This window comes from Dipodomys merriami, unplaced genomic scaffold, assembly GCF_024711535.1.
Source record: "Dipodomys merriami isolate MVZ:Mamm:240054 unplaced genomic scaffold, mDipMer1.0.p SCAF_1618, whole genome shotgun sequence".
Taxonomy (NCBI): Eukaryota; Metazoa; Chordata; class Mammalia; order Rodentia; family Heteromyidae; genus Dipodomys; species Dipodomys merriami.
The window spans coordinates 22,760-94,848 of record NW_027202958.1 but is presented as its reverse complement, the minus strand read 5'-3'; the positions used below and the strand labels follow the sequence as shown (position 1 = coordinate 94,848).

The 72,089-nt window shown below is 40.0% G+C and overlaps 1 long non-coding RNA gene and 1 other non-coding gene across 4 annotated transcripts in view; one reads left to right on the top strand and one right to left on the bottom strand.

Annotated features, from left to right (window-relative positions):
- The window catches only part of LOC138828697 (uncharacterized), a 21,027-nt gene extending 15,130 nt beyond the window's left edge, over positions 1-5,897 (top strand). For 2 of the 3 annotated variants that reach the window (XR_011372313.1, XR_011372311.1), the window contains one exon: positions 5,433-5,897. This is a non-coding gene — a long non-coding RNA (uncharacterized lncRNA). Of the gene's footprint in view, positions 1-656; positions 782-5,432 lie in introns of all 3 variants that reach the window. The other variant, XR_011372312.1, reaches the window with a different exon arrangement.
- Positions 5,898-50,880: 44,983 nt separating this feature from the next.
- Positions 50,881-50,987, bottom strand: LOC138828699 (U6 spliceosomal RNA). The gene has a single exon (XR_011372315.1). It is a non-coding gene; the product is annotated as a U6 spliceosomal RNA (small nuclear RNA).
- Positions 50,988-72,089: the final 21,102 nt, after the last annotated feature.

Sequence of the window (72,089 nt, the reverse complement as noted above, 5' to 3'; positions counted from 1 at the left end):
TCCAATAATCTCAGCTAGATGGGAGGCTGGTCCTGGGATGGGAAGAAAACAGGATGCCCTAACTTAAAAACTAAAGTACAAAAAGGCCGTGGTGTGGATTAAGAGTTAAACACCTGCCTAAGCATGAAATCCTTTGTATAAACTCTAGTACTGAGAAAAGGAGGGAGGGAGGAAAGCAGGAAGGGATATAGGGGAGGGAGAGAGATGCTATTTCATTAATTTTACATTTTTCCTAACACCATTCACTTTGAGTTTCTTTTGCTCAAGACTAGCACTCTACCACTCAAGCCTCAGTACAACTTCCAGCCTTTTCTCTTTATGTGGTACTGAGGAACCAAACCCAGGGCTTCATGTATGTGCTAGGCCAGCACTCTATTACTAAGCCACATTCCCAGTCCTTCTTTTATTTTGTAAGATGAGGTTTGGTTTTGTGTTCTTCTCTTGGCATGGAACTTAGGCTAGTCTCAACCTAACTTCTGACTCAGCCTCCTAAATTCAGAGATTGCAAACATAGACCACCATACTCAGCTCAGGATTCCTTTGAGAGAATCATCTTTTCAGAGACAGAGTTATTCTGTCTTCCTTGGATTGGATGGCCTTTTGCTTTTGGCATTGTGTTAATCCCATTTCTTGTCCTGATATATTTCTCCTTCTAGATCAATAGAAAATTTTCAGCTTCCCAACTTGAAGCCTATTGGTCTCATCCAATAATATAACAAAACTTGTGAATATCATTACCTGGCATCATGGGCATGCCAGCCAGCTAAAACTCAGCTATCAGGTGGGTTTGGGCTTCAACAATGCAGGCAATTCTCTGCATAACCTGAAAACTGTCATAGATAATGTTGGTTTATTCCATCCTGTTTTCAGCTGCTTGCCATTCTGAGCTTTGTATGTTTTTGCTTTCTTTTATTTATTTATTTATTTATTTTTGAGTCATAGGCCTTGATCTCTGGGCTTGGCTTGGGTGATGTCCCTGAGCTTTTCAACTCAAGGCTAGCACTCTACGACTTGAGCCACAGAGCCACTTCTGGTTTTCTGGTGGTTTATTGGAGATAGGAGTCTCACGGACTTTCCTCCCTGAGCTGGCTTTGAACCACGATCCGCAGATCTCAGACTTCTAAGTAGCTAGGATTACAGGTGTGAGCCACCTGTACCCGGCCCTGACTGAATCTTGAAAAGAGAAGACAGGAATAGGTCAAGAGACACACAGTATCAAAATGGGGATGGGAGGGATCGAGAGTTCTGACTGAGCAGTGGATCCATATAAAGTCTGATCAGACTTACTCCAAACATGAAGGAACATCTTCAGTCTGGATGTGGGATGCCTATAAACATTGTCAGGGACATGAAAGGAGCAGGGTTGGGATGAAGGTTTTAGGGAGCACTGTGGGATGAAGTGTCATTAAAAACTCTCAGCTCTGGGGCTGGGAAGTTGGCTCAGTGGTAGAGCGCTTGCCTTGCGTGCCTGAGGCCCTGGGTTCGATTCTTCAGCACCATATAAGCAAAATGGAAAGCCAGAAGTGGCGCTCTGGCTCAAGTGGTAGAGCACTATCCTTGAGCTGAAGAGCTGAGGGACAGGGCACAGGCCCAGAGTTCAGGCCCCACAACCGGACCCTCCCCCCCAAAAAAAACCTCTCAGTTCTGACAGCACAGATCAAGTGTTTGTCTTGAGAGTCCCCTGTTGTGCTGTGGCAATGCTCTTCCTGTGTATGTCTGTCTAGAGGGGGAGGTGTTTGCTCCTCATTTGTCATTAATTCTAGAGGACAGAGGAGCCGCATGAGTCCAGTAAACAGATGCTTTCTGGCAGCTTCTCACAGTGTTTCCTCCAGGCAGCACCAGGCTCTTTACTTGCTCTGATGAGGCAGCTGCATATGGGTCTGCAGGAATTTCTTGTCAAGAAATTAGAGAGTCATTCATTCATTACTCTAGAACAAAGAGTGGCAATGCCTAACTATAGGTTGCTTTGTTATTCCAATGTGTGTGCTACTGGCACTGGCTTGTCTCTTCAGTCTGCACAGGCTCAGGACAATACTATAGTCAGCTCGGACACACCAGCTTACACCCAGTCACTACTCAGAATGTGATGTCAAAGCTACTCCTGGTAATAGATGACAAGGCTGTTTAAGTCAGAATAAGATCACAGCAGAATGCACTACGATATCTTTTTGCTCCTCTGATTTAACAGCTTCTAAGCTAGTGTTTCCTGGCTTCCTATCCTTGTGGCGTAGTATGAGAGCCATCTAGGTTGTTGCAATGCATCAGCCAGGAGAAGGGTGTCTATAGTCAGAGTATGACACAAAAAATAGCATCTGTGGTGAGGTTAGACTTGGTGTTGGATTATAATTAAGCTATTTCTGCAAAGCTGGGAAGCATGGAAATGGACTGCCATTGTGAAATGGACATGGGATAATTTAGGAGACAACAAGGATCTGAGTAGCTCTCACCTGTAATCCTAGCTACTCAGGATGCTGTGATCTGAGTACTGAGGTTCAGAGACAACCTAGGCACAAATATCAGATAGTTTCTTTCTTCCAATTAACTAGCAAAAACGAACTAGAGCTGTGGCTGAAGTACTAGCCATAAGAAAAAGAGCTAAGGGTCAGCACTGAGCACATGCTAGCATGAAAAAAATGAGAAAGACATAAGAAGGGAAATTACAAGAAACTTACTGTGAACAATTAGACCTCTAATTATCTTTCTTTTTATTAGCAAGTATTGGTTGTACAAGAAGGAGGTTGTGACGTTCCCATACATGGATACAATGTATCACAGTCATACCCACTCCATCACCTACCCAGTCTTATTTCCAGTTAACACTAAAAAGCCAGAAGCAGTGAGGTAGCTCAAGTGGAAGAGTCCCAGCCTTGAGCAAAAAACTGAAGTGACATTACCAGGTTCTGAGTTGAAGCCCTAGTACAAGGACCACCACACCCAACAAAAATAAAATATTCCATGGGAATGAATGTAGATCTTGTAACATACAACTACAGAAAATAGTAATGTCTGGCATTGAGCTCCCTTAAATTATAAATAACATGAGGAAACAAAGGTCCAAAGTCTTTTTGAATAGCATTTTATTTTCTGAGGATAACAGAATAACAAGACATTGTTATTGTCTGTTCTGTCACATGGTGTTAGATATAAGTATGAGATACTCTGCAGGAAGAACCTCTGTGCAACTTCTGAGGAAACAGAAGTTGGCTGTTCTTTTAAGGGTGAAGGAAATACTTTGTATCTTTTGATGGCGGTGAATCTATGGGAAATCATCAACCTATTAAAAACTAGATATAGTTATAGAATTATATCATCTTATATTAAGAAAGGTCATTAAAGGCACTTTAAAACTAAACAAAGAGGGGCTGGGAAGGTGTCTGAATGGTAGAGTGCTTGCCTCACATGCATGAGGCCCTGGGTTCAATTCCTCAGAACCACATAAGCAGAAAAGCAGAAAGTGGTACTGTGGCTCAAGTGGTAGAGCACTAGCCTTGAGCTGAAAAGCTGAGGGACAGCTCCCAGGCCCTTTGTTCAGACCCCATGGCCAACAAAATACATACATGCATACATACATACATACTTACATAAACTAAGAATAAGAACTTTAAAAGAGTAAATTAATAGAAATTGAATATAACTTAAATAGCAATCTACAAATTTATACTGTTAAATTCATTGAGTACTTAAAAAATGGGGAAATTCAATTCTTTCCCATAATAGATTGTTAACTGAAAAATATAATTTGAGTGAGGGAATTTTGTGTACATGCCTATTACATATCATCTAATAGAAATGCCATGTAAGCCAGAACACAGAAGCCTCCCACAGAACATAGTGCTGTCTGAAAATGAACTCATGGAAAAATGGTACAAAACCTTGTTCAGAAGTCATACTATAATTTTTCTGTGTATATGCTGATCCTGGGGTTAGAACTGAGGGCTTGGATGCTGTCTTTGAGCTAATTTTGCTCAAGACTAGTGCTGTGCCACTTGAGTCACAGCACCACTTCCAGGAGTGTTTTAGTAGTTTTTTGGAGATGAGTCTCATGGACTTTCTTTCATGGGCTGGCTTCAAACATTGGTCTTCAGATCTCCACCTCCTGAGCAGCTAAGGCTATAGGCATGATCCAGCAGTGCTGGGCTCCAAACTGACAATTTTCTCTCAAGAAATATCATTTCACACTGAAATAGTGAATCCAAATAGCTCATAATGGAACAAGGAATAATATTTCCACAGCAACCTATAGTGGATCTATTCGCATATACTGTGACAGATACCAAATGTTCCCAAATCAAATCTACCCTAACCATTTTTCTCTCATAGACCCTTCTTAAAGCAATTTCAGCAGGTTTTGTTAGTTTGTTTTGTGCTTATTCTAGGTCTTGAACTCGGGGCCTGAGTACCATATCTATGCTCCTTTTGCTTAATCTTAGCATGCTACCACATGAGCTACAACCCATTTCCTTTCTTTTGGTAGTTTTTTGGAGATGAAACTCACTGATTTTTCCTGCTGACAAGCTTCTGAATAGATGGGATTAAAGTTGTGAGCCACTTTCCCCCACCTTCATTGTTTACTTTTGTAGGAGCACATAAAGTACTTCCACCACATTTGTCCATTTGCCCTTCCCCTCACAATGCTACCCCCACCAAAAACCTTATAATAGCTTTCTTAATCCCTTGATTAAAGTAAACTAAGCAAAGAGACAATTAAAAATGATATGCTATGTCTTAGGTTGCCTTGATCTTAGCAGAGTATCACTTCAAGTTAAAAACTGATTAACAAAAATTAAAGAAAAATACCGAGGAGACTCAAAATTGAACAAAGTAAATCCTAATCTTCAAGTTTCAGGTCTCCAAGTAAAAGGAAAGCAGAAAATGTTGTTGCGAGTTCCAGGTAACCAGTGAGGCTTGATAGTCAAATGTGATGTGTGATCCTGAAGTCTGAGGGGAGGATGAGCAGTACTAATGTATAAGTGTTTAAAATCCCTCACTTCAATGGTTATGCTGGGGTGAAGTTGAGAATGTCCTTGTTCAAGGTTTTGGGTATCATCATATTTATGACTTCATGAAATCCCATAACATCATGATGCCTCTTCCTGAAAATTCATTGAGTAATCCTAGCTACTCAGAAGGCTGAGATCTGAGCATCATGGTTTAGTTATCTCCAATTAATCACCAAAAAGATGGAAGTGGAACTGCAGCTCAAGTGGAAAATCACTAACCTTGAGGGGGAAAAAAAGCAAACAAGAACAGATTCTAAGCCCTGAGTTCAAGCCCTAGGAGTGGGAGTGGGGGGAGTTTGATTGAGAAGGAAGACAAAAGACAGTCAAAGCCAAGAGTAAAGTAGGTCCTAAAAGTTCAGAGATTACAACCTAGAATGCCTTTAACCAAGGATGCTTGTCTTAGTTGGGTTTTTCTTATTGTGATTTTTATAGGCAAACAGCATTGAATTGGAGAAAAAAATAGCTTTCTCAACCTAAACCAAATGTCAAAATGAAGAAAAAGCCTATCTTGTGCAAGCCTATAAAGCAGGAGTTACTGGAGGGGAATGAAGAAAGCCTAAAGAAGAGCTCAGCATCCCAGAGAATGGTGTGTCAGACCAGGAAGGCAAAGAGGAGGACCAGGAGCCAGAATCATCATGTGACTTCAACTCTGTGGATATGTGCAGAGTCATGTGTTCACTCACTATCTCTTAGGATTTTGTCATGGCTAGGACACTAAACTCGCTCCTTACTCAAATTTTCCCTTTCATCTGCTTGATCTCAAAACTTCTTAACTTGGGTGGCATTTTTTGTGCTTTTGAAATTTTTATTATTTCTCAAAAACAGCCTTTGAAGTGTTAAAAAGACATCTGGGTGAATAAAGTGGAAATTTTCGAGTTTTGTAAAAAAAAAAATTAATGAACTGAGGCAGTTGGAAGACCATGGGAAGAGGTGTAATAAGAATAGTCTCTTCCGTGGGAAAAGTCTCAACAGTTTTACCTTCAGCTCCATCTATAAGAAACCATTAACATTCTCTATTAGTAGAGTTATTATTTGTATAATTAAATTTGGAATTGGCACTTGATGATCCAAATATTAAGTACCAAGTCCACTGAGCAAAGTTTAGGTTGTCTGATATAAAGTTGAAGAGCCTACAAGTTTAAATTTTTCTTTAATATAATAAGTAACAGACTATTTTTCAAAATCTACTTGGTATGGCGAACTTGAATTGCTAGGCCTGGTAATACTTTTCATTGTAGGAACAACTAGTTTTTCTACATAGCTCTTACCCTATACCCTGATGCCCTACTCTGTTTTGTTAGCCTTGTCCAATACTTTGGGATGTAATCCTTTGGTTTATTTTTATCATTCTAAAGCTAGTCTCTATCATCATAGATATATCAGAATTGGCATGTTGGTCTAAATATCTGGGAATAAATCTATTTCTTCCACTGTTCTCCCCACAGACATCTTTAGGTAGAAAAATGTTGTTTCCTGCTCTTTGCCTTAGCACCATCTTCCTAGAAAAAACAGCACCATGAGAGCCAAGTAGAGGAAGCGAATGCGCAGGCTGAAGGGCAAAAGAAGAAAGAGGAGGCAGAGGTCTAAGTAAACCAGTTTGTGCATCCATCGAGGCCAGAGGAGCAGGAGGAATAAGGAATGCCATAGGCTGGGATGCTGAGATGTTGGACTGCATGCCGCTGTGATTTCCCAGTGGATCCAGAACTTTCATTGCCAAGATCATCTCTGAAAGACACACCTTGCTCATAACCAAGCATCCCCTGATGGTCCTGTGCCCCGGACCTGTGACATTCTGGACTAGTTCTGTTCATAGTTGTGGCCAAGTGTGACACATGTACAATAAACCATCTCTTTTGCTGTTGCAAGAAAAAAAAAGGAAAGAAAAATGTTGTTTCCTTATTGAAAATTCACCCATTTCAAATATTTTGTGAAAGTTTCTTTTTTGTTTATTGTTTTTTGGATTTTGTTTTGTGTTTTGTCAGTCATGGGACTTTAATTCTGGGCCTAAGCACCGTCCCTCGTTCTTCAGCTCAAGGCTAGCACTCTACCACTTGAGCCACAGTGCCACTTCTGGTTTTCTGAGTAGTTTATTGAGATAAGAGTCTCAGGGACTTTCCTGCCTGGGCTGGCTTTGAACCATGATCCTCAGATCTCAACCTCTTGAGTAGCTAGGATTGCAGGCTTGAGCCACCGGTATCTGGCTGGAAGATTTTTATATGTGGATTTATGGAGGGTTGTATTTGTTTTCTACTTTTCAAACCCTTATTTAATGACCATTATTTTGGTTTTGAGCAATTTTATTATTTTAATTTGGGACATTGCTTTATTTTGTTTTGTTTTTGCCCATAATGGTATTTGAAATCAGGGTCTCATACTCACCTTACTTGAACCACTGCTCAAGTCCAGCTCTTTGCTTGTTGAAGATGGAGTTGCAGACTTTTCTGCCTGGCCTGGCTTTGAATCACCATTCTCCAGATCTTAGCCTCCTAATTGAATTTTATGTGTTCAATAGTGTGGAATGTAAGCCAGGCATGGGAAGCTAACAACTATAATCCTAGCTACTCAGGAGACTGAGATGTGAAGCCAATCCCAAACATAAAAGTACGTAAGTCTCTCAACTCTAACAAACTTCTCAGAAAAGGCTAGAAGTGGTGCCATGGCTCAGGTGGTAGAATGCTAGCTTTGAGCAGAAGAAGCTCAAGACAGCACCTAATCCCTGAGTTCAAGCCTCTGCCTGTTGGGGTAGGGAGCAGAAGATTGGGTTTCAAACAGTCAATTGGAAACTCTTCTTCCCAACATTTCATGATCAGTCTTCCCTCTCTTCCTTCATAAAGGCCACAGTACTACATGTTTTCTACCAGAGTCATAGAAACTGGTAATATTAAGTGCTTTTTGTTTTACATTCAATTCACTTTGGAACTTTAAAAAACTTCTATAACTTATAATAAAGATTTATACTACTGAAAATTAACTGATTTTTTGAAAAGCATACAAAAAAATCTTTGTCAAGGGTCCCAGTGAATACTAAGGAACATTATTGGGAAATTTTTACTTGGTTGCTTGTCTGTTGCATCATTTAAACACATGTGGAATTTGGGGTTTTTCAACATTTTACCACCAAATCTTCAACAAACTACGTTGCCTCATTGGATTTTGCTTCAAAAGTTATAAAATATTTTGACATGTTTTTGGTTTGGTCTTTTGGGGATTTTGGCTTTTGGAGTGGTAGTTGGCAAGTACGTAGGCTTGAACGGAGGTCTGGTATCTTGCTTAGATTATTGTGCTCAATGCAGTCACTGTGTCATTTAAGTCACATTTCCACTTCTGGCTTTTTGCTACTTAATTGAAATAAGAATCTTGAGGATTTGTTTCCTTGGGTTGGCATCAAACTGTGATCTTCAGATCCCACCTTCATGAGCAGCTGAAATTACAAGAATGAGCCAAACCCTGGATATATTGTACTACCTATAAAACCAAAAGATGGACAAAATTCTGAAGCAAGTGTGTATGATATGTATTTTACATAATTATATAGACAAATATAATCATGTAAGTGTGTGTGTGTGTGTGTGTGTGTGGGTGGGTGTGGGTGTGGGTGTGTGTGTGTGTGATTTTAAATGTGTAGAGGGAAATGAAGATGTATTGAGGAAAGATTTCACCTAGCGTTTTTCACAGACTGGGCTACAATACATTCATCATCCCATCCATCTGCATCCTTCCCTAAGATATGCACATCCTCTGGTGGTATCATGGTTATTTTTTGTGTGTGAGAGCCACTACCGAGGCTTGGATTCAGGGCCTGGATGGTGTCCCTTAACTTTTGTTGTTGTTGCAAGGCTGGTAGTCTGCCTTTTGAACCACAGCTCAGCTTTCTGTCTTTTGCTGGTTAATTGGAGGTAAGGGTCTTTTTGCATGGGTTGGCTTTGAACTGGGATCCTAAGATCTCAGCCTTCTGAGTAGCTAGGATTACAGGCCTGAGCCTCCAGTGTCTAGCTTTTCATTATTACTTTTACAACCTACATACTCATACACATCCCTTGCATCCAAAAATCTGACAGTTCAGGCTAACTGACAAGATGTGAGGAAAGATGGCTGAGTGGATAAGTTTCCAAATGGGCATCTAGCCATATTAATATCATTTTGGTAGGTAACTTACCCTTTAGTGAGCACATATTTCCTCTTTCACTCTTTCTTTAGAAGTCAGTGAAATGTTTTTGATATATCTTTCAAATATTATCTCCCAAACAGGAGATAATATTTTAATATATTTGACAATATTTCAGATGAGGGGTCTTGGTTGTCTGGAGCTCTGTGGGAAGAAGGCATCCAGCTGGGCTGTAGGCACAGAGTTGATGTTTTCTATCTGCTGGTTGCAGAGAAAAAGGTTTTCTTCCTGGGAAGGCTTTGAATCCAAACCCTCTGCTTTCAGGCTTCTGAGGATTACAAGCATAAAGCACCACCAACTGGCTCATTTTAGAAGCCTTAGTTGCTTTTCATTCATCCCTTTTTTCCTGCAAGGTTGATCTAGGCAACCTGGTTGTACCTCATGATAAAGTGATTTTTATAATACTTTGCCTCTGCCATTTCTGAAACTTATTTCCTCAGTACTGGGTATATGAAGTTGATCTAAACCCAGTAACATTTTCCTTCTGAGATGTTAGGTAGCTTATTTAAATCATTTATCCTTTGCTTTGGCAAAGCAATCAAGATGTTTCTGTAAAACCCAATTTCATGAGAGTATTATAGTTAGAAATTATCATATGCACTCTTCAGTATAGTCTATGCTTTATTTTATTGATTTATTGATTTATTTATTTAGGTCAGTCGTGGCGCTTGAACTCTGGGCCTAAGCCCTTTCCTTCAGCTCTTCAGCTCAAGGCTAGTGCTCCACCACTTGAGCTACAGCACCACTTCCAGTTTTCTGATGGTTTACTGGAGATTAGAGTTTCACGGAGTTTCCTGCCCAGGCTGGTTTTAAACCATGAGCCTCAGATCTCAGCCTCCTAAATAGCTAGGATTACAGGCGTGAGCCACAAGTGCCCGGCAGTCTCTGCTTTTATAAACTTATAAGACTGGTTGGAAGAATGATGATTGTTGAATTAATTTAGTAACTATTCTATAGATTTTATTCCTTAAGGCTTATTAACTCAAAAAGGGATTAAATACATTCAGAATAGTGGAATGTGGCAACTACTGATTTGATGTATGTGGACAAATGATCAGATTTCTTATGATTACTAAAAAGATTTCTTCAAATTTCCAGTGGTAGGCTGCTGTGCTAACTTGGAGGAGACAGTGGTGATGCTGGAGCTCTGAAAACTGGCTATGAAGCAGAATTTCAGAGGAGAGCATTTGCTAAGGATATAATTTCCAAGGCTCATACCAAATATATTGAACTAGATTGCCCAATGATGAACAACGGGTCATATTTTGTTTGTTGGTTTGTCTTGTGAAAATTTAAATTTTGAGCCTGGGTACTGTCCCTTAGGTTTTTTTTTTGTTCTGAGCTAATGTTCTACCTCTTGAACCACAGCGTCACTTCCAGATTTTTGGTGGTTAATTGAAAGTCAGTCTTACCAAATTTCCTCTTTGGGCTTGTTTCAAACCTCATCCTCAGATATTGGCCTTGGGGGTAGTTAGGATTCCAGGTATGAGCCACCAGTACCCGGCTAGCATCACATTTTAAAAGTATTCTCTAGGTTAGTCTGGTGTGTCTGGTTACAATTTGAGAACATTGGTTCCGGTGGGTCATGTCAGATTTAGAGTAAAATCAGAACTTTTCTTCCTGTAACAAGTAGCACACAATATCTAATTTATTCCTGTCTTCATCTCTGATCTCTTTCTTCTTCATTGTACCAGTCCTTCCTTGTTCCATGAACCTCAGCATGTCAGTGCTGTCTTCCTTTTCTTAAACAAGTCAGGTCCGTTCCCACCATGGGGGATGTACTTGCTGTTCTTGCTACCTGGAACATCTGCTCCTAGAAAATTGCATGGATGATGGCCTTGCTTTCAGATCAAATGTCCCCTCCTCGGGGATGTCTCTGCCTATCCCCACTGTGAAGTTGTACCCACAATACCACCAATGTCATGCCTCTGATTTATAGAAATTGTCATTATGATTTCTGGTTTTCTTCTCAGCATGAAATAGGCATGGAGGCAGCCACATTCACTTCTGTTTCTCCAACCCCTAGTGCCTGGTCTTTAGTGCTCAGGAGCCTTAGCATGGGAATAAGCCTGTTCCAGCTCAAGTAATCCTAGCTACCAGTCAGGACAGCTCATCAAGCTGTAGCCTGGTGTCTAGCAGTCATTTCCTCTCATCCTTTGTGCTCTCTGTGTAGCTGAGTCCACCTGATGGCCAGATCAGTGCCTGAAACCTATCTGCTGCCATGGCAAAAGTATCTGTGATGTCATAGAAGTTATGGCCATTGTTTTGTGAAGCTGTGAGGACACCCACCCCCACAAAAGGTCACCCAGACAGGGATCTCCCATGCCCAGAAGTACATTAAAAAGTTCAGCAACCAAACCATCCCTCACCCCCTGATGCACTCAGTGTGTTTCCATTTCTTTAAAAAAAAAAAAAAGAAAAAGAAAAGAAAAAATCAAGACATGCCTTTGATGATTTGTCACAGAATTATTGAAACATAATATATAATTTTATATGAGTATTTGTTAGACTTTGTCCATCTCTGGAGCCATTGGAATATTTATATGTGTTTGCAGCTTGGGAACAATAATAATCTTTAATTCAGTATAGTCAGAGACTATAGTTCAGAAGGCTCTTTTGAGACTCTTTTGGAGAGAATGCTAACTTTCCATCTACAGGTGGCCATCTTGGTACAGGAATTGAGTAGATTATCATAGGATAAGAAGCTTGTCCTTATTTCTACTGACTTTTCTCTGGGGTCAGGGAGGGTGATCCAACGGCATATGTGTCTTTGCTATCCTGGAGGGGCCCAGACTTCCTCTCAAAGTCTAATGCCATGATGGTAAAAGAGGCTAAAACTCAGAACCCACCTTCCTATACAACTAGGATTATAGGCCTGAACCTTGTACATACAACTCATAGCCCTTTTTTGGGACATAATGTGGTCAACTTAATTATATTCACTTCATACATAGATGCACAAATGTATATACACATGTATTTATTCATCTATTAATAAACAGTATTATATCCACACACAAATATATATTTATATAATTATAATCAAAGTTATATCACCACTTTCTCCAATAATTTTTACATTGGTTTGTGAAAAAATACCCTTGAGACTAAAAATGTTAAATGCTCTCATAGTTTGAAAAAATCATATTCAGTCTTATATAATATATTATATATAATATAGTGTAAAGAATATAACATGTATTTACATATAACTAATTTAATTATGGATTTCCTTCCCAATTAATTACAGAACCATTTAGACAATGATAATTGTCTAAATCTAAATCTATTTTACTGTTGTCAGGAAATACATTATTATAATAAGGCTTGCAAAATTCACAGTGGTGAGTTACAAAGCCTCAATAATTAAAATATACAACTAGGATGATAGAAATAAAATAATAGAAAAAGGAAGAATGGGAAATTGTGGGAAGGAAAAAACCTCCACAACCCAAACCTCCACAACCCATGCATTTTTTTTCCCAAAATCTTTAGAGACTTAATATATTGGAATCAACACTTACAGGCACTACCCAAACAGAAAACAATCACAAATTTAGAATTCAGCTATTCTAGTCTCAATCCATGCCTTCTCTCAGACAAGCAAGTATTCATCATCAATCTCCTTTTTAAAACAATTCATGTGTATGAGTCTTCTCCATTAACAATTTGATATACCAGAATTTGTTCAGAGTAGGTACTTGTGGCTCACACCTGTACTCCTAGCTACTCAAGACTGACATGGAAGGAAAACATTTGGCTTGTCATTCTTTAATGACAGCAGGGAAGCTCAGATGTGTTTAGTATGTAAAAGACCCTTAGGTCATTACTCAGAAGCATAATAAAGAAATGGAAAGGAAGAAAAAGGGAAGAAATATATGTATATGTTACATTGGGTAGGTTTGTGTACATATGTGTCTGTCTATATGTACATAGGCATACATAACCTTTAAAATGTGTATTGTATTGAATGTTTCCATTTTAATCCCCCTTTCTATCCTCTCCCTGCCCTGTACCTGCCATTACTTCTGATTTCACTGTTAGTTCCCTACTTTTGTCCATCTGGAGTCTGTCCATACTGCTTTTCTGGTGGACTTCTTGACATCAATCATTCATTTTCCTAAATTTTACAGATCTGACATGCAATGTAACTATTTTAGAAATGATAGTGAGGGACAACTTCAAAAAATCAATTTCAGAGAGTTCCGGGAAGATGGCGGAGGAGAAGCTGGAATCTGAACAAGCTCTCGCATAGAAAGCAGCTTTAGAGTTCCAGTGAACAGTCCTAAGCCAGAGAATCACACCAAGTGTGCCATCACAGGACAGAGAGTTAGACAAGAGAGGGGAAGCCAAGGCAAAAAGAAGCACCCGAGTGGTCGCCAGCAGCCGCCACGGCGGCGGCGGCGGCGGCAGGGTCGCAAGCGGCAGAGACCACAGCCGGGGGCCATACCTGAGCGCTCACACAGAGAGTCCGGGACGAAGGAGCCAGACGCAGCGGCCGAGCGGATTCTACTCAACACCAGCAAGAACCAACAAAGAGCGGACATCTTCACCCTGCAGCTTGCAGACCAGAGACGTCCCAGGATCCAAGACTCGGCACCAGAGACGACCCAGGATCCAAGACTCGGCGTGAGTACAAGCCCGACATCCTCACTCCTCAGGGAGCAGAGGAAGGAAGGCCACCCCTCCCCCCCCAGCACCGGTGATCTCCATCTTGGATACCGACAAAGCTCGGAGGAGCTGCTAGCTCCAGCTCAGGCCTTGGAATAAAATGAGTCATTTAGCAAGCAGGTCACAAGAACTTAACTGCGAAGTGACCTGCCAGACTCAGCTCCATCCAGGGAAAAGTCACCCAGCTCAGGCGCCAGCCATCAGAGTGCCTAGCGTCACTGGGTAACCAGAGCCAGAGGCTGCCCCTCCCTCTAGCAGCCACCACAATCAATTGAAAAACAGAAACCCTGAGAATGGCTCCAGGCTGGGCACTGTGAGCTTTATCACAAAATAGCCCCAGGGAAAAGCTACTGTTTGTTGAAAGGCCTCAACTCTACCCAGAACCTAGCCTCATCACCACATCCCCCTCTTTTGTGACTCTCAAAGCAGACCACCCTCCCAGAAAACTAACCTGGGAGGGGGATCTCAAAATCTTGGGTAAAGCAGAGCATTTTTCTGCCTCTTCCAACCAACCGACTTAAGAAACCAATCAAGCCACAGGACCTCAAGCTGACCAGAGACTCCAACAAGAGACTGGTTGCAGACAAAAGGGAGATACAGGATTCTTCCCACTCCTCCCCCCCCCAAAAAAAAATCAAAAGACTTTTTTTTATTCTTCTTCTTCTTCTTTTCTTTTTTTTGCTTGTTTTTTGTTTTTTGTTACCTTATATATATATATATATATGTATATAAATTTTTTTCCCTTCTAAAACTTTTATTAATCTTTAATTTTTGCCTCTTCTGAAAAAATAATTGTTTTCCAGTAACTTTTTTTTTCTCATCTTATAATTTTTATTTCAGAATTACGTGAATGAGAGTTTTCCTTTCTTTTCTTGTCTTCTTTCTCTTTTTCTTTCTTTCTTAATTATCTTTTAGTTTTTTGTCTAGCTCTACTGAACTTCTGATCTTTTCTTCTCCCTTAAAGCTTTTCACATCTCCTCTATGTCCCTCCCCTTCTCTGAACATATTCACATTCCTCTCTAAATAGACGGTCTTTTAACCTCTATAATAACATTAATTTTTACGTTTCTATTCTTTTTCTGGTCTCTCTTTATTCCCCTTTCCATCTCTTCTTTTTCTCTCTCTCTCTACTTGCATCCTACCCAACCCATTTCCTGCATTGTGATTAGGACATAGTTAACTCTCCCTGTGCCTCCCCACACCAATCTATTCCTATTTTTTACCCACATCTCTCCCTAATCCTAATAATTTCTGGTTTTCCAAATTCTTTTCTGCTGTTCGAAGTCCTTTAACATATAGTCGTTTGATGTTGAATAGATGTATCTGTTGAACTAGATTGTATCTGTAGACTATTGACTGTACAAATGCAAACTTTGGTTGATAGTTGCCTTAAGATAGTGTTCTAGCACAAAACTGGTGCAATCTTTATCTCAAATGGGCCGAGTAAGCCGGAAAAACACAAGAAAAATGGCAAACTCGGGTATCTCAATTCCCAACCTTGATAATCAGGGATTAGAACAGATAAAGAATAATCCAGAGGAGAGTTCCCAAATAGCTCTACAAACACTAATAGCAAACATGATAAATGAGAAGTTTGACAATGTACAAAGGACTCTGTATGAGCGTGATAGGGAGAGAGAGGAGGCATCCCAGAAGTTTATACAGGAATATCATAAGCGTGAGGAAGCTTCTCAAAAACTGATACAGGATTTGCGTGAACAACTTGAGAATACTCAAAGAGAAAGGGAGGAATGGCGTGAGCAGGCAGAGAACACTCAAAGAGAACTGCAGGAATCCCACAGAAGGGAGGAAACTAATCAAAGAGTAATTCACGAATTAAGAGACCAGGTAGAGAATACGCAAAGATCACTAAAGACATTCATGGAATCCATTAACAAAGAGCTGAAGGAAGTCAGGGAGACCACAAAGGGAATGCTGAATGGAACCCAACAGAAGGAATGGGAGTCCAAAGAAACCATAACCAATCAACTAAGTGATTTGAGAACAAACACTGAACACCAAATTAAGGAAGTAAAGAAATTCATACAAGACCTAAAACAGAGCTTCAACAAAGAACTTGAAGCCATCAAAGCTGACCAATTAGAAGGAAAAGAGATTAAAAACAAAGTAGAGAGTCTTGACAGCAGGTTAGACCATGCAGAAGATCGAATCTCAGGGATTGAAGACAGCCTAGATATTATAGAGAAAGAACATACAACCATCCAAGACAAGTCCAAGAAATATGATAGGTCTATCCAACACCTGGAGGACACCATCAGAAGGCCCAATCTAAGGATAATGGGTGTAGAGGAGCACCTAGAAACAGAAGTTAATGGTCTAGGAAATTTGTTTAACAGGATCCTAGCAGAGAACTTCCCAAACATACAAAAAGATAGGCCTATTCAGATACAAGAAGCTTTTAGAACCCCAAATAGACCAGACCAGAATAGGACATCCCACCGTCACATTATAATCCACACAGGATCAACCCAGACCAAGGAAAAGATCCTTAAAGCTGTCAAGGAGAAAAGGTTAATCACCTATAAAGGGAAACCAATTAGAATTACCTCAGATTTCTCAGCAGAGACAATCAAAGCAAGAAGAGCCTGGAATGACGTATGCCATGCCCTAAAAACAAACAACTATCAACCAAGAATACTGTACCCAGCTAAACTCTCCTTCATAACTGAAGGCCAAATAAAAACCTTCCATAGCAAAGAAAAATGGAAACAATACATCTCCACCAAACCAGCCCTGCAAAAGATTCTTAAAGATGTCCTACACATAGAAAACCAACAAGAACGCAACAAAGGCCAAGAAACTGCACCCAAACTGAGAATCCAAGAACCTTAGGAAGAACGCAGTTTTCACAGCCCCCAAGAAGGTGGATAACATGGCAGGAACTCCCAAATACCTCTCAGTCCTATCTCTTAACGTTAACGGACTGAACTCTCCAATTAAGCGACATAGACTGTCTAGTTGGATTAAAAAACAAGACCCTTCTATCTGCTGCCTGCAGGAGTCACATCTTGCCCGTAAAAACAAACATATTTTCAAGGTTAAAGGCTGGAACAAAATCTACCAAGCAAACGGCCCTCATAAACAGGCGGGAGTTGCAATCCTAATATCAGATAAAATAGACTTCAAATTAAAATTCCTGAGAAGAGATAGAGAAGGTCGCTACATACTAATTAAAGGATTTCTCCTTCAGGAGGATATTACAATTCTCAATATCTATTCGCCAAACAATGGAGCACCCAAATTTATCAAAGAAACACTACTTTCCCTCAAATCCCAGATAGATCCAAAGACATTAATCGTTGGGGATTTTAACACACCACTCTCCCCACTAGATAGATCAACTCGGCAAAAACTCAACAGAGAAACCGCAGATCTAAACAGCTGCATAGATCAACTAGACTTAACAGACATTTACCGAACATTTCACCCAGCAGCATCAGAATACACGTTCTTCTCAGCAGCACATGGAACGTTTTCTAAAATAGACCACATTTTAGGCCACAAAGCAAACTTGTCTAAATTCAGAAACATTGAAGTTATACCTTGCATTCTCTCTGACCACAAGGGAATAAAATTAGAACTCAACACCAAAAGCCACCAAAGAAAGTCCGGTATCACATGGAGGCTGAACAACACACTGCTGAATCATGAGTGGGTCATGGAAGAGATTAGAAAGGAAATTCAAATGTTCATGCTATTCAACAAAAATGAACACACAAATTACCAGCTCCTCTGGGACACAGCAAAGGCAGTACTCAGAGGCAAGTTTATAGCTCTGAGCTCCTACATCAACAAATTGGAGAGATCGGAAACTAACAATTTAATGACACATCTAAACCTCCTTGAAAAAGAGCAGCAAGATAAACCCCAATCCAGTAGACGGAAAGAAATAATCAAAATTAAATCAGAATTAAATGAATTAGAATCCAAAAAAACTATAGAAAGAATCAAGAAAACAAAGAGTTGGTTCTTCGAAAAACTTAACAAAATTGACAGACCCTTAGCAAACCTTATCAGAAAAAGGAGAGAGCACACCCAAATTAATAAACTCAGAGATGAGAATGGAAACATCACCACGGAAACAACCAAGATTCAGAACATTATAAGGGAATACTTCTCAAAACTTTATGCTAATAAGTTTGAGAACTTGACAGAAATGGACCTTTTCCTAGCAAATATTGACATGCCAAAACTAAACCAAGATGAGTTAAACCAGCTTAACAGGCCCATATCAAGCATTGAAATAGAAACAGCAATAAGAGACCTCCCAGCTAAGAAAAGTCCAGGACCAGATGGTTTTACAGCGGAATTTTACAAGGCCTTCAAAGCAGAGCTCACACCAATACTCCTCCAACTCTTCAATGAAATTGAAAGAGAAAGCTCACTACCAAACACATTCTATGAAGCCATCATAACCCTCATCCCAAAACCAGGCAGGGACTCATCAAAGAAAGAAAACTATAGACCCATTTCTTTGATGAACATTGATGCAAAACTTCTCAACAAAATTTTGGCCAATCGACTTCAACAATTCATCCAAAAAATCATACACCATGATCAAACAGGATTCATTTCAGGGATGCAAAGCTGGTTCAATATACGCAAATCAATTAATATTATTCATCACATCAACAGGAGCAAGACTAAGAACCACATGGTTGTCTCAATAGATGCAGAAAAAGCATTTGACAAGATCCAACACCCCTTTATGATGAAGGTTCTGGAAAAATTAGGAATCCATGGAACATTCCTCAATACAATAAAGGCTGTATATGACAAACCTACAGCCAGCATTATACTCAATGGTGAAAAACTAAAGCCATTTCCTCTTAACTCAGGAACAAGACAAGGATGCCCACTCTCTCCACTTCTCTTCAATCTAGTATTAGAATGCCTAGCTACAGCAATAAGACAAGATGCAGACATAAAGGGGATCCAAATAGGGAAAGAAGAAATAAAACTCTCCCTCTTTGCAGATGACATGATCTTGTATTTAAAGAATCCCATAGACTCCACTCCCAAATTACTCAAGCTGATTCAAAACTTTGGCAAAGTAGCAGGTTATAAAATTAACCCCCAAAAATCAATGGCTTTTCTATATGCCAACAATGAGAAAAGTGTGGCTGAAATTAGGAAAGCAACTCCATTTGTAATAGCCCCACAAAAAATAAAATACCTAGGAATTAACTTAACCAAAGAAGTGAAGGACCTCTATGATGAAAACTTTAAAATCTTGAAAAAGGAAATCAACACAGAACTTAAAAAATGGCAAAACCTCCCATGCTCCTGGATTGGCAAGATTAACATCGTGAAAATGGCAATACTTCCCAAGGCTATCTACAAATTCAACGTGATACCTATCAAAATTCCACCCTCATTCTTCAAGGAAATAGAGGAGGCAATCCAAAAATTCATATGGAACAATAAAAGACCCCGAATAGCAAAAACGCTCCTCAACGGAAAGAACACTGCTGGAGGAATATCAATACCAAATTTCAAACTCTACTATAAAGCCATAGTAATCAAAACAGCTTGGTATTGGCATAAGAACAGACCTCAGGACCAATGGAATAGAATTGAAAACCCAGAAATGAACCTACAGACCTATAGCCATCTAATCTTCGATAAGGAAGCTAAAACAATAGAATGGAAGAAAGACAGCCTCTTCAGTAAATGGTGCTGGCAAAATTGGTTAACTACATGTAGAAAACTAAAGCTAGATCCTTATATATCACCCTGCACCAGAATCAACTCCAAATGGATCAAAGACCTTGAACTCAAAGCAGACACTCTGAAAACATTACAGGATGGAATAGGAGAAACCCTAGGTCTCCTTGGCTCAGGTCGAAATTTTCTGAATAGAGACCCGGAAGCACAACAAATCAAAGAAAGGTTGGACAAATGGGATTGCATAAGATTGCAGAGCTTCTGCAGGGCAAATGACATAGCTGGCAAGATCAATAGAAAGCCCACCGATTGGGAGAAGATCTTTACTAGCCATACAACGGACAAGGGTCTCATATCTAAAATATACTTGGAACTCAAAAAATTAAACCACCCAACAACAAATCCTCAAAGAAACAACTGCCCAATAAATAAGTGGGCGAAAGACTTAAAGAGAAGCTTCTCTGAAGAAGAAAGAAGAATGGCCAATAGACACATGAAGAAATGTTCAACATCCCTAGCCATAAAAGAAATGCAAATCAAAACAACATTGAGATATCACCTCACTCCAGTTAGAACAGCAAAAATCAAGAACTCTAATAACAACAGATGCTGGAGGGGATGTGGACAGAAAGGAACCTTACTTCATTGTTGGTGGGAATGTAAACTTGTTCAACCACTTTGGAAAGCAGTATGGAGGTTCCTCAAAAGACTTCACATAGATCTCCCCTATGATCCAGCAATCCCACTTTTGGGCATTTACCCAAATGTTTACAAACAAGACCACACTAAAGCTACCAGCACAACTATGTTTATTGCAGCATTATTTACCATAGCTAAGATATGGAACCAACCCAGATGCCCCTCAGTAGATGAATGGATCAAGAAAATGTGGTATATATACACAATGGAATTCTATGCCTCCATCAGAAAGAATGACATTTCCCCATTTGTTAGGAAATGGAAAGGTTTGGAAAAAATTATATTAAGTGAAGTAAGCCAGGCCCAAAGAAGCATAGGTCCCATGGTTTCCCTTATTTGCAATATCTAGTATAGGTATGAGTCAAGCGGAAAAGGCCAGATAATGTGAGGTTAGGAAAATGAACCCTTAAATATGTATTTTAATGTTTTCGTTTCTTTCATGCATGTGTTTCTAATGCATTTATAAGATTATTTCTTTGTTGCTTTCTATGTCCCTCCCCCACAGTGTAACCCCCGCTTTCACTATATTTGATGTCAGTATAACATGTGGAGGAGATGGGGACAAACAAGTCGTTTAAGGATTCAGGTGGACCTGTTGCAACAATGAGAAGTACAAAATGTCATGTCAAAACCAGCTTTACAATTTCGGTGTGGGGGGGGAGGGGGGTATAATTGGGTGGGGGGAGGGGGGTAAAATTGGGTGGGGGGAGGGGGGAGGCGGGGAAGGGAAGTGAAGGGTAAACAAAGGAGGAGGCTGCAATGCTTGGTAAGAAATGTATGCATTATCCTGCCCATGTAATTGTAGCCCCTCTGTACAGTATGTTCTCAAATAAAATAAAATACAATTAAAAAAAAAATCAATTTCATGTATGCTGGAGACTCACCTGTAATCTAAGTTCTGAGGATGCTAGGATTCAGTCACCCAGGGCAGGAAAGCCTGTATAACTCCATCATATTCACTTAATTAGTTAAAAAAAACAGGAAATGGAGCCATAGCCAAATTGTAAAAAAAAATACTGTAAACCTAAGAAGAATTTTATAAGAAAAGCAATATATGCTGACCTCTGCAATTATGGAGTTGGGAGCATTTTGTGAGCATCCAAGACTTGAGTTCTAATCCCAGTACCATAGCAACAACAGCAACAAAAACCATTTTCTATTACTAAACTAGTCCTGACAATTAATAACCTAAGTTGGTAATGTGTATTTAGTCCAGACGATGCGTATCCAGACTCAAGGGTAAACAGACTGAATTAGGAAAATTGAGACAGAACTGGAGCTAAGGAAATAATACAAAAATAAAAGACTAAAACCTGAAATTAAAATTTAAACAAAATTATAGCAGTTTGAACAAGAAAAGGATATTATTATGAATAATGGGGTTTTGTGTTTTCTTCTGGCCAAGGACTTGTACTCAATGCCTGTGTGCCGTCCATTAGCTTTTTTGCTCAAGACAAGCACTCTAGTGCTAAAACCACAGCTCCACTTCCAGCTTTTTTTTTGGATGGTTAGAGCAGATTATTTCTGCCCAGGCTGGCTTTCAATTGTAATCTTCAGATCTCATCCTGGTATCTACGACTTCAGGTGTGAACCACAAGCACCTGGCTGGAATAATAGTTTGAAAGATGCAGTTTTAGAAGAGTTGGAAGACTAAGCCGAGTGAGCAGGTATGCTGAAGCCAAGAAGCTAGAGGCTAGAGGTGTGTAATACTTTTATTATTTGTTCTGATGTAGGAGAAATTATCTTCAGACGGTTTTGATCCTGGACAAAAACACTGTGGAAAAAAATGCAATGATGTAAGGAATTTTGTGTTCTCAATTTGGGAATCACTGAGAGAGAGAAAAAAATAATAAGCTGTCCTGGCATAGAGCTCAGAAGTTTAAGTTGACTAGGGAGGTATTCTATTACTTGACCCCTGCCCTAGGCAGTTGGTTTTGTTTATTTTCAGATGAGGTGTTCAGTTTTTGCCCTGGGATGGCATTCAGATTTGCCTTTCCAAAAGCTGTGATTGATTATAAGTATGCAGCTCTACTACCAGATTTACAAACCAACAATTATATAAATGGAACAGTTGTGGAAACAGAAGAAGAAATGTAGAAGTCCTGTAAAACTTTGTGTTCCTTGGAAATGGAGGTATAGATGATGGAGAGCTAATAGGTTATAGAAATCTTGCCCATGTAATTGTAACCCCTCTGTACAGTATTTTCACAATAAATTAAAAAAAAGAAATTTGAATCTCTGGACTCAGAGCCTATAGCACAATTGAACAGTACTTTAGTAGGCCATAAATGTCTGATTTCTACTCCCAAAATGACAATAAATACCACCCAGGATATTAAATTGCCTCAAACTGGCCAATTTCTTTGCTTGTCACATTTAAGTCAGGCTTCAAAGCTTTTCTAGGACCTCATTATATGATTTTGTAGAAACTCAGATTTTTCCAGATATCACTGGCTGGGAACTTATTGATTCTCCTGAACATAGACTGGGGGCATTTTCCATTAGCCCCATGGGTAATACTTTATCCTGCACAACAAAACAAGTGCTGATTTGACTAGTTTAGAGCAGATCTAGGTGGATTCTAAACGTCAATGGAAGTCATTCTGGATCATGTTCTTCCTTGCTGGTTCATGCAGGTACACCTGCATCACATGTGGGGTTCAGAACCACTGGAATATGCACAGGACTCAAAACCTGTTTGGGCTTTGCTACCAATGGAATAAACCCCTCTATGTTCACATGCTTTCTGGAGTGCAGGGATGGCTCCTGATCTCCATTGGTTACCAACACCAACATCACTAATAGATTCCTTATCTGGAGTTCAGGAGAAGCTGCTGTACAGTAATGCTAACCTGAGAATGGAAATAGGCACAGGATTTTAGAGTGAAATCTAGAAGGTAAGGTGCAACTAAACTTCCATGAGGATCTAATGGGGGATCTCTATAGTTTGAACTTGGACTGAACACTGATGAGTGGCTATGTTCATGTATTTTCAAAAAGAAAAATTACCTGGCAGAGAATATCCATAAAAGAACATTTTGCCAAGCCGGGTAGTACTAGGGGCTCTTGGCCATTCAGGCCTATCCCTAGACACCCAGGCTCCAACCCTATTCATAGGCTATGAGGCATCTAAACAAGGACTTCTTCCTCTTTTTCTTGGACTCACTGGTCACACACTCCTCCAGCTTGTCAAGAAGAATATGTAAGGGGAAGACCAGTCCGAAGACAGCAAGTTGAATTTGACATACTGTGTAAGTTCTTTCAGGGTGTCATGGTCCTTACGCTCATAAAAGTCATCATTGTACAAGTCCATCCACAGAGTGAAGATGAAACAAATGATGCTGTGGGCAGTTTGGTGACAAGGAAAGTTAGAGCCTGACCTCCCAATCCTGAGCCTTCTACCACAGCCCCTTTCTGCCAGGACTCATGCTGTGGCTGTCCATCATATATGCAGACTTGCATGTTGAGAAAGGGAGGAGACTCCTGGGAGCAGAATGATCATCACAACATACTTCCAGGAGCTTCTGAAAGACAATTCTCCAAAACTCACCCTGTGATAGCCAGTGAGAATGTTGTTTCCCCACAGGATCTGATTTTCTGCACACTGCTTTCCCTGTCATCCACGAGAATCCACAATTGCAACCACATTCACAACTGTGTTATTTGGCATTCACTGAAGTGCCAAGCCTCAACCCTCATAAGTGGTAGGCAAACAAACTTGCACTTTGGTTCAGAAGCCTCAAAGATACCCAGTTTTCAGGAACAGAACTTCTTTTTGTACCAACATCCACTTACTGGTTTACTTGTTCATCTTCCTCCCAGTTATGGTGAAGGGATCTGTACCAATAGGAAGAGAGAAGGAAGTCAACTCTATGGTTCTCCTTTTCTGAACTAAGAGGACACTATGGGACTGGCTAAGTCCTACATGGTAGTATAAAAGTGACAGAGAAACAGATGAGGTATGTCTCTACAATTCTGTGAAAATTCTGTGAAGAGGCTTGTATGCGTCTGTCCAAAGTAAATGCCTGTAATCCTAGCTAATCAGGAGGCTGAGATCTGAGGATCACAGTTGGAAGCCAGTCTAGTCAGTAAACTCTAAAGCCACTCATCTTCAATTAATCAGCAAAAGGACAGAATTGGACCTGTGGCTCAAAGGGTAGAGTGCTAGCACTGAGCATCAAAAGGACAGCACTAAGGCCTTGAATTCAAGTTCAAGTTGCAGCCTTTCCTCTACCTACATTACTTCACAGGCCTGCAAGATGGCTACTGAACCCTTATTTATTAATTTCATAGGGCCTCACTTAGGTGAGGGTCCTTGTTAGGTGCCACTGGCTCATGCCTGTAATCCTAGCCTCTCAGTAAGCAAACTGCTGAGGCTCCAGTATCTTTTAAGGAAAATGAAATGTCCTGGTGACCCAGTCCTAAGAAACTAGCCAGAGTGTACACTTCTTTGTCTTATGCCAACCTCCCATGAGAATACCCCAAGAAAACAGGAAGTGGAACTGTGACTCAATGTGGTAGAGTGCTACCCTTGAGCAAAAAAGCTCAGGGACATGACCCAGAGCCTGAGTTAAAACCCCATGACTGACAAAAAATAAAGATTACATTTGTAGAAAGTAGCAGAGCCACAAGTCAAACACTAGATGGTTGAGTGCTGGAGTTGAAATTCTATAATGTTTTGGGGCATATTGTAAGATGTTATTAATAAGAAGATCAAAACCCCATGGAGATAAACAAAAAATCATCAAGTAGATGCTTATCATTTTTGGGTCAACTCCAGCTTTGCCGTGGGTGGTGTGCAGTTCCCCAGAAAAGGAGAAGAAAATACACCATAGAGGATTCCACAGCACAAGCAAGAAGCTATGGCTGGCATATGTGAAGCATGGAGAGCAGAATTTCCATGACTTGAGACAAACAGGACACAGGATACATACTACAGGTGCTCAAAGAAGTCCCAAATTTCATTCCCTAAGAAGGCTCTAGGGGGTGATGAGATTTGAGCTGCACCTTGAGAGACAGACTACAACTGTGTATAAAGAGAATAATAAAACCAGGCACCAGTGGCTCACTCTTATAATCCTACCTACTTAGGAGCTAAGATCTAAGGATCAAGGTTCAAAACCAGCCTGAACAGGAAAGCCTATGAGACTCTTATCTCCAATAAACGACTAAATAAAAAAGTCAGAAGTGCAGCTCAAGTTTTAGAGGACTAGCCTTGCCCCAGAAAGCTCGAGAACAGCACCATGGCCCTAAGTTTAAGCCCCAGGATTGGTACAAAAGGAGGAAGAGGAGGAGGAGGAGAAAGAGAAGATTCTAGTAGACTGGAAGGAAATACAAAGTTGAAATTTTCCAGGTATACACACTGTATAATTGGCCTTTCAAAAACTTAGATTAGCCACCTAAGACTCAGCAGGAAGCAGGCGGTCAGTCACTGCACTACATGTGTAGACGCTGGAAGTGAAAAGCAGAGATGCTATACCCTGGACTCTCAGAAAAGAGAAAACTCAGAAAGAAACTGGAATCTACCTATCCCCCATCTCTGTAGCAACAAGATGAATAAAAACCTGGAAAAGGAGTGTGTGTGTGACTGTGACCCACACACCACTGTTTTGTTTTGGGCAGAGAAGGTAGGATTCCTGAGGTCTGGACACTCATCCACGAAATGGGACTAAATGTATTTTCCCCCCTAGGGAGATCAAATTAGATAATCCATTTAGAAAGCATTCTAGCCTATGAAACAGAATAACATGAACATTCCCAGGACTGGACAACCTCCTTCTATACAAGTGTATGCATTCTATTTGGGACCAACCTAAATTAAGCTAAAAGCTGTTTCTTGATCTTTTTTTCTTTAATTGTGCATTGATCTTTTTTAAAAAATTGTGTCTATATGCATGTGTGTGTGCACGCACGCGCACAGCACACCACACACACACACACACACACACACACACACACACACACACACACACACAGCACATGCACATGCATACTGGAATTATGCTAGAACTCAGGGCCTGGACACTGTCCCCTAGCTTTTGATTTTTTAAATTTTTTTCTCAATGTTGGTGCTCAACCACTTGAGCCACAGCACTACTTCTAGCTTTTTGTTGGTTAATTGGAGATGAGTCTCACAGACTTTCCTACCTGGGCTGTCTACAAACCACTCTCTTCAGATATCAGCCTACTGAGTAGCTGGGATTATAGGTGTGAGTCACCAGTTCCCAGTTTTGCACTGGTTCTGGTTTTATCTTCTCTGCTGCACATAAAAGTATCTATTCTATTTTCATATCTTAGTTCTCCACGTATTTGCAGCCAATAATTACCACCATTTCCCCTCTCCCAACCAAAGTTCTAGACTATTCAAAACAATCCTTTGCCAGCTGCCAGCGGCTCACAACTGTCACCCAAGCTACTCAGGAGGCTGAGTAGTGGTAGGATTGTGGTTCAAAGTCAGCCCAAGCAGGAAAGCCTCTGAGATTCTCATCTCCAAATAACTACCAAGAAAAAAAGGCAGAAATGGAGCTGTGGCTCAAGTGGTAGAGTGCTAGTCTTGAGCAAAAAAATAAATAAATAAAAAGAAAAGAAAAGAAAAAAAAGCTCAGACGCTGCATCCAGACCCAGAGTTCAAACCCTAGGTCTGTTCATATATGCGCACGTGTGCACATGCGTGCACGCGCGCGCGCACATACACACACACTATAGTATTCCATCTCCTTCTGAGGCTCTTCAGGGTTTTACACAAAGACAGAACACCATCTTCTGTCTGACACTTTCTAGAATTTTCCATATGATGACCAGTAAGAAACATGAGTTCTAAATGTAGCTGTACCTAAAAGCTAGTTGATCCTCCTACCTTTCATGGTTCTGAACTACCTTACTTTCCTTCTGGAGCCAATCTAATTCTTGCTGGCTAGCTCAACATTCAGCCCACATCCTTGAATAAATAAAGCCATTTCTGATGAAAGGTAGTGCTCTACCTCTTGAGCTACAGAACCATTTCTGGCAATTTCTGAGTAGTTTATTGGAAATCAGAGTCTCATGGACTTTTCTGCTCTGAACTTTTCTGACTTTTCTGTTTTGAACTGCAATCTTCAAATCTCAGCCTCCTGAGTAGCTAAGATTACAGGGATGAACCACTGGTACCTGGCTTCAGTCTTTTTTCTTTGCTCCAGAATTCCTCTCATGTTGATCCTCATGCACTAAAAGACAATTCAATGTTACTGTCAACATGATGGCTTTTAAAATCAAATTTCTCTGCATACAGTCTAGACCCTTCTGTATCACAAGCCACTAACAAGTTATCTGAGATCTGATCATCAACACAAGGCAGGTGACACTAGTAATATTTAGAAGAATTGTCAATCTGCAAAACTGAGGATTAAAGAAGTAGTAAGGTGGGCACTAATGGCTTGTGTCTGAAATCCTAGCTATTCAAGAGACTAAGACTTAGAGGATTGTAGTTTGAGGCCTGACTGGGCAAAAATGTCTGCAAAAACCCATCACCAAAATAACCAACAAAAAGCAAGGCTGGAGAAATGGTTCATACAGTAGTGCACCTAGCCATAAGCAGCAAATTCAAGCCCAGTTACTGGTTAAAAAAATAATAATTTTTACGTTTCACTGTACACTTGAACCACTCAAATGCATATCACCAGACAGCCCAATTTTAAATGGTTTTCCTAGATAATTAATATATAGACAGGGATGAGAAGCTCTGAAGTAATGACTTTGATACTTAAAAGTTATTTTTAATACATCATTGTTGTTCTATATTTTTATTTTATTTTATTTTATTTTATTTTATTTGAGAACATACTGTACAGAGGGGTTACAATTACATGGGCAGGATAATGCATATATTTCTTACCAAGCATTGCAGACTCCTCCTTTGTTTACCCTTCACCTCCCTTCCCAGCCTCCCCCCTCCCCCCCACCCAATCATACCCCCCTCCCCCACACACACCGACATTGTAAAGCTGGTTTTGACATGACATTTTGTACTTCTCATTGTTGCAACAGGTCCACCTGAATCCTTAAACGACTTGTTTGTCCCCATCTCCTCCACATGTTATACTGACATCAAATATAGTGAAAGCGGGGGTTACACTGTGGGGGAGGGACATACAAAGCAACAAAGAAATAATCTTATAAATGCGTTAGAAACACATGCATGAAAGAAACGAAAACATTAAAATACACATTTAAAGGTTCGTTTTCCTAACATCACATTATCTGACCTTTTCCGCTTGACTCATACCTATACTAGATATTGCAAATAAGGGAAACCATGGGACCTATGTTTCTTTGGGCCTGGCTTACTTCACTTAATATAATTTTTTCCAAGCCTTTCCAATTCCTAACAAATGGGGAAATGTCATTCTTTCTGATGGAGGCATAGAATTCCATTGTGTATATATACCACATTTTCTTGATCCATTCATCTACTGAGGGGCATCTGGGTTGGTTCCATATCTTAGCTATGGTAAATAATGCTGCAATAAACATAGTTGTGCTGGTAGCTTTAGTGTGGTCTTGTTTGTAAACATTTGGGTAAATGCCCAAAAGTGGGATTGCTGGATCATAGGGGAGATCTATGTGAAGTCTTTTGAGGAACCTCCATACTGCTTTCCAAAGTGGTTGAACAAGTTTACATTCCCACCAACAATGAAGTAAGGTTCCTTTCTGTCCACATCCCCTCCAGCATCTGTTGTTGTTAGAGTTCTTGATTTTTGCCGTTCTAATGGGGGTGAGGTGATATCTCAATGTTGTTTTGATTTGCATTTCTTTTATGGCTTTTAAATAAGAGTAGATTAAATAAGAGTAGATTATCAAAACCAGTTAATCAGTGAGGTCTAGCTTTCACTGTCAACTATGTTTAATTATTTCGTTTATCATAATCCATGAGCTGGACAGTGTTTGGCAGTGTCTTTATATTTACATTTAAATCACTTTCAGTATTTAGCTGTTCTGAGAAACATTATGTATGGGCTTAAGTATGTAAATATCTTCATAGCCACTCAACTGTTTACCTAGGATAAATTCTGAGACGAGGAAGTACTGGCTTGGAGGGTAATACACACTTTTAAGACTTTTGAACATGTCAAATTGCTATCCTTAATGGAATGGTCAATAGCATTTGGGGTGCATTAGAGCTAGAAATAAGAAAAAAGTACAGTTCAAATTGATTTAAACAATAAAGGGGATTTATAGGATCATAGAACTGGTAAGTATAGCATTTAAATGAATTTCAAGGCTAGCAGGATTCTGCATTTTAATAATATCATCAAGGATCTGTCTATATCATTTCACCACTCCCCTTAGCCCTGTGAGGTACCAGACTTTTTTTGAGTTAAAATAGCTTTTTCTGTAGCCAGCAATTGCAAATGCCTATACAGGGAGAAAAGGAAGCTGCCTAGAAATGAATGGGCCTGGGGAAAATTATAGTTGGTTTTGTTTCTGTTGGATGGAGGGCTTGAACTTGGGGTCTGAATGCTGACCCTGAGCTTTTTCTGCTCAAGGCTAGCCTTTGTGCCATAGTGACACTTCCAGTTTTCTGGTCGTTTATTGGGGATAAGAGTCTCATGGACCCTCCTGCCTATGCTGGCTTTGGGCCATGATCCTCAGCTCTCAGCCTCCTAAGTAGCTAGGATTACAGGTGTAAGCCAGCGGTGTCAGGCTAAAAAATTATGTTAAAGGTAGTAACTCAGGTCCAGAAAGACAAAAGCTCACATGTTGTTTCTCATAGATGGAAGAGAGACCTCATTTATAAATATATGTAAGCACACAGTGGGTCATGTGCATATATACACACACGCACACACACACATACATAGATACATACTACAAATGTATTAACTAAATTATATGGTATATCATTAACGGAAATAACGTGGTATATGCAGGAGAGAATTCTTTGAAAAACTAATAGTCTAACAAAATGGATAACAGGAAGCTAGAAATTGAGGTGGGGGGTAGGTGGATGAGGTGGTATGATGTGGACGGATGGAGAGAGGAAGGGTGGGAGAATGCAATCATCATATTCAATGTACATATGTAAAAATGGAAGTAGGTAACTTGGGTGGGGTTGGGAGAGATGGGAAGAATGATGGAAGGAATGGCGTGGATCAAGCTGCAATGTACAGCTGATAGCTGGTGACTTTTGCCCATAATCCTAGCTACTCAGGAGGCTGAGATTTGAGAATAAAGGTTCCAAACTGACCTGAGCAGGAAATTCCATGAGTTTATCTCCAAATAACTACAAGAAAACCAGCAGGGGAGCTGTAGCTCAAAGTGGCAGAGGGCTAGCCTTGAGTAAAGAAGCTCAGGGACAGCAACTAGGCTCTGAGTTCAAACCCAAAAACCATTTTTTTTTAAAAAAAGATGCCCTGCGCTTCTAAACTGATGTGTTGAATTGAAACCTCTTAAAGATAGATAAATAAATAAATCCAGGAGGAAGGCTCTTTCTTCCACATTAGGCCTCGCCTGGAATTGACTGATCAGAGATGGGATCATTCTTATTCACTTAAGCTCAAATATAAAGGAGGAGCCAGCTGCTCCTTCCAGCCCTTATAGCTTTCAGGGGTGATGTTCAGATGTACTGGGGAAAGGAGAAGGTGACTAGAGGAGGCAACTACAAGGCCCGTACTGGATGAGCAACATGTGAGAAAATAAAAACTTGGTGCTGCTTACATATTTGAAAAAAGAAGGGAAGAAAATGGATTTGTGAGAAATGGGCCTAACATTCAATCAAAAAAGTCTACCGTAGGTCATTTCCACAGGTAGTGAATCCATTAGCAGGCCTTACGCCCAGGAATAGAAAGCACATAGACTATACTGTATGTAGTATGTTACATTCACACAAGTGCTGTGGATGTAAAGAACTGTAGTATTGGGAGCTGGTACACCTGTAATCATAGCTACTCAGGAAATTGAGATCTAAGGATCAATGCTCCAAGCCAGCTCAGTTCTGTGAGACACTTATGTCCATTTAACCACCAGAAAACTGGAAGTGGCACTGTCGCTCTAAGTGGTAGAGCACTCATATTGAACAAAAGAGCTCAAGGACAACCCTGAGGCCCTGAGTTCAAGCCCCAGGACTGACAAAAAAGAAAAAGAAAAAGAAAGAAAGAAAGAGATATCTTGGAATAGGTAGATTAGTCAGGCAGAAGAAATCAGGAATAAGCCTGCAAGATTTCTCTTAAAACATAGAAAAATAGGGCTGGGAAGGTGGCTTAGTGGTAGAGTGCTTGCCTTGCATGAATGAGACCCTGGGTTTGATTCCTCAACACCCATAAGCAGAAAAGGCCAGAAGTGATGCTGTGGCTCAAGTGGTAGGGTGCTACTCTTGAGCTGTAGAGCTGAGAGATAGCACCCAGGCCCAGAGTTAGGCCCCACAACCAACAAAATAATAAATAAATATAAAGGAGAGAGAGAGAGAGAGAGAGAGAGAGAGAGAGAGAGAGAGAGAGAGAGAGAGAGAGAGAGAGAGAGAGAGAGAGAGAGAGAGAGAGAGAGAGAGAGAGAGAGAGGGAGGGAGACAGAGAGAGAGGTACAGAGAGAGAGAGAGACAGAGACAGAGACAGAGAGATAGTGGATGATTTGAGAAAACTTCCCAAGCATTCTAACTTCCCTTTGACCCAGATAGGTTGGATAAAATGAAGTTAGGATAGACTTAAATGTCTTTAGGTAATTCCATGCCCTAATAGCTAAAAGGGAATGACAAATTAAAAATATCACGGGTTGTGACCAATGAGCAAGTCACCTTCCAAGCATCTCATTAGCATAAAAGTTAAATGACACCTATATAGATTAAAAGAAAAGAACCCACCATAGATTAAACCAGTTAGTTGGCAAACCCCTATCATGACCCCTCTCACCCAGCAAGAACATTTTCTCTCTCCTCTTCTCACATGCATAAATTGAATACTTTTAACACTTACTCCTTGCTGTCTGTGGATTTTATTCCTTGAGTTCTCCAGGCAATAACACAGCAAGATAAGGATCTGCTGCAGCTCTAGTGGTGGCCACTGGTGGGGTGAAAGCACTAGCAGGTATTGTTTGTTGCTGGGCTGAAGGTGGTGACATAATTGGCCCTCTCTGGCTATGAAGGAAACAGCAGGTAAGAAAAGTCAGTGTTCTAGGCTGTCAATATTCACGTGGCTAGAACTGGCCTTGTAGCTTTAAGTCTAAGGTTAAAAAACTTCTATGAGAATTTCTTGATGTTTATGATACCTTGCATATTTACCTCTTGAAATAGCAATTGCTCTTACTTTGAGTTTATCATGTGTCAGAATTTTCTAGAAACATACAATTGGGCCCACCCAATTCTATCCCCTGTTCCCAGGCAAGGTTGTTTAGGATGTTATTGCCCCCCTTTGAGAAAAGTTGCCACTGTGTATGGTCTTATTTTTTCCAGTCCCGGGGCTTGAACTCAGGACCTGGGGCCTGTCCCTAAGCTTCTTTATGCTCAAGGCTAGTGCTCTGCCACTTGAGCCACAGCACAACTCCTGGATTTTTCTGAGCAGTTTATTGGAGATAAGAGTCTTAAGGACTTTCCTGTGCAAGCTGGCTTTGATCCTTAGATCTCAGCCTTCAGAGTAGGTAGGATTACAGGCATGAGCCACCAAACACCTGGCCTATAGTCCTTTTATGACCTCATAGAATAGCTATGGGTCCAGCTAGCTGCTTATCAGCTCTGAAACTACTGCAGAGAACAAAGCATTTGCTTTTCCTGTCCCATTTCAAGGGCCCTTGACCAGGTCATTATTAGGTCATTTACATGGCTCAAATACAGCAAAACTCTTTTTTTTTTTTTGGTCTGGTCGTGGGGCCTGAACTCTGTGCCTGGGTGCTGTCCCTCAGCTCTTCAGCCCAAGGCTAGCACTCTAACACTTCAGCCACAGTGCCACTTCCGGCTTTTTCTTTTTGCTTAAGTGGTGCTGGGGAATAGAACTCAGGTTTTCATGCATGCAAGGCAAGAACTCTTACACTGAGTCACTTTCCCAGTCCCACAAAACTCTTTATTACACCCCTCCCCTTTCCTTCCCTTCCTTTCTCAGGGCTACTTTCCTATCATGTGTCATTTTAGGTACATATCACTCAAACACAACAAAGCTCCTCTCTTTTTTTTTCTCCCTTCCTCCTTCCCCACTCTCCTTCTCCTTTCTCCAATCCCTCTCTCCATTTCTATTCTTTTCTTTTTTGCTGGTACTAAGATTTGAACTCAGGGCCGGGTGCTATCTCTTAGCATTTTTTATTCAAGGCTAGTACTCTGTCACTTGAATCACTTCCAGCTCTTTCCTGGTTGATTGGAGATAGGAACATTATAGATTTCCCTGCTGTAGCTGGTTTTGAACCATGATCCTTAGATCTCAGCCTCTTGTTTAGCTAGGATGACAGGAATGAGATGGCTATTTTTTGAAGAACTGTGTCTTCAGTGTCCTTGACATTGTACTAACACCTGCTTCACTTTTATCTTTAAATAAAATAACATTTAAGTAAAAAAGCAACATATGTTCTTGAATTTGATTTTCATTACAACTGTTTCTCATTTGCAATCATGCTTAAACATGTTTCTTGAAGTTAGGGAATACAGGGTTTTGCAATTGCATGTATGAAATTCACTCCCAAATGGTAACAACTCCTCTCATTGCCATGAGTATTTGAGTACAGATGCCTTCGACTCACTCACAGAGCTAACCAGTTCACTGGTTCCCACTGATGGACAGGTAGACTTAGGAAGACATTCCCAATTGAGGAACATGTGTTTCTATAGCTGTCAGATGGAAGTCAGTGTGGAGACCCCATTTAAGGAAACATGGTGGACAGAGAAATCACAATAGCCAGGAGAAAATGACCAGGTGCACCAAGAGCAAGAAATGGACTAAGTGGAAGATGCTCCCAAGATATTCCCCATGCATGGAAGTTTCCAACCATGGTCTGTAGGAGAGACAACCAATCAACAGGGTCCATGAAAAGGGAGACAGTCAATCAGCAAAATCCCCACTCCACCATACTGGCTCAGTAGCTAGAGCAACAGAACAGAACAGAACAGAAGCAGCAGCAGAGTACTAGCAAAAGCAGCTCTTTTGATTTGTTGTCCATTAGTTTTTGGTATATATATATATATATATATATATATATATATATATATATATATATATATATATATATATATATATGGGTATCCTGATGTGGACGCTCAGTTCTCCCATTGTCCTATCTGAGTACATGCTTTTCCCAACCTTGGACTCCAAAAAGAAACAGAAAATGCCACATGTCTGTCTCTGTTGGACGTTGGGCATAGGCATCAGGGAAAGGCCATAGACTGGTTTGCTTTGAAAAACTTGGGTGGGGTGTGACCAGTTTCTAATTGAATTCCATCCTATCAGGAACAAGATCTTCATCTCTTCTCAGGGTGCCCTTGACTAGCAATTCCCTCTGCTAACATTGCAGTCGGCTACAGTTCTTTCAAACCCTGGGCCCAGAGGAGTCTGGGATGTGAAAGTATTAACATGTAGATTAATTTCTCATGGCAGTTGTGTTATTGGATTTCCCTCTTTGCCAACTCACTTTAAATGGCTGTAATTACTGAGGTCTCCAGTGAACCTCAAAGTAGAAATGATGTTTGCAGAGAAGGACTGCATCCATTCCATCTACCCCAGAGCTCCTGCACAGACCCTTTCTCTTCAGCAGAATGGAAATGCATTTGTAAAGGTGAAAGAGTTTACATTGCCAGGACCTTTAAAGAGTATTAACTTCCTCCAGGTCTCTGAACGAAGCAATTACTTGGCTAGAGATAGAACCATAGTGATACATATGAGACTAGGTTTCCTTCCCTCCTTCTCTCCCTCTAACCCCCTCTTCTTTTCTCCCTCCCTTTTTCTTTTTCCTTCTTCCTCCCTCTTCTTTACTTCCTTCCTTCCTCCCTGTCCTTCCTTCCTTTTCTTTTTATTCTAGTACAGGGACTAAACTCCAAGGGCTGGCTGTCCCTTAGATTTTTGCCCCAAGGCTAGCATTTTACCACTTGAGTAAACTCTATTTTTAGCTTTTTGCTCAAAAGTTGGAGATAAGAATCCCATAGACTTTTCTATCTGGGCTGGCTTCAAACCAGTATACTTAGACCTCAGCCTACTGAGTAGCTAGGATTACAGGTGGGAGCCACTGCCTTTCTGTTCACATCAAATATGCACGGAACTGTTTCCAATCAAGGCCTCTGAAGGGAGAATTGGGAGAAGAAATCTGGGGGCTTGCAGTGTGGCTATCAGATGAATGATTCTGAACTACAGAGTAGAAACTAGTTTGAGTGTAATCAATATGGATTTTGTTCCCATCTCTAAGTGTAAGAAATAGCCAAGCAGTTCATTGCTCTATATCCAACGAAATGCAGTTCTGAGTCTCAATTTTCTAGTTGCCAAGTGTTGGAGTTTCCCTCCCTTTCTTTCCCATGGAGCAGGGTATCCTATGTGACTCTGGACACATGGGTAATAATGTCCACAAAGTGCAGCTGGTGATGGGGCTCCCCCTTCATGCTTTAGAGTCCATCAGAAGAAGGCCATGGTGTCTCTGTGGACTGAGTACAGGTCTGGCCACCCCTGGGGAAAGTCATGAAATCACTCACAGGAGAACAGGCTCTTTTTCTGAGCACACCTAATGCTATTGTTCTCAATTTTGATGGCTTATCTGAGCATACAGTGACAAGCAGATGACAAAACACACTCAAGAGTTATATACAAGCTGGGCACTGGTGACTCACACCTGTACATGGAGCTACTCAAGAGGCTGAGATCTGGGGACTGTGGTTCAAAGCCAGACTGGACAGGAAAGTCTGTGAGACTTTTTTTTTGGGGGGTCCGGTTGTGGGGCCTGAACTCTGGGCCTGGGCGCTGTCCCTCAGCTCTTCAGCTCAAGGCTAATGCTCTACCACTTGAGCCACAGCGACACTTCAGGCTTTTTTCTTTTTGCTTATGTGGTGCTGAGGAATCAAACCCAGGGCTTCATGCATGCAAGGCAAGCGCTCTACCACTGAGCCACTTTCCCAGCCCCCAAGTCTGTGAGATTTATAACCTCGAATTAACAATCAGAAAAACTGAATCAAAGAGGTAGAGTGGGGACAGGGAAGGTGGCTCAGTGGTAGAGCACTTGCCTTGCATGCATGAGGCCCTGGATTCGATTCCTCAGCACCACATAAGCAAAAAGAAAAAAGCCAGAAGTGGCGCTGTGGCTCAAGTGGTAGAGCACTAGCCTTGAGCTGAAGAGCTGAGGGACAGCGCCCAGGCCCAGAGTTCAGGCCACATGACCCGACCAAAAAAAAACAAAAGAGGTCGAGTGCTACCCTTGAGCAAAAAAGCTCAAGGGACAGCACCCATGACTGACAACAACAACAACCAAAAGAGAACTTGTTACGGGAACCTTCTTGAAAAGCCTAGAGGTGAGACAGGACATTTTTTGGATTTCATACATGTCATCCTGTTTAGTCCCAGGAAAGTTTTGCTGTAGAGAATGCTCACCCCTGATTGTTATCCTATATGGTTAGCTTGTGGTGAGCTTTGTCCCCACCCACAACATGGTTTTTGCCTTTAAAAGCTTTGTGCAAGCTCTGTTCTGGGCTGCAGGTCTTTGGGACAGGAGTCTACCTGTAGACACCGACATTTTACTAAAACTCCCAGCCAATCGCTGGTGGCTCACACCTATAATCCTAGCTACTAAGGAGATAGAGATCTGAGGATCACAGTTCAAAGCTAGCCCAGGCAGGAAATTCCATGACACTGTCACTGTGGCTCAAGTGGTAGAGCACTCATCTTAAGCTGAAGTGCTGAGGGACAGTGGTCAGGTCCAGAGTTCAAGCCCCACACCTGACCAAAAGAAAAAAAAAAGATTCCCAATTTGACCTCTCAAGATGTGGCTTCTATGTATCTTGCAAACTATTCCCATAAAATAGAATCCAGTGAGAAGAAGCCACGGAGGATTTACAAGGAGATGTTCACCCGGGACATCCGGAGGCCTGCTGGCAGCAAGATTCTGCAATTCTTCCTGAAAAGCCTGGAAAGCAGTGAAACGCTCCTCTGTTGCAATAACTCAGAACCTCATTCTGAGTGTTTCCGGCAGAGGTCATTCGGCTGAACACAACCGTGGACTAATTAGAGCCTGATATAGCCAGTGCCGTCCATAAGCCTGGATGGACAGTGGACGCGTGCCAAACAACTGAGGTCTGGTTCTCCAAACTTTCACAGAGTGCCATAAGTAGAGGTTCACCTTACTCCTCAGGTTGAGTAGAGTGTAGCCGTCAAAGCTGGAATAAGTAGCACTCAGGTGAGAAGAATGGGAAGCAGATATACCCAGTCCGCTGGCAGTGTCTTACAGGGACAAGCCTATCTGGCTGCCAAGCCTGAATGTTTGCAACCATGGCAGAGCTCTGCAGGCGCAATTGTGCAGCAATGCAAACTACGTACCCTTGCCAAACTTCACGGGGGTAGAAGAAACCATGGAGGAATTACAAGGAGATGTTCACCCAAGACACCCAGAGGCCTGCCGGCTGCAAGTTTCTGGAATTCTTCCTAAGAAGCCTGGAAAGCAGTGAAATGTTCCTATGTTGCAATAACTCAGAACCGCATTCTGAGTGTTCCCGGCAGAGGTCATTCGGCTGAACACAACTGTGGACTAATTAGAGCCTGATATAGCCAGTGCCATCCATAGGCCTGGATGGACAGTGGTCCCGTGCCAAACAACTGAGGTCTGGTTCTCCAAACTTTCACAGAGTGCCATAAGTAGAGATTCATCTTACTCCTCAGGTTGAGTAGAGTGTAGCTGTCAAAGCTGGAATCAGTAGCACTCAGGTGAGAAGAACGGGAAGCAGATATACCCAGTCAGCTACGGGTACAAGCCTATCTGGCTGCCAAGCCTGAATGTTTGCAACCATGGCAGAGCTTTGCAGGCGCAATTGTGCAGCACCTACATCTCTTCCTTGTCCCCCCTCCCCCATTCACTCTTACCCATTTGTCCTCTTGGAAATTTAACTGGTCATGCATGCCACTACAGCCATCTCCACAAACAAAACCTGCAAAAGAAAATTCAAAACAATCTTCCATTCAGAAACCTGACATTTGACATATGTGGTTGTCCCTCAGGTATATCATTCAAGTTACAGCTTGATGGTAGAAGGAATTGCTGGTGTGCTACTGCATAGGAGACCCTAGGTCCAATTTCCAGCTATTCCACACACCAGCTCCAGCCTCTTGTCCTTATAAAACAAATAAAGACACACAGTGAAGGTGAGAGAAAGGAAATTTATTATCTTGTAGACAAGGGGGAAGACAGCACTTCAGCCCTTCTTCAGAGATATAGACAGGATCAGTAGCTTTGAATACATAACTGGGGAAAGGGGTATAAGAAGTACAGTCTTCAAGCTATGTGCTGGTACTTCACATCTGTAATCCTGGCTATTCGGGAGGCTGAGATCTGATCATAGGTTGAGACCAGCCCTGGCAGGAAAGTCTGTGAGACTTTTATGTACAATTACCCACCCCCAAACCAGGAGTTGACTTGTGGTTCAAAGTACTAGAATGCTAGTCTTGAGGAAGGGACAATGCCCAGGCCCTGAGTTCAAGTCCTAGGACAAAAAACGAGTTACAATCTTTGGTCAAAATTTGGTTTCTTTCTCTCATACAACTTTGTATAACCTTTGAAATAAAAAGCTATTTTAATTAAGTCCTATCTCGTTATATTAGTTACATCCTGTTACAAGTTCCTGCTTTGGCCACCTTGTATGGCCTTTTAAATTTTCCTTTTTAACTACTTAAGTCACATTGCTAAAGTTTTTTCCTCTTTTAAAAAATTTTCTTTTTAAAGAATTATCTTTAGGTAGTTATACATAGGAGCTTCCATTTAATAAGTGAATACAATATGTTTTGATCAGTGTTACCTCTTGAGACAAGGAGAGGGAGACCCCAACACTTGGCAACTAAAAAATTGAGACTCAGAACTGAATTCAGATAGTTGTAGAGACATGAACTGTCTGGCTGGTTCTTACACTTAAAGATGGGGAAGCAAATCCAAATTGATTACATATAAATCAGTCTCCACTCTGTGATTTAGAATCATTCATCTGATAGCCACCCTGTAAACCCCAGATTTTTTCTCCCAATCTCTCCCATCAGTGTACTTGACTTGAAACAGTTGCATGCTTATTTCATGTGAACAGAAAGGCAGTAGCTCCCACCTGTAATCATAGCTACTTAGGAGGCTGAGCTCTGAGTGTTGTAACCCAATCAGTAACAAAACAAAAGATGCCACAATTAATAAGCCAAATTATAGGAGTCTTTATTGTCACCTCTGCAGACCAACAGATGCACAGGAGTGTAGACGTCTGAAATTGTGCTGTCCTGAGACAGCTCAGAGTTAAGTCTTTCAAAGAGAAAAAACACATCTTTTGACAAGCAATGCATAAGACTTTTTTTGTTTTATTTTACAAAGCATATACAGACACAAAACTTAGCATTATCAATAAATTTAGACTTACTTCCCAAATATGGGGTGGCTGGAATACTTTCAGGGAAGGGAAGGGGGAAAGGAGAGAAGAAGAAGAAGAAAAAGAAAGAAGAAGAAGAAGAAGAAGAAGAAGAAGAAGAAGAAGAAGAAGAAGAAGAAGAAGAAGAAGAAGAAGAAGAAGAAGAAGAAGAAGAAGAAGAAGAAGAAAAAGAAGAAGAAGAAGAGGAGGAGGAGGAGGAGGAGGAGGAGGAGGAGGAGGAGGAGGAGGAGGAGGAGGAGGAGGAGGAGGAGGAGGAGGAGGACGAGGACGAGGACGAGGACGAGGACGAGGACGAGGACGAGGACGAGGACGAGGACGAGGACGAGGACGAGGACGAGGACGAGGAGGAGAAAGAATGCACAGGTCAACACCCCTCTCCTAGTCATGGCTGCCTAAACACCTTGAGCTCTTCCTCTTTCCCAGTACCTCCCATGCCACTTCCTTTGTGGTCAGGGAGTGGTTACAATTCTAGGCCAGTTCTAATGGAAATTGAGGTATGTGTGTAGTGGAACCTCTTGTGCCTTTAGCTTGACCTTTGGGCAATAAAGTCCTACTAGGGCCTCATGCACACAGGTCGCATCTCATTCATACTTACATTATGGGATGCCAATCTTACACATGCACAGATTCCCCTCTTAAAAAAAATCTTCCCAGTCATGATCCCCTCCTCTGCTATAGTTACTAAGAATTCCTCCCACACATCCTGAGTGGTAGAAAGCAGAAAGTCCTCCTTGGGTTTCCTATTTTGATTCAGGAACAGATAGTACCCCTATGGTCCTTTTTCAAATTGGAAAAAGAAAACATTTTATCTATTTAAATTTGAATTGTAACTACATGTTAGTTCCCACAGTCAAACACCATTTATGAGAGTTATTTCACCAAGCTGGAATTTCACCTCAGTCAATTCAAGCACTCTTCTGTCTCAGGAGTGAAGGCAATTATAACCACAATACCAAAAGTTCATTTTTTAAACAGTCAACATCATCATTCTAATTATTCAGTCAACAATTACAAAAGGAACACTTTTACAGTGGGCTTTTATAGCCAGGATATTATTAAATGTGAATCCCAAAAAGGCAAATTCATAGAAGGAGGAACATGTGTTTTATTAAAACAACAGTAATTTGTTGACATATTCTGCACACAAATGATGTACATTATGCAAACTAATTTGGCTTTGCTGTTAGCAAAAGATTTTTGTAAAATGGGGGAATATTTGTTTTTTCCATAATAGAGTTTGAACTCAGGGCTTTGTATTTCCTAGACTGGCATGGTACTACCCAACCTGCCTGCCCAGATTTCTGACTGGTTGCAGTGAAGCCTTGGGTCTCACTTTCCACCTTGGCATGATCCATAGACAGATATGCCTACTTTTAGCTATCATCAGCTGTGTGCCACCACATCCAGCTTCTGCCCAAGTTGTCCTCAAATCACAATCCTCCCATACTCAGCCTCCCACATAGGGAACTTTTTTTGCCCCATAGATATTAAAATATTTAAAGACATAATTTATTTCTTGCATTTCCTAAAAGTGATTACAGGCATATTAGATTTAATTTCTGTAACATTATACGTCAAATCTTCTAGAAAAGCTCCTTTGCTTAGCAAAAATAAAAATAAAAAAAAATCCTTTCTTGTCATCCAAGCCTAGTTTGTCCAATACGGTAGCCAATAGTCACAAGCACCTGGGGACATTTAACATGTGACTGAATTTTATTTTATTTTCTGTTGATTTACCTTAAAAGTTTTAAACATGCCAGGAGCTAGTTTCTCATGCCTATTAGTAGTCCTAGCTACCCAGGAGGATTATATCTGAGGATTGTGGTTCACAACCAGTCCGAACAGGAAAGTCCATACAACTCTTATCCCCAATTAACCAGAAAACCAGAAGTAGAGCTGTGTGTCCAAAGTGGTAGAACATTAGCCTTGAGTGAAAGAGCTAAGGGACAATACCTAGGCCCTGTGTTGAAGCCCAACTAAAATAGAACCATTCTAAAGATTTTTATTGAACTTAACTATGGTTTTGATAGTACATTATTTCTTTTAAACTGTTGAAGATTTAGCACCTAAATTAGGCTGCTGAAAATCCATTATCCGTACTGCAGGTTTAATGTAAAAATAATGAAAAGCATCTTAATGTTGTACTGGTAATTTGTAGAAATAGTAACACTTGCAATCAGTTGAGTTGAAGAAAATAGACTACTGACATTATTTTTCTACGTATCTTTTCAAATTTACAAAAAGGTGCTAGAAGGTTTAGATAAAATCTAAAGAGGCATGGTATCTTTAAGCCACTATTTCTGTTTAGTTCAGCTCATTTTACAACCTAGGAATACCAACTGAGTGATGTTCTAATCTTTATAATAAAGATTCTAACAAATTTACCCTTCCCACAGACAGTATTTAAACACTGAGCCAAATAGAGGATAAAAGATTTTAATTTTTGTTCCCATACCTGGACTTGAACCTGGGCATTGTCTCTTAACTTTTTCACTTTCTTCAATCAAAGTTGGTTCTCTCACAGAGCTCTATTTCCAGCTTATTGGTGGTTAACTGGAGAGAAAAGTCTCATAGACTTTCCTGCCTGATTTGGCTTTGAATCAAGATCCTTAGACCTCAGCCTTCTGAGTAGCTAGGATTATAGGTGTGAGCCATCAGCATTCAGCCATAAAGGACTTATGAAGACCTTAGAAATGGCCAAAATGATTTTTTAAGAGAGAATTAGTTGGACTATGGGAGAAGGAACTTTTCTGGATATAATCCTACCCAAGGCATCACTTAATCTGCAGGACTCTGACTGTACATAATTCAGGCAGTCCCAGGCAGGAGACCTGAGAGGATAAGGCTGGAGTAGGGGGGTGGAGTCCAAGGGGTTGGGGGGGTTGGGGGAAGAGCCTGCCTGAGCTGCAAGAAGGTGACAGAAGCTGCTGGAACATAACATACAGGAAGCTGCAGGAAAGGGAGGCCTTCCCTCTGCATGTGAATGTCACACAGTGGGAAGCCCCAGGGTTCACAGACTAAAACATCTGTGAAGCTGAAGACACTAAGCAGAGATCTTACTGTCTATGCACTAGAAGAGACAGTTATATACTAATAAAGCTAAAGACAAAAATCTTGAGCTGGCTTCAATATATATGTGTGATATTTGTTGTTGAACTGGGTGCTATCCCTGAGCTTCTACTAGCTAGCTTTCTACTACTTTGAGTCACACCTCACCACTTCTGAAAACATTGAACACTGTTTTGTGTGTGTGCCAATCCTATGGCTAGAACTCAGGGCCTGGGTTCTGTCCTTAAGCTTTCTTACTCAAAGTTAATGATCCACCACTTGAACCACAGCAAAAGCAAAGTCATTTCTGGCTTTTCTGATGGCTAATTGGAGATAAGAGTCTCATGGACTTTCCTGCCCTGGCTGGCTTTGAATTATGATTCTCAGATCTCAGCCTCCTGAGTAGCTAGGATTACAGGTGTGAGCCACTGGTGTCCAGCCTAAACTAAATAACAAAAACAAGCAAAACACCACATACTCATTCTATTTTAGAATTAGATATTGATGATAGAAAGGTAGAAAAATTCAAGATCTGTGTCATTGTAAGGAGTTCATGTTAATGAACTGACTCTCATGTGGTTTGGAACAAAGAAAACATCCCTGAGCAGTCAGGATGAGAGAATGATGACCATGGAACATGTAATATGGAAGAGGAACATAAGCCAGCCTTTATCATGAAAGATCAAACTTAGACATTGATGGAAGCCGAATTCATATTACACAATCTCAATGTTAACCATGCTTGCCCTCTATTTCCCTAGATAATAACAAAACCTTGCTTTATTATCCCCTACTCAATAAGGCCATCTAGGTTCCCATTTGAAGAGACTTTCATAGGTCTTTTGTTGTTGTTGTTGCCTGTAACTATGTATAAATATGAACCACATTTTACATAGAAAGACTTAGTTCAAAATGATGCAAAGCAGCAATGAGCAATTAGTGGAGGCAAAATTAGGATCTAGTTCTGATGAGCTCTCTATAGGATCTCACAATTTTGCCCTGGTAATTCCTGCATTAGGAAACTCAACACTGCCCTCTAGTGACAGAAAAATCATTACAATCCAGAACTCCTGAATCAGCCACACCCCCCTTTTTACTTATTTTCCAAATAGAGTAATAGGGTATTACATTTATGTCTGGGCCAGCTTGGATGGCAAATTTCCTATTTGTACTTCCCAAATATCTGGAACTACAACTATATAATCACACGTTCAGATTTTTATTGGTTGAAATGAGGTTGCTCAAGATGAGTTCTCTCAAACTTCTTGTCTAGGCTGACCTTAAACTGTAGTCCTCCCAAGTAGCTAGGACTACAGGCAGCACCACTTCTTTTTAGATAAGTTTTCACTGTGTAGCCCATACTGGCCTTGAACTTGCTGTCTACCCAGACTGCACTTGAATTCTCAGTTCTTCCTCAGCCTTCTGAGTGCTGGGATCAGATATAACTTAGAGTGATATCTCCACTTCATTGAAAAGCAACCCAAAAACTCACCTTAAACTTAACTGTCACTCGTACCAACTACTGCAGTTTTCACAGCTTTTCCCTTTCAGAGGTAATTAAATTGACATTGTTCATTTGGATGATGCTTAATGGTCTTGTGATCTGCTGTTCCCTCTCCCTGCTTTGGTAGTCAGCTTCTATAGCCTTCCCTAGCTTTGCACTTGATAATAATGTGGTAAATGATGTTCTTACCATATAAAATATTAACTACTTTATGTTTTGATAGATGTGGGACAGTTTCTGGTAAGCATGAGAGTGATTTTAGAATCCCTTTTGTCACAGTATAGTGGAAAAAACATAGTAGAAAAACTGTGTAGGGCTGAAAAGGTGGCTCAGTGGTAGAGCACTTGCCTTGCATGCATGAGGCCCTGGGTTTGATTCCTCAGCACCACATAAGCAAAAAGAAAAAAGCCAGAAGTGGCACTGTGGCTCAAGTGGTAGAGCGCTAGCCTTGAGCTGAAGAGCTGAGGGACAGCGCCCAGGCCCAGAGTTCAGACCCCACGACCAGACCCCCCCTCAAAAAAAAGAAAAATTGTGTAATTCAGTGTTTTCCATGGCAGCTCGTCAACTGGTAAGGAGAAGTGGCTATTTTCAATAAGCAGGGAGGGGGCTGGTGGAAATACCAGCATGTGCAGTGAATACTGAGTACATCCTTCATCTTCCTTTAGCTCATCTTCCTCCTAGACTTCTGTTCTTTGGACATTTCACAATGTACTCTCTTGAGAGAGTTCACTACCTTAACAGAGCTGTTGAAGAAGCTCTGCAATGACCCTGAAGGAGGACTGAGCAAGATAACTTCAGTTGGCCCTGAACCTGTATTGTGTCCTCTCTTCAGAGAGATATGACTCTACCATATAAAACATACTGGACTACAGATATATACAAATAAGTTGCCTCTAGACGCTTTATTGGTATTTTTGCCAACAAGGATAGTAAATATCATCTTGATTTGTCATTAGCACTAGAAAGGAGGCCGAAAAGCTGTATAATTTATCTAATCATTTTAGGTTATATTAAGTTACATAAAATCTATGTAAATAAAGTCTGAAAGATTTGTCTAGCCAGGTGCTTGTAGCTCATACATGTAATACTAACTACTCAGGTGTTGAGATCTGAGGATCTCAATTTGAAGCCAGTGTAGGTAGGAAAGCCTGTGAGACTCTTATTTCCAAATAACTAGTTGGTGGAGGGGGGCAGATGAGGAGGGGTAGGCTTGAGCTGTGGCTCAAGTGGTGGAGTGCTAGTCTTGAATGAAAAAGCTCAGGGAGAGCACCAAGACCCTGAGTTCAAGCCCCATGACAGGCACACACACACACAAAATGAAGTCTAAAAGAGAAAATATACATGGAAAGAAAAATAAGAAGGTTTAGTGTTTAAAAGAATTATCTCCCATACTTAATTTTTATTATATAACATTTGTTCACAGTCTTTTTGAGTTTCATAACTTCCTGATGGTAGTAGAAAGGGCATATACATTTAGCAGATCTTTTTTATTTCTCATTTTGTTTTTTGGTGTAAGACTGGAACTCAAACTTAGTACCTGTTGCTTTGGCTCATTGGGTAGTGCTCTACCAACCAACTAAACCATGCCTCCAACCCTGATGTTTTTGTTGGTTGTCGGGCTTAAACTGAGCCTGGGCACTGTTCCTGAGCTCTTCAGCTCAAAGCCAATGCTCTACCACTTGAGCCAAAGCATCCAATCCTAATCGGGTTTTTTTTTTTTTTGCCAATATTGGGGGTTGAATTCTGGTTCTGGGCACTATCCCTTAGCTCCTTTTTCTCAAGACTAGCATTCTACCACTTGAGCAATTTCTGGCTTTTAATTACAGATAAGACTTTCCTGACAAAGCTGACTTCAAACTGCAATCCTCAGATCTCATCCTCCTGGGTAACTAGGATTAGAATCATGAGCTAAAAAGAAAACTTTCTTTATATTTAAGAGGAAAAAAAGAGTGGTCTTAGACATGCCAAGGTCCTAAGTAAAAATGTGAGCTCTTAATCTTTTAATTCAGTGTTTTTCTCCAGTGGAATTCATACCAGTACTTATTTTTAAAAATAGTTCTGTCACCGCTAAAAGATAAAAGCATGAGTCCCTAAAGTATAATCCTAATGCATTTCTGCTGAGTGATAGATGTCTATTGATCTCTGCATAGACAGGAAATCAGATTAGCCTGTGTAAAATTTCATCAGGGCTGTCAAAGCCTGTGATCTACAGCACTGATAGTCTATTGTGACAGTTGGTTGTGTAGTAATATCTGGAATTTTCTCTTACTCATTTGTCTGCCTAGCTGGATGTTGAGACCTGGCAGCAGGAACAGCCTGTGGTACTACATACATGGACCAAAAAATCTGCCCATAAATATGAAAAAACTGCCATGAAGTATCTGTTTTTGTTAGCCCAGGGGCAACCTATTTTTAAGTGGAATTTGATGAGATGTGTGAAACCGAAAAGTGCTAAGACTCACGTTTTTTCTTCCAAGCAATAGTGGATCAAAAACAAGAGAAAGAATATAATAGAGATTATGCCTTCACAGGTATGATTATCTGGAATTTACAGACTCTAGAGGTGGGAAGACACACTTTGGCACAAAAGTTGGTACTTATAAGTGGCCAAAGGTAAGTCATATTTCCCAAACAAGGTAAATAAGTATGTCTGTAGCAATTCTTGTCCTTTTTCCAATTTTAGAGCAATAAAGGTATGGTGTTTGGAAAGGACTAGCTAGGCTCTGGTGGCTCATGTTCATATTGTTCAAAATCCTAGCTACTCAACAGGTTGATATTTGAGGAATAAGATTTAAAGCTAGCCTAGGTAGACAAATCTGAGAGCCCCATCTCAACCAGCAAAAAACCAGAGTGGAGACATGGCTTGAATGGTAGAATGACAGCCATGAGCAAAATAGCTGAAAAAGACTCAAAGCTCTAAGTACAAACCTTAATACAGTCACATTTCTAGAATGTAACCACACACATATTTCTGACAGTTGCTTTGATACTCTACTTGTAGAGAGGAACAGTTGCAGTAGAGATTATGTAGCCCACAAAAGCTAAAAATTTAACTATCTGGCTCTTCATAGGAAATTGGCTAATACCCAGGGTTGTCCAGAGTAAATTAAAGAGCTGTTAATTTCTGAGTTCAGAAGGGCCAGTGGATCCAAGAGAAAGACTTGAACCATGGTGAAAGCTAGGAGCCCAGTTGACAGATCTGTTTAATATCTGGGCTGCAGCCTGCTTCAGACTGTTTACTTCTCTCTCCTATCAAGGGTCTTGGTTGAGAACAAAGAACTGAGCCAGTGATCACTGGTTGAGCAGATAGTCACTTGAGTTTTAGAAAGCTGAACAGCAGTTTTCTACTAATTCTGCTTTCTACCTGTAGTTGTGAGTTTTGTGTTTTGGTATCATCTCTGTACATTTCTCCCTTAATAATTTTGAACTTGTAGAAATGGAGACTGCTTTTAAGATTTTTTTTGAGTCACAAAGAACATACTTCACTGCTGAGTTGTTGCCTCCTTCCATCTTGTTGACCACATGACTTTTGTTTGTCTCTAGAACGTGACGTTTAAGATGGTCCTCTTTCATTCTGACAGCAGTAATAATGAATAGGGCTACAAATTCACTGTCACTGCCTATGGCCTGCCTGATGTTGCCGTGTCTTGTGGGTTAGACTTGCAACTCCTTGTTTCTCGACTAATGGGCCGCCTTGACTCTCAGTGCATGACACTCAAGTCTGTGCATCGTAAGTTCACAGTCTTGTCCCTTCCTTTTTCATTACAACTGTTTTGAAGAGCAAGGTAGGAACTCTCTCTCATAGATGGTCTCCACCTCACAAAAGAGCAAGGTATTAATAATGTTTCTTTTTTGTTTTCTTTAAACCAAATCAAAACAGTTTACCCACTGGACACCATTGGGAAGTTTCTTGACTCAGGCTTTGGCCCTATCACAAAATACGTTGTGGATGCCCTCTATGGAGGACAATTGGGAAATTGCTCTTTATAGCAGCATCATAGTCATTTTTAGAGATTTAAGTATATTCCAACTAGAAGGTAGAAATATAGTCATTTGATTGTTGTTTAAGTGAAATTTATGTGAACATAAATAGGTATGTGAATATATATATATTATCCTAAAATACATTAACCACCTTCTTATCATTTGTTCTAAGGGGTAGATTCATAGAATAAATCTTTTGGAGTATTTTATATCTATATAATTTTTAAAATATTTTTCTGATTGTAAAATCAAATATCATTCATCCTAAATGGTCACTTTCTGTTAGGATTTTAAAAAGAGGTAGCTAAGGAAGTACAGCAGTATGTACGTGGTGTTCAGGTAAGGGGTAGGTTTATTCATCATTCCGGCTGACACCAGGCCATCTTGGTCCTCAGCGTGGTGGGGAAAGGACTGGGAAAGAGAGCTTGAAGAGCTGGGAATAAGAGAGAAAATAGCTAGAAAAGAGAGCACCTGGGAAAGGTGGGAAAGAGAGAGCTAGGAAATAGAAGAGACCTGGGAAAGAGAAGAGAAGGAAAGAGCTGAGAAAGAGCTAGAAAAGAGCAGAGAAAGGGCATCTGGGCCTGGGCTAGGCCTTATCTAAGGTATGGGCGGAGAAAGTTGTGGCCACATCAAATTCAGATGTGACCTCAGCAGATGCAGATGTGACCTCTTCCATGTGTGCCAGTTGCCTAGATAACGCAAGTACTGGGTAGAAAATTTGCTGCATGCCTAGATAACGCAAGTACTGGGTAGAAAATTTGCTGCAAGGAGGGTGGAGTCTGCTTGCCATCCAGGAGCCGACTTTACACTTTCCAAAGCCTGTGTGTCTAATTTCCCTTAGGTTCTTTTTTTAAAAAAAATTTATTGTGAAAATACTGTACAGAGGGGTTACAATTACATTGGCAAGGCAATTAGTACATTTCTTATCAAGCATTGCTGCTACCTCCTTTGTTTCCTCTTCCCATCCCTCAACTGCCCCCCGCCCCCCGCCATCCTGCCAAAGTTGTAAAGTTCGTTTTTCAACATAACAATTTGTCCATCTCATTGTTGTAATGGGTCCACCTATATCACTATTTAAACAGTTTGTTTTTGCCCTTCCCCTCCACAAATTATACCAACATCAAATACAATGAAAGCAGGGATTATACCATGGGGGAGGGACATACAAAGCAACAAAGAAATGATCTTATAAATATGTTAGATACAATTGCAAGAAAGAAAAAACAACGTTTGACTACTTATCTTGGGGTTCATATCACCTAGCATCAACTTATCTGACCTTTTCTTCTTGTCTCAGACATAAACTAGTAGTTCAGATTTCAAACTGACAAATAAATGTAAGGAAGCCAACAAAAAAATTCAGTTCCTCTCATCTGATGATGCCTTTACAACAATGAGGAAAGAGTTCATCCTGCTAAGGAATTATGATAGGATATCAAAAAGAAAATTCATTCTTCTAGGTCTTCCATATTTTTTCAATGTAACCTAAATGATGTAAAACACAATATACTGCTCTGATACTTTTACGTTTTATCAGTTTTGCACATTTTCATATGGACTTCACCTCAGTCTACAACATTCCTTCATTATTCTGTCCCTGATATTTTTACACTACCACGACATAAGAACATTTTCATATGATTTTTATTATAAAAAAACTGTACAGAGGTGTCTCATTTATGAGAGCAAATAATGAGTACATTTCCTAACAAGCATTGTTCCCTCTTCCCACCATCCCTTCCCTCCCACCTCCACAAATACGCTCCCCTTCCCCCTTCCCCTGCCTAAATTGTAAAGTTCATTTTTCAGCAGAGTGTCTTGTGCATCTCATTGATACAATGGGTTAACCTGTATCCCTATTTAACCATTTTGTATTTGCCTTCTCCTCGTCAAATTAGAGAAACGTATACACAGGATGTAGGTGTACCAACTTCAAATACAATGAAAACAGGGGTTATAGCGTGCGGGAGGAACATATACAGAAACAAAAAAAATCATATTGCACATCATAAGTACATTAGAAACAATAACAAGAAAGAAAAAACATACTTGTGTCCCTGTCTTTGGGTTCATTTCCCTTAATATCATCTTATCTGCTCATATGCACATAGCTTTTGAATTATTCTGCTTATCCCAGACATATATTAGTTATTGAAAATAAGGGAAACCACGGGACCTATGTTTCTTTGGACTTGGCTTACTTCACTTAATAAAATTTTTCCAAGACTTTCCAATTCCTAACAAATTGGGTGATACCATTCTTTCTGATGGAGGCATAGAATTCTGTTGTGTATGTACACCCATATTTTCTTGATCCATTCATCTACTGAGGGGCATCAGGGTTGGCTCTATATCAGCTATTGTAAATAATGCTGCAGTAAACATAGCTGTGCTGGTAGTTTTAGTATGGTCTTGTTTGTGATCATTTGGGTAAATGCCCAAAAGTGGGATTGCTGGGTCATAGGAAAGCTTTATATGGAGTCTTTTGAAGAGCCTCCATACTGCTTTCCAAAGTGGTTGAACAAGTTTACATACCCACCAAGAATGCAGTAGAGTTCCCTGTGGCCACATACTCTCCAGCATCTGTTGTTGCAAAAATATGGAACATTTCACTAATTTGCATGTCAACCTTGCTCAGGGGCCATGCTAATCTTCTCTGTATTGTTCCAATTTTAGCGTATTTGCTGCCTAATTGAGCACAGAACATTTTTTATATATAAAGTGTAATTGATTTTCTTAAACTAGACAATTCAAAAAAAAAGTAAGTTCAAAAGAATTCTTGTGAAATTTTAGAACCATGTATTTCTTCTTCTTCTTCTTCTTCTTCTTCTTCTTCTTCTTCTTCTTCTTCTTCTTCTTCTTCTTCTTCTTCTTCTTCTTCTTCTTCTTCTTCTTCTTCTTCTTCTTTTTTAGCAATACAACAAACTGTTAAAACCATGTATTTCTTACATAAGCACACATTTAAGAATAAAGTCAAGATTGGCATGTCAAAAACAAAATAATTCCAGATATTTGTTGTTCAAGAGATGTATAAGAGGAGAAATTCATTTATTCTATACAAGGCACCTGTCATAATGAACACTGCAGCAAGTGTTAAGGTTTGTTAAGTTTTAAATGTATTTAATTTTGGGAATTTGCATATATATGCCAAAATTAGGACTGTTTGGCTGGTCATAAACTTTTCTATAAAGTATTTAAGGCTTATGGTAGCAGACATATGGTACTAATTATGTACCTTTCAGAGTTTATACAAACATTACCAATAAGAAATTGCAAAGTCTTTGAGTAAAGAAGCAGAGTGAAGAGTTAAGACTTTGTTAACCATATAGTTTCTTTAAATTTTTAGGGCTTCCTTACTTAACATGTTAGTGAGGAACAAATGATGATATAAGCCATATATAAATGATGAGATGAGCCATAAAAAGTAATCTTAGTGGTAATTTTAAAGACTACTCATAGCCTATAAAACTCTTTTTGAGGGGCTGGGAAGGTGGCTCAGTGGTAAAGCGCTTGCCTTGCATGCTTGAGGCCCTGGGTTCGATTCCTCAGCACCCATAAGCAAACAACAAGCCGGAAGTGGTGATGTGGCTCAAGTGGTAGAGCGCTAGCCTTGAGCTGAAGAGCTGAGGGGCAGCGCCCAGGCTCAGAGTTCAGGCCCACGACTGGACCCAAAATAAAAACCAAAACAAAATCCTCTTTTTGAACATCATAATCTTAGCCAGTTTTAAATGCACAGGAATATGAGAAAATAGTACACTGGTAATTGTTTGGTTTTTTATTTTATTAATCATTAATATTTAACTTTTGGTTTTCTTTATTTGTTGCATTGTTTCCCTTTTTGTAATATAATACAACTTTTTATAAGTCGTCATCAGGAGGTACTTTGAGAAGCTTACTGGGATGGCCAAAGATTTTTTATAGGTGCATGTGAGTTTACAAAGAAGAAAATTAAGAACAAAATATTTATTAAATAAATCATCAAGTACAGTCTGAATCAGGAGGGATGATAAATGTCCACACCCAAAATCTTAGCCCTCGTCGGAAGCGGCGGTATTACAGAGTTGAGACCACAAAAGTGAGAGACTGTTTTTGTGTTTTTTGTTTTTGTCAGTCGTGAGGCTTTAACTCTGGGCCGGAGTGCTGTCCCTGCACTCTTCAGCTCTAGGGTGGCACTCTAGACCTTGAGCCATGGCACCACTTCTGGTTTTCTAGTGGTTTATTAGAGATAAAGTCTCACGGACTTTCCTGCCCGGACTGGCTTTCAACTGTGATTCTCAGAACTCAGCCTCCTGCATAGCTAGGATTACAGTCGAGCCACCGGCACCCAGCATTGTTTTGTTGATTTTTATTTTGTTGGTCATGGGGCATGAATTCTGGGGTCTGGGTGCTGTCCCTCAGCTCAAGGCTAGCACTACCATTTGAGCCTTCATCTTTTTCTACTTCTGTAGTGCTGAGGAACCAAACCCAGGGCCTCATGCATGCAAGACAAACACTCTACCATTGAGCCACCTTCCCAGCTCCTGAAAGACTGTGTTTTAAAAAATCATCTAAACAACATTTGCTTTCTGCTTTGAGTTATATAATGAAATATATGAATATCTTTTTATATTTTTGTGAATTGTCATACTTCTAAATTTATACTAACTTCAGCCACTTTATCCTCTTCAAAATCATGAGAGATTTCTCAAAGTCTCTGAGAGATTTCTTCTGGGAAGATTGTATTTGCACTTATAATTTCTTCTGAGTCATTTTTATTTTCATTTATTTTTTATTTTTTTATTGTGAAAAAACTGTACAGAGGGGTTACAGTTACATGGGCAAGATAATGAGTACATTTCTTATCAAGCATTGTAGCCTCCTCCTTTATTTCCCCTTCCCATCCCTTCCAAGCCTCCCCCCCATCGAATCCTCCCCCCCACCCCCCCCATCAAAGTTGTAAAGTTCGTTTTCAACATGACAACTTGTACTTCTCATTGTTGCAATGGGTCCACCTGTATCCTTATTTAAATGACTTGTTTTTCCCCTTCCCCTCCACAAATTATACCAACATCAAATACAGTGAAAGCATGGGTTATACTGTGGGGGAGGGACATACAAAGCAACAAAGAAATAATCATATAAATGAGTTAGAAACAAATGTATGAAAGAAAAAAAAACATTTAAATACATATCTTAGGGTTCATTTTCCTAACATCACCTTATCTGACCTTTTCTGCTTGACTTATACATTACATATACTAACTATTGCAAATGAGGGAAACCATGGGTCCTATGTTTCTTTGGGCTTGGCTTACTTCACTTAATATAATTTTTTCCAAGTCTTTCCAGGCCCATATCAAGCATTGAAAATAGAAACAGCAATAAGAGACCTCTCATCTAAGAAAAGTCTAGGACCAGATGGTTTTACAGCAGAATTCTACAAGGCCTTCAAAGCAGAGCTCACACCAATACTCCTCCAACTGTTCAATGAAATTGAAAGAGAAAGTTCACTACCGAACACATTCTATGAAGCCATCATAACCCTCATCCTAAAACCAGGCAGGGACTCATCATTTTTATTTTTTATCAAAATCATTTTATATTTTATGTTGATTGGTTATCATACATCAAATACTTTCAAATGTACATGTAAAGTCTAAAGATAGCAGTATCAATATTCTCATACAGCACTTGTTTATCTGTTATGTACTTTCAGTATTATTGTACTTCTCTCGTTCACCCTTTCCATTCATGGTCTTTCTCTTTCATGCTCCATGTCTGCTACTTAGAATTTCTGCTGGTCTATTATCCTTCAGAATTCACTGGTTTTGTGGGAACATGATAGGGACCAACAGTTTCCCTTGCATTTTTTAAGAATTATAAGAGTGATGTGATTTTATTCTTTGCCATTCTAAATGGCAAAACAACAGATCTAGGAATTCCTTTTTACTTTTCTTCTATTATAAATTTTATCTCATAGGAATCATTGGGATAGATAAGATATTTTAACTTGTGACGTAAAAGTTCTTTTTCTTTTACAAACAACCTTTTTCTTTGATTATCAGTAAGTAACTACATGTAATGAAAACAAAGCTATCCTATGGTAAGTAGACCGAAGTTGTTCACAGGGATGAAAAACAAGGTAATGGGGCAAGTGAGAACAAAGGATACCCATCATAGAGCACAGCTCCTCAGAGCAGTTTATCATGTATACTTTGAGAGAATGACAATGTGCTGGGAACTATTGATTAAATCACTGAACACTGATTTATATATATGTACATATATTTGCATATGTATATTTATTTATATATGCATATATGTGTGTATATGCCCTTATATATGTACACATGTATGTTACTATACACACAAATTCACACATACATATACACATGTATACATGCACACATGGAGAAAGACACATATTTACAGCCAACGCAAGTTTCACTAGTTGTTGACTATGCCTTAGATGGAATGCTTGGAACAAAATATGTTGAAAATGTATTTGTCTCCATGAGTTCTTTTACCACTCCTCTTATCTCTTAAAACTGGTAGGTTTTGACAGATTCGACTTGCAAAATGCAGTACAAGTCACTTAGGAATCAGTAAGTAAAGAACATATGGTGTCTCCCAGCTCCCTACAGAATGCTTGCTCTTATAGACACTCTCAACAACCAAAGTAGCAGGAAAATACCCTTGTAAAGAATAAAGTTATATATCTCATTGTTGGAATGGGTCCACCTATATCCCAAGTTAAACGATTTGTTTTTTCCCTTCCCCTCCACAAATTATACCTACATCAATACAGTGAAAGCAGGGGTTATACCGTGGGGGAGGAACATACAAAGCAACATAGAAATCATCTTATAAAAATGTTAAAAACAATTTCATGAAAGGCAAAAAAACATTTGAATACTTATCTTGGGATTCATTCCCCTAACATCAACTTATCTGACCTTTTCTGCTTGACTCAGACATATACTAGTTATTGCAAATAAGGGAAACCATGGGACCTATGTTTCTTTGGGCCTGGCTTACTTCACTTAATATAATTTTTTTCCAAGTCTTACCATTTCCTAACAAATGGGGCGATGCCATTCTTTCTGATGGAGGCATAGAATTCCATTGTGTATATATACCATATTTTCTTGATCCATTCATCTACTGAGGGGTATCTGGGTTGGTTCCCTATCTTAGCTATGGTAAATAATGCTGCAATAAACATAGTTGTGCTGGTAGTTTTAGTATGGTCTTGTTTGTGATCATTTGGGTAAATGCTCAAAAGTGGGATTGCTGGGTCATAGGGGAGCTCTATGTGGAGTCTTTTGAGGAACCTCCATACTGCTTTCCAAAGTGTTTGAACAAGTTTACACTCCCACCAACAATGTAGAAAGATTCACTTCTGTCCACATCCCCTCCAGCATCTGTTGTTATTAGAGTTCTTTATTATAACCATTCTAACTGGGGTGAGGTGGAATCTCAATGTTGTTTTGTCGAAAAATGAACTTTACAACTTTGGTGGGTCGAGGGATGACCGGGTGTAGGAGGAAGATGGGAAGGGATGGGAAGGGGAAAGAAAGAGGAGCCAACAATGCTTGATAAGAAATGTACTCGTTATATTGCCCATGTAATTGTAACTCCTCTGTACAGTATTCTCACAATAAAAAAATAAAGTTATAAGGCTCTAAATGGCATCCTTCCTTGAGCTCTTTTCCAACAGACAGCATCAATTCCTAAGCAGATGAGTGAGTCCTCAGAAGACTGGACCTCAGATCAACATTTAACCAACCCATGTGAAAAGTCCTATGAGAGAAATGCTGACTGAGGTCTGGCTGATTTCCTGGCCAAGAAAATAAGAAAAGAAGAAAGTATTTTTAATGTATTAAAGTTTGAGAATAATTTGTAACCTGTCAATAAATGTGTAGAACACAACTATACCAACTGACAAAAAATGATGTGCTCTTGGACTTGGTGAGTGATTTTACATGTGTCTACACAAGTAGAATCAGCATAAATCAAGCCAGCATTTCTTCATTTAAGATGTGAGGAAAGGATACAGGTTGACCCATTGTAACAATGATATGTACAAGACACTCTATCAAAGAGGGGGTGGAGGGATACGTTGGGGAGGTGTGAAGAGAAGGGATGGTAGGGGGAAAACAAAGGAGAGGGTGCTCAATAAGAAATGTACTCATGCTGGGCACAGGTGGCTCAGGCCTCTAATCCTAGCTACTCAGGAGGCTGAGATCTGAGGATCGGGATTTAAAACCAGACCGGGCAGGAAATCCGAGAAATTCTGGCTTTTTTCTTTTTGCTTATGTGGTGCTGAGGAATCGAACCCAGGGCCTCATGCATGCAAGGCAAGCACTCTACCACTGAGCCACCTTCCCAGTCCCTGAGAAATTCTTATCTCCAATAAACCACCAAAAAAACAGGAAGTGGCATTGTAGCTCAAGTGGTAGAGTGCTATCCTTGAGCTGAAGAGCTGAGGACAGCGTTCTGGCCCAGAGTTCAAGCCCCATGAACGACAATAGAGGAAAAATAAAGAAATGTACTCATTACCTTACTAATGTAACTGTATCCCCTCCATACAGTATCTTTACAATAAAAATATATATTAAAAAGATACAATGAAAACTTCTATACTTATAGGAAGTTGTATTTGTCACTCAATATCAGTAGGGTATTGGTTTTAGGACCACAGGCATATTAAAATTTGGATAGTCAAATTCTCTACGTGAACACAGCATATTATTTACATTAGAATCTGCCCACAAACTAGTGCAGAGTAATTGCTATGAAAATTTTTACTACATTCTATGTTTGTAATGAAAAATAAAAGTATATGCACTATCAACAGATACAATTTTTTTCAGATAATTTTTGTCCACATTTTGTGGATGGAATAGGGAGAGCAATTTTGAAAAGCACAAATTTTATCACCAAGACCGGTCTGCAAAACAAGGAGCTCATACAGCATCATTGAATAGTATGGAACTCCAAGGAGAAGTACTTGAATTGAGACAGTATCAGAAAGTGTAAGCACACAAGGACTTTTTAGAAATGCAGCTGCTAGATTTCTCATGGAGAGCTTTCATAACACTTTGTGAAACACAAGTCAGAACCTCACTGAAGTGTAGATGGTTTTCCCTCACCTTTCTCTCATGCTCAGTCATTATCAATCAACATATAGCTAATCATGAATAATCCTCTAATAACAAAATGTTGATGGAGTATTTATATGCAGAAAACCTGGGAAGGCTAACTTTTTTCAATTAGGACAGTTTGTATTCTATGATCCAGCAGAGAGGAAACTAGGTAAGCATCCATTTACAGTCTTCTGAATAATTCTGCTTCTGACCACATCAGTTCTTTATCCATACCTGTGCCGGAGTGAGAGGCTTTTAAAAGACTTTAATGATTTTAAATTTAAATTAAAATGTGGAATGAAATTAGTTCCAATAGTGCATTACATTAAGATATTTAGAAACAACTGAGAAACGTAAAGATCTATAAGATTTTTTTGGAAGTGAAGGGATATTGGAATTTGGTTCTTTATATTTTAAGCAATTTGCAAAAAGAATTGGCAAATAAAATTTACATTTGCAGCAGACTTGACACTTATTAAATTTTGTATTGAAAAGAGCACATCCTCACCAATATGTCAATGCTATCCTCTTATTTATCTTTAAAGGTTTATGCTTCTGGTCTGTTAATATTAAAACAAAACATTTTTAATCTTCAGCTAGTAGTCCAAAAGGGTTTTGCTTCATCATGTCAGTGTTGAATAGAGTGTATGTATGTATGTATGTATGTATGTTGAATAGAGTGTATGTACACTTCAATGTACAACACATCTGGATCATTGTCAAACTTTCCACTTTTCTTCCTTCCCTTACGCCAACCCCACCTATCCCTTCAAGTTTTCTACTTTTATTCTCACATATATACTGAAGTATGCCCTGAGAGGAGACTCGAGCTGGTACAGCTTCTTTCCTGGCTTTGCCTTTGTTTTAGGGATTTTAGAGAAAAAAAACCCTCTAAACAAGGTTAACTTGACCTTGGCTCCAACTAGCCCAGTTCTTGGAATGGAAAGAATGCCTCTAGGTCCCTCTCCCCTTAACAACCTAACCCACCTTGATTGTTCAGTTAAGGACTGACCCATAAAACAGATAGGTTACAATCTGGCATCAACTGGTGACACCACATGCTTTATGGTAAACCCTGCCTTTTGCACATGCTTACAGTAAACTCGACCTATTACCCAACTGTGTGTGGTCTGGTATGACCATATAATCCTTTGTGTGTGTTACGATACCATTGGTCACCTGTGCTTGACCAGGCTTGACCTTAGGGATTTTGTCTTTAAAAACCAAAGAATGGGGGCCCCTCGGGGTCACAGTATCAGCTCCTGAGCCTGTGCTGAGGCCCTGGCTGGTCAGTGTAGGAATGTAGGAACCTCAATAAAGTTTCTTCCTTATTAACAACTTTGTTGTGGTGGAGTCTGTCACTCCGGAAGATTAGGTGGGCTTGCCTGCCCTGAGTAGTGGGTCTTCCTACTACATTTAATGGGGGCTTGTCCAGTATAGAGCTCTTAGCCACTCCAACCTGAGGGGGATTGAAGTCCTTGACTGGTAGGACAGTGTGTGAGCACTTGGATGTTGGAGAGAAGTTCCGAGAAAAGCCTCGAGGTAAATGCGGGCAACCTAGGTAGAGAAGGCGCCAGAGTGAGGCCAAAAGTAGGGTGAGGCTGGACTCAGCAGAGTCCGCTACGGCTGAGGAGGTCCAGGGACGCCTGGACCCCTCAATTCCACCAGTCCTAGCAGTCCTAGTTGGATGGGAGCTTGCTTAAAAAGTAACTTTTGGTTTGGGTATCCCTCCTCATTCTGTGTATAATCATGTCTGTCTGTGTCTCATTGTGCTTTTGCTTTTGCTTGCCATATTTGTAATTGGATTTATTTTACAGGAAAAATATGGGGCAAAGTGAGTCTACTCCTGAGACACCCCTAGACTTTGTCCTACTTCGTTTAAAACAAAAACAAAAACTGCTGGTTCTGCTTTGGTAACTTGCTTTTTTGTCAATGATGAAACTGCCACTGACCACCTGCAAGTGGCCCCAGTTAGATCTCAGCCTCAGGCCTTGGCTCAGGGGGTCTGAGCATGGGGGAGAATCTGTCAGTCTTAGGGGACCACTGCTAGGGACATTTTTCCCTTGCCCCAAGATGACTGGGAATTCTCCTCCACTTTGGAAGGCCCCTAGGTCAATGTTTGCAAGAATCTAAAAAAAATCCTCCAGAGGTGAGTGGAGGGGAGTGGGGTTCAAGTCCCCTGGTAAGTGAATGGTGGTGGGATGTCGTCTCATTCACTGAGAATTGATTTTGTCTTTGTGGCCACTTGTCTGTCTAGTTTACTTTGGTGTGTTTTCTGTTCTATGTTTTCTGAGGTTGGGAAGTTCTGGGTGAGCATGGCAGGCTCATTCAGCAGACTCTGGATTCAGCTTGCTGAATGAGAACAGCACAGAGTTCTGGTAGGGATGTACTGGGGACCCGTTAGTCCCCAACTCAGCCTTTGGTTGTTGTCTAGTTTTGTTTTAAAATTGGTACCAGTTTTAAGTGTGGATCCTTCATTTTTGTGTTTATTTGTGCTTTTGTTATTATGTGAAGAAGAATGGCCAATAGACAAATGAAGAAATGCTCAACCTCTCTAGCCATAAAAGAAATGCATATCAAAATAACATTGAGATACCACCTCACCCCAGTTGGAATGGCTATAATCAAGAACTCTAATAACAACTGATGCTGGAGGAGATGTGGCCAAAAGGGAACCCTACTGTATTGTTGGTGGGAGTATAAACTTGTTCAATCACTTTGGAAAATAGTATGGAGGTTCCTCAAAAGACTGCACATAGATCTCCCCTATGACCCAGAAATCTCAATTTTGGGCATTTACCCAAATGATCACAAACAACACCATACTAAATCTACCAGCACTACTGTTTATTACAGCATTATTTACCATGGCTAAGATATGGAACCTACCCAGATGCCCCTCAGTAAATAAATGGATCAAGAAAATGTGATACACAAACACACACAATATACATATATGTATGTATATATATGCATATATATGCATATATATATACATATATAAGGGAATTCTATACCTAAATCAGAACGAATGGCATTGCCCCATTTTTTAGGAAATGGAAAGACAGAAAAAATTATAATAAGTGAAGTATGCCAGACCCAAAGAAACATAGGTCCCACGGTTTACCTAGTTATTTGCAATAACTAGTATATGTCTGGGACATGTAGAAAAGGTCAAAAGCTATATACATATTACCAGTTAAGATGATGTTAAGCGAAATGAACCCCAAGATAGGGACACAAGTAATTTTTTTCTTTCTTTCTATTTTTTCTAATATATTTATAAGGTACCATCTGATGTTTTTTGTTGCTTTGTATGTCCCTTCCCCACTGTATAACCCCTGTTTTCACTGTGTTTAATGCTGGTATAATTTCAGAATGGGAAGGGAAAAAACAAAATGTTTAAATAGGGATACAGGTTGACCCATTGCAACAATGAGATGTAGAAGACACTGTTGAAATACGAACTTTACAATTTCAGCAGGTGTTTATGGGGTGAGGTGGAGGGGAGTCAGAGGTGGAGTGGTGAGTATAGTTGTGGAAGTGGGAGGGAAAGGATGGTAGGGGGAAAAAAGGAGGAGGCAACAATTCTTGATAAGAAATGTACTCATTAACTTGCTCATGTAACTGTAACCTCTCTGTACAGTATTTTCACAATAGAACTTATTAAAATAATAAAAAAGAACGGCTTTTGCAGAACTCTGCCAGGTCTCCCAATAAATCATCATTCCTTAGTTGACTGGGACTGATGATATACTGACTCTGGGCTCTTCTCCTTGTGATTCTATCTTCTATTCATCTTTTCTCTCTTTTCCTCTCCTGAAGTAGCACATGACATTCTATGTTTCATCTTTTGATTTCTGTCCTTATAAAATGATAAACATTGGATTCTGCTACACCCCAATGTGCAGTATAAATCCTGGCTGTAGCTCATAAATTTGTAGTGGAGACAGACACACCAGCCAATTACACTAATGCAATGTGATGTTTTTGTTTATTCTTGCCAAATTTTGATGATTCTGTTTATTAAATCTTTTTCAGCTATTTAGTCGATTCTGGAATAGGTCTATTGGATTAGAAAGATATGGACCTTGCAGTTCTGAATGGTACACAGGTAGTCACAGGCCTGTGAGGGTGTTGTTCAATGTGCCTTTACACAGGGAGCTGTGTGCTAACATTCATGGACTAGGAGAGAGTGCACTTCATGTGAGAAGCATCTTGCGGACAGAAGACTCACAGCACAAGAGTGAAAGTCACTCTGGAGAGACCATGTGCAGGTAAATTATTAGAGAACCATGGAGAAACAAGAAAACACAGCTTAGGGCTGGGAATTTGCTTTCCCAGACCCTATTCTGTGATTAATAAATGTGTCAAAGCAATTCTCACACAAGTAAGTGAAATATTTGCATAAAATTTCCAGCCAGAAGAAAACCACAAATAACATCAAACCAAATGTGCACAAAAATGTCCAGACAAATTGCAAGTCAAAAACTTCTTCAGCAGGTTGCAGGGCTCACATCTATAATCCTAGCTACTCAAGGGACTGAGATCTGAGGATCATAGTTCAAAATCAACACAAGCAGGATAGTTGGTAAGACTCTTATCTCCAATAAACTACTCAGAAAAAAAACAGAAGTGGCACTTTGGCTTAAGTGGTAGAGTGCTAATCTTGAACAAAAAGAGCTCGGGAACAGTGCCCAGACCCAGAGCTCAAGCCCCATGCCTTACAAAAAACAGAAAAGAAAAAATCCCCACAACTATTCCATTGAACTTCTCATAGAGGTGAGACACTGGAACAATGAAATACTCCGAGATTTAAACAAAGGCATGCACCTTCCAGGAGAAATGGGGATTGAACACCTACTTACCAAATGTGAGACTTGCCAGATACCATTACGAAGAATTGGGTCAAGACTTGTAAATAAATGGGCAAAAACAGAATGTAAGCAAGCAGGGGAGCACAGGGGAACATGAAGATCCTGAAGCTTGCACTAAGTGAGGAATTTATACTTGTTTGCTTCCTGTCACTCTGGTGTCAGCAAGTGACAGAGGTCAGTGCGTGCTGACAGAGTTGTGACTCCAGGCTTAGATCCTTCTCCAGAAAACTTTTCTTTTTGTCGGTTGTGGGGCTTGAACTCTGGGCCTGAGCACTGTCCTTCAGCTCTTCAGCTCAAGGCACAAAAACAAGTACAAGAGAAGAAAGTTAGGAAGTTAGGAAGTTGGAAAGAGGGAAGGAAAACTCTCGAAAGAAGATCAATCATACAGTACCTTAGAATGCTCATACAAAATATTGCAAAAATAGCAGGATACATCACCAAGAGCCGTAAAAAAGTCCTCTCAGTTAATAATTTATTATTCTGTAATTACACAGATTGTGTTTTCAAATAATCCGCTTTTCAAATATAATGCAGCCACAGAGGGCCATGACTTCATTTGTTTAAGACTAAAACGTCTGATTCATGTATAATGTCCCATTCATAAATGAGTGGAATCAAAGTCTCTAGTGCCCCTGATGATGAGGCCCTCCCTTGCCAACCACTGGGAAAAATAAATACTACAAAATTCAGTAGGAAGCCACCTTGTTTGGCCAGCTTCACTCTTCCTAGCTCTAAATTTCCCAGGATTTTCCATTTCATGAATCTCGTATTTTCTCCCATAAGCCCAGCCAGGATGGTTACAGCTTCTCAATTCTTCTTTGCCCACATCCTTATAAAAACAAGTCGTTTAAGGATACAGGTGGACCCGTTGCAACAATGAGAAGTACAAGTGGTCATGTTGAAAACGAACTTTATAACTTTGGTGGGGGGGAGGATTGGGTGGGGGGCAGAGGGAGACTGGGAAGGGATGTGAAGGGTAAACAAAGGAGGAGACTGCAATGCTTGATAAGAAATGTATTCATTATCTTGCCCATGTAATTGTAACTCCTCTGTACAGTGTGTTCACAATTTTAAAAAAAGATTTTTAGAATACGTTTCCCTGAAGTATCTACATCATAGGAAATCTCTGTGTGTGTGTGTGTGTGTGTGTGTGTGTGTGTGTGTCTGTGGGTGGGTGGGTGAGAGAGAGAGAGAGAGAGAGAGAGAGAGAGAGAGAGAGAGAGAGAGAGAGAGAGAGAGAGAGAGAGAGAGAGAGAGAGAGAGAGAGAGAGAGAGAGAGAGAGAGAGAGCACCATTCCAGCATTAAAAATCAGTCATAGATGCTGGGTGCCAAAGGCTCATACCTGTACTCCTAGCTAATCAGGAGGCTGAGATGTGAGGGCCACAGTAAGAAGCCAGCCCAGGCAAGCAAGTCCATGAGGCTCTCCAATAAACTACTCAGAGAAGGCCAGAAGTGGCACTATGGATTAGGTGGTAGAATGCTAGCCTTGAACACAAAGAAACTCAGGGACAGTGCCCAGGCCCTGAGTTCAAACCCCACAACTTGCAAAATATGTCATACAAAAGTCATACAAATTCAGTAGTCATACAAATTCACTGAACACTATGTTGAAAATGAACTATACAATTTGTTGGTGAGATGGGAGAGAAAAACAGAGAAAGTAAGGGAAGGGGAGATATTGTCCAAAAAATGTATTCATTACCTGACTTATACATCTGTAGCTTTTCTGTACATCACCATTATAATGATAATTTTAAAAAGGCATAGACCTAAAGATATAGAAATTATGTCTCAGTTAAATAGAATCAATAACTTCTGGCATCAATGAGAACATATAAAATCCATATTACAGTTTCACAAACTGTTTTTTTAATGGGGGAGAGCCAGACTCCTTGTAGAAATGACTAGGTCTAGGGCTGGGACAAAACACACAACACACACACACACACACACACACACACACACACACACGATCTTAGCAAAATAATAGAAAACTCCAGGAAGTCAGTGGGACACAGGACCCAATACACAGACTTGCTACTGACCAATAGACAGAATTTTCTAGTGATAAATAAAAAAGACAGCAATGTCAGGTTATAACCCACAGCATTTCCAATACATAGGTATAAATACAAAGAAATAAGTAATGGAATAGCTAAGTAATGAGGGAGAAAAACCTATCTACATATAGAAGAATCCCTCCTAGCTCTGCACCTTGAGTAGTGGGATTACAGTTATGCCCCACCACGCCGACTCCCTGGGTTCATGATACAATGGATGCTGAAAATAAGTATTGCTGTGACTTTTTTACCCAACACACAAACTCAATCAGATTGTAACAAGAATATTGGATAAATTCTAATTGAGGGCAGTGCTATAAAACCCATGACAAATATGCCTCCGAACTGTCAAAGTTACCAAAAGCAAGGAAAGTCTAGGAGACTGTCAAATCAAGAAAGCACGATGCTGAACATAATGTAGTCACCTAGATGGGTGCTGGAGTGGAAAAGAATCAAGGAAAATGTGAACTATGGAACTTAGTTAATTAATAAAATAGGTTTTCAGCATTCTGGTTCTTCAGCCAAAGACACAGAAGCATTTTCTAACTAAAAACATTTCAAGATACTGTGATATAAATGACCAAGATGGCATGTGTGTGTGTTTTGTACTAATGTCGTTAGGAGAGACAGCCCAAGAGTGCACTGTTAACTTGGAGGGAGATTCAGACACTCACCCTCTCCCAGAAAGCTTCAAAAATCATTTCTCAAGTGATTTGCCTTTGCACTTCTGTGCTTTATTACCTTTTAGTGCAAAGTACCTTTCAAAGTTTGAACATTACATTTCTTAAGAGTTTCTGCACATTGAGATATTTATTTCACCCAAAGTGAGCAAGCTAATTAGTCCCTGTTCCAGCAATGCTATGACTAATGCAGAAACATTAATGCAGCCAACAATGTGCAGGAGACAGCAGGAAAGATTAACTGACAATCTTCAGTTGGAACAACAAACATGTTTGCATATACATCTATGAATATGCATAAATAATGACATGTGTGTGAAAACACAGGAATATATAACCGAACCACAATCATGGTGATGCATTCACTCACATGGTATGTATGTGTGCATAATAATAATTTATACACACAAACGCATATAAATACTGACACACAACCATGTATGAACCATGAATGAGCCACACATATACAAATTCATACTCACACACAATGTATACATAGTCCTATGGGTCATGTGTGCATCACTTGTGTCATGTAGGTCTGAAACAGACAAGCCTTGAGGATACTTTGTCAATGTACTAAGCTTGAGTTACTGTATGATTTCACTCACATATGGTAACTAGCATTGAAAAATTCTTAGAAAGTGAAATGGTAACTGTCAAGGGCTGGGGAAAGGGCAGGAGGTATCATTATTTAGTGAATTTTGATTTTCTGTTTAGGGGTAGAGGAGAAGATGGGAAGGGAGGAGAGAGGGAGAAGAAGAAAAAGAAGGGAACAGTAAAGAAAGGGAGTGGAAGGAAGAGAAAGAAAAGGTCAGGGCAGCACAGGGCAGGGGAGGGAAGGGAAGCAGAAAGCCAACATCTGGGAAGTCCACTGGCGCGGATCCCTAGCCTTTCTTCATGGAACATACCAAGTTCCAGACTCCAGACTCATGGCCACATTCTTTGGACATTCAATTAAAAACATGGTGAGCTATGCTACAAGCGAATGACTACTAGGAAGACATAGTTCCCTGGAGAATTGGACAAAGCTCTCCCAAGATCCAGGATCCCAGATTATAGCCAATGCTGAGCCTGCAGTAGGCCTGCTTTGTTAGCTCTTCCTTGCTGGCAGCAGCCTTGCTAAAAGGCTCCACTGTTTCTCTGAAGCTCACTTCATACCAGAGATAGGTGTGATCTATAGATTTGGTCTGCAGAAGGGTAATGCTTGGTGTATCCTGTAGAGGTGGGACCTCGATGGACTGTTAACCATCAGTTCACCTGCACACACCTTGCCAATCACAGGTGGCATAAGTACAAAAATATCTACAAGCAAAGGTAATGTTGAAGGGGATAATGCTGTATAACCTGATGAGTATCCCTGCTGGTAATTAATCAGAAATTTATGTTATAATTAAGGCCCAAACTGACTTGAATAAGCAATCATTACATTATTACGTGAAAAATCATTACATTACACACAATGAAAAACCGCTTCCAGATGATTTGCCTAATTGAGAAATGATTTGCTCTGTGTGTCTATTCCCTATGGATGGCCAATCATCATCCAGTGTGGGGGCTGGTTACACTGAACACAATCCAGGAGTGCCAGCTTTGTGTCTCTGGTGCCTCCTTCATTCCACCTGCCTCATTCAGTCCAGCAGAGGCCTGTAGTGTTCACTGGGTTCCTAGGCAGGCAACATGGAGGGAAATGGTTTCCGTTTTGCGTAGACCAGGCCTTTCCACTTAGTGAGCAGACAGATGGAAAAAGCCTGCCACTGATTGGGCAGAGAGGAATGGCTATCCCCTAGAGGAAAAAGCATGGTTCTCTTTAGAGATAACAAATAATAAAGAAGGCCAGAAAGAATATGCCTGGGATTAGGAGTAGACAAGTAGGAGCTTTAGGCAGAGTAGCGTGAGTCCCTACAGGTCTGAGCCACTCAATTATAATAGGGGCAGAAGAGCAGAGAGAAGTTGGGGCAGGCCTCTTGCCCGTGGTGGAGCACACACTGGGAGCAGATCCCCCAAAACCCAAGGACAGAAGGACACTAGACAATTTAGGAGGTATCCCTTGCCCTATGGGGTCCCACTGGAACCAACCTCAGCTACCCATGTTCGTCTTAACCTCACCTTTAGCTTGCTCCTTTTGCTCCTTCTGTCTGCTTGGAGGCTCTAGCAGAGCTCTTCAGGGATGTGTCTAACACAACGTGGGCAGCCATTGCTCCTCCCATGCCCCTCCCTGCCTGATCCCATCCAGCTTTTCTCCAGTTCCCCCAGGTAACCTATCAGGATCAGGGAGGACAGCAACAAATCCATTTCATTGTTACGTGCATGATGCACCACGTGAACTGAGGCAATAGATTTGTATTTTACCCTAGTTAAGGAAATCAAGTGATTTTCAGCTTTTCAATTCCAGACAACTTGAGTGGGTATGTGAGGTTAGGAGATTGTGGGAGAAGTCAGCCTGTAAATACCCAGAATCCACCAAAGCCAACACCAGGAAATTTTGTACACAAACTTGCAAGAACCTGTGCTAATGTCCACTAAAAATGGCAAAGGAGGGCTTGACCTTTACACAGCATGGTTTCCTGGCAGACAGTTGGCACTGTGCTTCCCAAAGTTCTACATATATATGTATAAAGCGTATATAAAGTATATAAATAAATCTGTATAAAATGTGTATATATTATATATATATGTAAAATATATAGTAGATCTGAAACATTTTAATACATATATTTTATAATATATAACTAGTATAATAAAATATATGTTATATAATATATAAACATATTTTCTACTATTTATTTTTCTAAATTTTTTATTGTAAAAATGTACAGAAGGGTTACAGTTACATGAGTAGGGTACAGAAGGGTTACAGTTACATGAGTAGGGTAATGAGCACTTTTCATAGTAAGCATTGTTACCTCCTCCTTTATTTTCCCCCTACTATTACTTCCCTCCCCGCCTTCCCAACTCATCCAGCCCCCCCACCCTGACCTTGTAATGTTCATTTTCAGTATAGTGTCCTATACATCTCATTGTCACAATGGGTCAGCCTGCATCCCCATTTTAAGCGGTTCTGTAATATCCCTTCCCCTCCCCAAATTACAAAAATGTTTATACAAGGTGCAGAACACCAGCATAAAATCCAGTGGAAACAGAGGTTATACCATCGGGAAAGGACGTACAATAGAAACTAAAGAATCACATAGTGCATTGTAAGTACATTAATAACACTTGCAAGAAAGGAAAACAAACCTCTTGACCCCATCTTAGGGTTCATTTTGCTTAACATTATCTCATGTGGTCTTATGTATATAGCCTTCGATTTTCTCTGCTTGTCCTAGATATGTACTAGTCACTGCAAATAAGGGAAACCTTGGGATGTATATTTCTTTGGGCCTAGCTTACTTCAGTTAATACAATTTTTTTCAAGTCTTTCCATTTCCTAATGAAAGAGGCAATGTTATTCTTTCTGACGGAGACATAGAATAACATTTTATATAATTATATCTATCTATATGTATGTATGTATCTATCTATATATATCTATGTAAATATCTATGTATCTATGTATCTATCTATCTAGATAGATAGATAGATAGATAGATAGATAGAGATAGATAGATCTATATCTATAGATAGATAGATATATAGATAGAGATATATCACATTTTTATTGTGAAAATGCCATACAGAGGTGTTACAATTACTTGGACAAGATAATGAGTACATTTCTTATCAAGCATTGTTGCCTCCTCCTTTGTTTACCCTTCCCATCCCTTCCCATACCCCACCAACCCCCATACCAGATCCTGCCCCCACCCCTGACCGAAATTTTAAAATTCGTTTTTCGACATAATGACTTGTACATCTCATTGTTGCAATGGGTCTACCTGTATCCCTAGTTAAACGATTTATTTTTCCCCTTACCCTCTACAAATTAAACCAACATCAAATACAGTGAAAGCAGGGTTTATAGCGTGAGGGAGGTACATACAAAGCAACAAAGAAATCATCTTATAAATATGTTAGAAACAATCACATTTTAAAAAACATTTGAATACTTATTTTGGGGTTCATTTCCCTAATATCAACTTGTCTGACCTTTTCTTATTGACACAGACATATACTAGATATTGCAAATAAGGGAAACAATGGGACCTATGTTTCTTTGGGCCTGGCTTACTTCACTTAATATAATTTTTCCCAAGTCTTTCTATTTCCTAACAAATGGGGCAATATCATTCTTTTTTTCTTGATCAATTCATCTACTGAAGGGCATCTGTGTTGGTTCCATATCTATGGTGATTAATGCTGCAATAAACATGGCTGTGCTGGTAGCTTTGGTATGACCTTGTCTTTGATCGTTTGGGTTAATGCCCAAAAGTGGGATTACTGGGTCATAAGGGAGCTGTATGTGGAATCTTTTGAGGAACCTCCATACTACTTTCCAGAGTGGTTGAACAAGTTTACACTCCCACCATCAATGCAGTAGGGTTCCCTGTTATTACAAGACTTCTTGATTATAGTCATTCTAGCTGGGGTGGATGGAATCTTAGCGTTGTCTTGATTGGCATTTCTTGAATGGCTAGAGAGGTTGAGTATTTCTTGATGTCTATTGGCCATTCGTATTTCCTCTTCAGAGAAGTCTCTCTTTATGTCTGTAGCCCATTTGTTAATCAGACAGTTGTTTCTTTGAGGATTTGTTGTTGGGGGATTTAGTTTTTTGAGTTCTATGTATATTTCAGATATGAGATCCTTGTCCTTTGTATGGCTAGTGAAAATATTCTCCCAGTCCTTGGGCTTTCTGTTGATCTTGCTAGTTATGTCCTTTGCCTTGCAGAAGCTCTGCAGTTTCATGCTATCCCATTTGTCCAAACTTTTTTTGATTTGTTGTGCTTCTGGATCTCTATTAGGGTTCCTGTGCCAAGGAACCCTAAAGTTTCTCCTATTCCTTTCAGTAATGTTTTCAGGGAGTCTGCTTTTATTTTGAGATATTAGATCCATTTTGGAGTTGATTCTGGTGCGGGTGATATATATGGATCTAGTTTTAGTTTTCTACAAGTGTTTAACCAATTTTGAGAAGGTTATCTTTTTTCCAATATAGTTCTTTAGCTCAATTACTGAAAATTAGGTGGCTATAGGTCGGTGGGATCATTTCTGGGTCTTCAGTCCTATTCCATTGGTCCTCAGGTCGGTTCTTGTGCCAGTACAAGCTGTTTGGATTTCTATGGTAGAGTAGAATTTGAGTAGAGTAGAGTTTGAGTAGAGGAGAGTTTTCTATGGTAGTTGAGTTTGAATTTTGGTATTGATCTTCCTCCAGCACTGCTCTTTCTAATCAGGATTTTTTTTTTTGCTATTCGGGGTCTTTTATTCTTTTTTTATATTTTTATTTTTTTATTGTGAAAATACTGTACAGAGGGATTACCATTACATGGGCAAGATAGTGAGTACATTTCTTATCAAGCGTTGTAGCCTCCTCCTTTTTTTACCCTTCCTATCCCTTCCCAGCCTCCCCCGCCCCCCCCCACCCAAACCTCCCCCACCACCAAAGTTGTAAAGTTCGTTTTCGACATGAGAATGTGTACTTCTCATTGTTGCAACGGGTCCACCTGTATCCTTATTTAAATGACTTGTTTTTCCCCTTCCCCTCCACAAATTATACTGACATCGGGGTCTTTTATTGTTCCATATGAATTTTTGGATTGCCTGTTCTATTTCATTGGAGAATGAGGTTGGAATATTCATAGGTATCTCATTTAATTTATACTTAGCCTTTGACAGTATTGTCATTTTCACGATGTTAATCCTCCCAATCCAGGAGCATGGGAGGTTTTTCCCTTTGCTTAGTTCTGCTTTAATTTCCTTTCTCAGGTTTTAAAGATTTTGTCATAGAGTTCCTGTGAAGGTGACTCTTTTGTTAAGTTCACTCCTAGTATTTTATTTTTTGTGGAACTATTACAAAAGGGGGTGCTTTCCTAATTTCAGCCGTGCTCTTCTCTTACTGCTGTAGCTAGGCATTCTAATACTAGTTTAAAGAGGAGTGGGGAGAGTGGACACCCTTGTCTCATTCCTGAATTTAGAGGAAATGGCTTTAACTTTTCACCATTAAGTATAATGCTGGCTGCAGGTTTGTCATATATAGCCTTTATTATATTGATGAATGTTCCATGGATTCCTAGTTTTCGAAAGCCTTCATCATAAAGGGGTGTTGGATCTTGTCAAATGTTTCTTTTTTTGCATCTATTGAGATAACTATGTTGTTCTCATCCTTGCTCTTGTTAATGTGATGAATTATATTGTTTTGCATATATTGAACCAGCTTTGCATCCCTGAAATGAATCCTGTTTGATAATGGTGTATGATTCTTTTCATGACTTGTTGAAGTCGATTGGCCAACATTTTGTTGAGAAGTTTTCTGTCAATAATCATCAAAAAATAGGTCTATAATTCTCTTTTTTGATGAGTCCCTGCCTGGTTTGGGGATGAGGGTTATGCTGGTTTCATAAAAAGAGTGTGATAGTGAATTTTTGCTCTGCATTTCATTAAAGAGATGGAGAAGTATTGGTGTGAGTTTTGCTTTGAAGGCCTTGTAGAATTGAGCTGTAAATCCATCCAGTCCTGGACTTTTCTTGGGTGGGAGGTCTCTTATTGCTGCTCTATTTCGATGCTTCATATGGGTCTGTGGTTTTCAATCATCTTGGTTAAGTTTGGGCATGTCAATATTTGCTAGAAACTAGTCCGTATCTTTTAGATTCTCAAACTTATTAGTATAAAGGTTTGAGAAGTATCCCCTTATATATTATGAATCTTGGCTGTTTCTGTAGTTATATTTCCATTGTACTCTCTTGAGTTTGTTTATGTGGGTGTGTTCTCTTTTTTCCATTCCATAGGATTTGTTAAGGGTCTGTCAATTTTATTTTTTTGAAGAGCCATCTCTTTGTTTTGTTAATTCTTTCTATAGTTTTTTTTTGGACTCTAATTCATTTAATTCGGATTTAATTTTATTTGCTTCCATCTACTGGATTGGGGTTTGGCTTGTTGTTCTTTTTTTCAAAAAGCTTTAGTTGCCTC